We start from the raw sequence: 57,937 nt of genomic DNA, 5'->3' as shown, positions 1-57,937 counted from the left end.
TTCAACCTCATTTTAATATGCCAATAACGCGTTGTTGCATTAATAAATTCAAATGAACAATTTTTTTTTTCTTTCTTTCTCCAAATTGGGTTTATTAAATTAGAGTTGAGAAATAATATTTAGTAAACTCTCATATGACTGTCATATAACTATGATGATGTGGCAATGAATATCAACTATTGATTTTTTGTTTTCTTTTTACAAGTTTTTGTTGATCTAAATGTTGATTTTCACTGTCACATCATCATAGTTGTATAACAGTCGTATGCAAGTCTAATACTACATACTATTTTTATCCCATAATATTGACGTCAACTAATCATTGTTAAAAAAAAAACCCAACAATTAGTTTAGAGTACTGTCACATAAAATATTATAAAATAATTGTAAGATAAAAATATGATGCATAGGGCATTACTCATTAAATTGACACGTGTCCTAATTTTATTTATCTATTTATTTATAAAATGTGTCCTAAATTGAAGAAAATTCAAGATTAAAGAAAAACTTTATTCAATTCAAATGGCTAGGAAACGAGGATACTTTTCAATTACTTAAATTACTTATATTTAAGAGGTATTTTTATTTTTATTTTTATTTTTTTTTTAGGGAAAATAATACTCCTGTAATATTTTGGTTTAAATAAACTAAAAATATCCTAATTTCAAAAAACGTGGTTGCGACTTTGTGAGGAATATTGAAAGTACTGGCTATGTTTGCGAACAGGCCGGGCCGGCACTGTAGCTGGAACCGTTCCAGCTACAATGCCAGCAGCAAAAATTGACTTTTTGCCTTTTTTTTTTTTAATAAAGCAAATATTAAAAAAAAAAAAGAAAAATGAGAAGGGTTGTGTTCGATCTTATGGCCAAAATGTAGAGATTAGTAGGACCACCCCATTTTTTAACCAAAAGAAATTGAAACTGGGAAACCACTATTGCGTCTGGGGGGTGTTCAAGCCACCCCCATGTGAGGTGTGGGACCACCCCTTGGCCAAAAAAAAAAAAAAAAAATGCAGTTGGGAGGTGCATTTGGGGTGTGGGACCACCCCAAGAGAGCTGAGGGGTGGTGGCCACCCTGCCTGCAGAGCCGTGTTGGGTGGCGAAACAGAGCCCCTTGGGGTGGTGGCCATACAAACCTCTTGGCCGTCATTTTTTTTTTGGCGAGGGGTGGCAGGACCACCCTTGGCCATGAAGTGTTGAACCACTGCCAGTCATTTCAGTGGCTCCGACCACTGCAACCAAAAATGGTGTGGTCGTCCACTATTCAGCAAAGTGAGCTGCCTCCCCAATATTTTGCTTTATTAAAAAAAAAAAAAAAAAAAAAAAAAAGTAAAAAGTCAATTTTTGCTGCTGATACTGTAGCTGAAACAGTGAGTGTCAGCCCGGCCTGTTCGCAAACATAGCCACTAGTTTCTCTAATGGTGAACTGGTGCTTGTCAATTAATGCTAGTTACACTGTAGCTTTTGTTGGGTCTACCAAAAGTTGGCAGGTTCTATTGATCATGACAAATACATTCAGCGGTCCAATGGTACGGACAGCCATCAATTTTATAAAAACAATTTTATGATAAAGATTTTTGCTATATGAATGATAGTGTTTTGGCATTTTTCTCATATGAATTATCAATTATAACACTTGAACCTATCAAACCACTATCTTATGACAAAAAGCCAATTTCTATCAGTCAAACGGGTTAAAATTGACAGTCAACGTCATGTACAAGTCATGTGTCATTTTTAATTTTTTTTTTTTCACTTTTGCCCTCACTTCAAACCGAGAAAATGACACTTATACCTTCCTAAACCCTAATTCAACACATGAAAACATTTAAAAATGAGGGCAAAAGTGGAAGAAAAAAAATTTAAAATGTCACATGACTTGCACATAACCGTTGACAGTCAATTTTAACCCTTTTGACTAATAGAATGAGATTTTTTGTCATAAGATGGTAGTTTGATGGGGTCAGGTGTCATAGTTGGTAGTTCATGAGAGGAAAGTGTCATAATTAGTAGTTTATGAGAAGAAAGTGTCAAGGTACTGTAGTTCATGGGGGCAAAAGATAATTACCCATTTTATTTTATTTCATCTATATATGTCGCTGTAATTATCACATATTTAAAAATTTTAAATAATAAAATAAAAACTTGACCATAAAACAGTTGAAACGAAGGGATCGGTAGGATTTGTATCTTCATCAATTTGTTGCCTAATATGAGAGAAAGAAACCCCTATGTGACTCACCTATTTGAAAAGATAATTTTTTTCCCGACTTTTCTAACAATTTGGACCAGAAATTGCTAAAATTGCTGCGGGCTCGTTTGGGTTTGCGACTTTTATTTATTTATTTATTCTACTGAATTGAATTCAAAATTGTGAATATTGAAGAAAAAAAGAGTTAAGATTATGTTTGAGTTGTTTGAAGAATATAAAATTTTTGTTGTGAATGCACTTGTGAGTGTTGTATCCTACATTGAGAAATATAAAAGAAAATAGTGTTTAATATACCTAAGTAGACCTTAGCCTATTAGTTTAGGCTTCTTGGTTAGAGTTGTGTTCAATTATGTATATTAATGTACTATTAGTAAAAACTTCATAACCGCTTTATCTCCCAATAATTTTGAATAAAATATTAAATTTTTGAGTTGAATTGAGTGTTAGTAGTGTCAAATCAACTAAAAAGGCAAAAAAAAGTTGAGAAGAGTTGGGAAGAATTGTCTTCCCAAACAAGAGTCGCCCGCAAGAACTCAAAAGTGATGAGAAATGTTCCATATATTTTTATTCTCGCATTTTTTAACCTGACTTTTAAAATTACTATTGAATCGAATTGCAATAGGCATATTGTTGTGAGATTTTAAATGTACTCGCAAGTGTACGAATCGTTTTGAAATATAGGTTTTCAAGTGCGAGGTCGAACCCACATGAACTTGTATAATTGTAGGAAAACTAAATAAATCCTAATTTAGTTCAATAAATATGTAGTTGTTGAGAAATAAAAAGTAAACAATGCAATTAAACTAAACATAATAAATGAAGCAGCAGTAAACTATTAAGATAAAAATAACTAAAGCAAACTACAAATTAAATTAAATGAACTAAACTAAATTAATAAAAGTGGAATTTGATAAAATTAATGGGAAAAACACTAAGGCTTTGGGGATCTACCTAGCATTATATTACGTATTCTTGAGACATATATTTTTTAACTCAACTAGGTAGAAAATTAATTCTCCTAATCGGAAGATAAAAGAATTAAGCACCAATCAAATATAAAATAGACTGAACATGGATTTAATAACAATGTGACAATCAATTAAGCACTCGATATATTTTCGAATCATAACAAATCAAACAAAGTAAGTATTTGATATAAACAAAAATCATAATGAGTCAAAATAAACTTGTCACATGAAATTATTCTCAAATTAAAAGGCATCTCCAATATTCAGTCATTAATCTATGAAGAATAACAATTGTCTCAATAACACGTAATAAAAATATTAGGCTTCATCTCTAGCCCTAACTAGAGATTTAGCTACTCATGACATTAAAATACTTAACAATGTATAAATAAAAAGACATGAAAAAGAAAGAACTTGAATTGTAGGGACAAATCCCTTGCATAAAAGCTTTGCAATCTCTCTCTTCTCCTCTTCGGCGCCGGCAACTCTCCCTTCTGGTGTGTTGTGCGGCCTTTTATAAGAGTATTTCTAGTAGCCTCACCAAAATAACCCAAAGTGTACTTTTCTTATTTTAACAACTCACATTTTTAGAGTATTCACAGCAGTCTCACTATTTTAACAATCTCCTTTTACTATTCCATTTAAATATCATTTTTCAAAGATTTGTTTATTCTTAGGAAAAAAAAAAGAAAGAAAAATGAGTTGTTTAATCAACAGGTGAGTGAACCATACTTTTTATATTTTGTGAATACTGTTCACTTCACTATTTTTTTTTTTTTTGACATGTCCGCACAAGAGGGGGAGGAGGATTCGAACTAGTGACCTCTGCTTTAATAAGCGTGGTTCCAGCCGATTGAATTACCTCTTGGAAATTTTTTTTTTTGTTAAAGTAGTGAGTTTGAAAAGTGGAGATTTAAGCCATTTTTATTAAATTGCCTCATCAAAATGACCAAAAATTAATTTTAGTGAGGGTGCAAGGAGTGCTTTAAAAGGTCCAACAAAACCCTATTCCTCTTGAATTTCTATTGCCCACGCCTCTTTGGTTCTTCTTTGGAAATTTCTACTTGAATTTCCTTAGATTCCAGATGGAGAGATTTATTTCCTTGCTACTTAAAAGGCCCTATTCCCGTATATCTCTACACTTTGATCTTTTTATTGTGGAATGGACAAAAAATCCATCTATGTCGGCCTGGAAAAAATATCCTCAAACCCATGAAATTTCCGGCCGATTAAAAATTTGTTGAACATCAGGCGTTGGACCCACAAGCATGACTTTTCTTTTATTTTGTCTTCTCGTACCATTTTTCTCTTTCTTTTCCCATTTTTGTTTTTTTTTTTCTTTTTATTTATTTGCTTGGCTTTTGTCTTATTTAACTTCAATTCTTACAAAAGGCAATAACTTGCATTATAATATCATTTTAAGTTCATATTTAATAATTAAACATTATTTCATAATTAAATATAAAGTAAAATATGATAATGTTTATTTTAATAGAATAAATAGACATTTTTAAGCTATTATCACATATTCATTTTTTGTTATTATTTATTTTTAAAAAAATTTATTATTGAATTTGTGAAAACTACTTCGGTCTCACAAGCATTTCTCTTCAAATAAAATTTAAAATATCCTATTTAACTCTCCCAATTTTCAAAGTTGTAGGAAATTGCCAAGTCGTCCACAAGTACTCAAAAGGGATTGGAGATGTTGGATTTTGTCAACCCTAGCAATTAGTGCTTTTTTCGACAAAAAAGAAAAGAAAAGAAAGGGATAACAACGGAATACAGGCTGTGTATTGACTCCAATGGGACATTTCCTAGTAAAATCATGCACGTCGTTACTTTTGATACGGTCCTATTTAAAGGTTAGAAGACTAAGTCGATTTGGATTTGTAATTTTAAAAAAATAATTAGGTGTTTAATAAAATTAAATTATCCGTTTTTAAAGAAGTACGTGTTTGTCGTGCGATTTGAAAATACAAATTTTTTATGTTGTTCGAATTATAATTTTTTAAAAATAAAATCTCAAGCAATTTATTTTTTGTAATTTGATTTAAAACCACACTTTTTATCTATAAAATCAAAACGTCAAACACACCATGAGCAAAAGAAATTGCGGAAGAAATAACACATTATGGGTTTTCTTTGAATTTGGTGGGCAAGGCAACGCATACAAGCTAAGCTTTTCACACTGACCAAATAAATGGAAGAAGAGAACAAAAAAAAATTGTCAACTACCAAGACTCTAGTGGAGCCTTAACCCAATAAAAAACATCATGGATGATTAATCTAAAAAAGAATAGTCAAACTAGTATACAGTTAAAGAGAAAATAAATATATATATTTTAAAGACTCTCTCTTTTTAATAATAAGATCATCCTATAATTGGTGAAATACCACTCAAACAAAAAGTTAAAAGTTAATGGATTTAGATCAATTTATGTTATTTTAATTGTTCACTTTATGATATGGTTCTTACTTGGAATTTGCCTCTTTTGAAAGCACTACATTTATAGTGAATAAAAATATAACCAAAAATGTGGACACCAGCAATAATTAAGGAGTTCGTCTATGCGGTTGCCAAATTGAGGCAGCTAAGTGTCGTTCAACGTATGGTTGCTTCTAAAAAATAATAAAAAATGAAAATACAAATTTTGTTATTATTATTATTATTTTTTTGTTAGCTAAATTTTCATGAACTAATATTTAAGTTTTAATGTCTCAAAACTTGTTTTTGGATTCAAAACTAAAACTTAGGGGAAGAAGGTTAACCCTTTAGGGATGATATCACCTTAAAGGGATTCAGTCATTCTTAATTTGGTGTTGATACCTTAAATTTGGTGCTAATGCCCCAAATTCGGTCATCCATAATCTCAATTGTAACCTCTTTCCTCTTCAATTAAAATAATAAATAAAAAAAATCTTACTTTGCAGATACTTGACTGATTCTTAGCAGTCGAAAATCTCTACTCATAATTAAGTTCACTTTAGTGGCTCCTGGCTGCCAAAGTAACAACAAAGAGAAGAAAAAAGAAAAAGAAAAAAAACTTGCCAAAAATAATTAATTTCACCATTATATGTCCAAAATGGTATAATAATTTGATTAACATTTTATCTTATTATATGTCCAAAATAATAATTTGAAATTATTATAATATTATATAAACCTGGAACGAACCATAGAAAAGGAGCAAGTTAAGATGAATATAATAATATATAAGATAGAATAGATATTATAAAAGGCCCCTCAAAAGTGATTTGTTAATACTTTTTATATCTTTCTTTGAATTGAATTTTGTTCCGTATGACTTGACCAGTCCCTCAGGCACGGCTGTTGACTTTGAACAAACTTCCAGTCTGCATAACCCGCGAAGCTTAAATGCTTTTTCTTTTGTCAAGTGTTTACCAACACTTGTGTCTGATTTCATTTCATTTGCATTTGGAAATCAATAAACATAATATAGAGATAGAGAAATCAGAGTCAGAGGTTTAGAGAGTGGAAGGAGAAACAGAGCTTTCAAGAAAAAAAAAAAACAAGTGGTTGAAGAAGAAAGACGTCAAAGCAGAGGAGGAGGAGTTGAAAGACAACTAGAATTCTGGGTCACAATAAATCCAACCCCATTTTTGTAGGTCTAAGAGGAGGAGAGGAGCTAGTTTCAGATGGGAATTTGTTGGGGTTCTCCGGCACCAGCTGATAACCCAACTCCAAGCACTACAACCCAAATCAGTTCAGGTACCCACAAGGAAAAAAAAAATTGTGCTTTCTTGTTATATGTTTGCCATGTGGTATTCAATTCTTGAATTTCTCAAGTGGGTTTTGTTGTTTTTCTGTTTATGTTCCATGATTTTGTGTTGTTTTATAATGTTGAACCTTTTATTTAATTGACAGTGAGATGAGAGTCAAACTTTTCTGTTTTGAATGATGACTTTTGTTTCTGGACTATCTTGGTGTCATTAGAACACAAACATTGATTTTCTTCATTTTTTTTGTTCTTTTCCATTTGGATTCGTTTGTATTTGGATCTTTGCATAATCCCAATTTCTTCAATTTCCATGTGAATTTCTGCATGTTCAGCTCCAAAATCCCCTGTTTGTGAAATTGGTTAATGTCATTTTTCATCATGTTTGGGTAATTATGACAGGGATATCTCAGACAACCAGCAATGCAACTACTTCTAGGGGTAGTAACTACTCTGCAAATAGCCACTTCTCGGCGGCTAGCGGCGATCCAGGTTATCCTGATGGGCAGATCTTACCCACCCCAACGTTGAGGATCTTCAGTTTTGCAGAACTGAAGACTGCAACCAAGAATTTTAAACCTGATACAGTTCTTGGAGAAGGAGGCTTCGGAACTGTCTACAAGGGTTGGCTTGATGATAAGGGATCGTCCAAGAACGGAAGTGGAACAGTAATTGCTGTTAAAAAATTGAACTCTGAAAGCATGCAAGGCTTTCAGGAGTGGCAGGTGATTCTACCAAAATTCATGTGTTTTGGATTCCTTTTGTCCTTTCAGTTGCACTTTTACTGTGCTTGTTGTCCTTTTTCTTTATCTTTAGGCTTGTTTTGTAATGTCTTGTTCTCCTTCAAAGCTTTTATAGAACAGAACATAACAAAAACTCTGATTACGGTTAAAATATAATTTTAATGATTAAATCAACCGTTTCTTATCAGCTTAATCTTTTGAGATAAATAGTGATTTAACATGGTATCGGCACGAAAGTCCTGAGTTCAAACTTTGTCTCCGTATAATTACGGAAGCTAAAATATGCACAGCTCCTCCACTATTAAAACAATCAAGAAAAGGGTTATGGGATATTGAAAATATGCTCTCGCTTGGTTATTGTCTTTCTTGTTTAATAACATCAGCTAGTTGTGTCTTAAATACTGGAAAGAACTGCAGAGAAAAAAGGAAAAAACTAGTGAATTATGAAGCATGTAAATCAAAGTAAGGTTTGATTCAGTCTACTTTGGTTGAAACTTGAAATGCTCGCAGCTTCCTCTTTGCTACTCAGCCTCAGGTGCAAAATTGCTTTTGGTTTATATTGATTAATGCTTCGATAACCAGTTTAAGTGCAGACGAGCTCCATGGAAAATTAATAGCCTGATATTGTGAATGTTAGTTCTGTATTAAATAAAGCCAGAGATCTTGATATTCTAAACCATATTACAATTCTCTCTCTCTCACCTGGTCACATTTTTTTTTTTGGAGTTTGGTTATTTTTCGCTATTTTACTTTTAAAACATTACTTTTAAACAATTTTTTAATATGTATGCTTATCTGGGTACTAATTTATTGGTGCAGTCAGAAGTGAATTTCTTAGGAAGGCTTTCTCACCCTAACCTTGTCAAGCTATTGGGATACTGTTGGGAAGATAAAGAGTTACTCCTCATTTACGAATTCATGCAAAAAGGCAGCCTAGAAAACCATCTCTTTGGAAGTAAGAGCTTATAAACAGAATTACCCTCTAGTATTAGTATTCATATGAGCATGCCATGTGTGACTTTCACATATTAAACCATACACTCCATCCTCGTTACTTGTGCAGGGGGTGCAGCTGTTCAGTCGCTTCCATGGGAAATACGGCTTAAGATTGCAATAGGAGCAGCTCGGGGCCTGGCCTTCTTGCACACTTCTGATAAGCAAGTTATCTATAGAGATTTCAAGGCCTCCAATATATTGCTTGATGGGGTAAAGCTTCTATTTGAAATGTGAATAACTTTTTTTTTTTTTGATAAGTAATGAAAATCTTTATTTGAAATGTGAATAACTACCAAGATTACAGATGATACATCAAGAAGGCTAAATTAATACTGTCCCTAAACATCTGTTATTATATCATCTTTCTATCTTGTTCATATGGCCAGGCTTTATGCATACTCATGGTTACAAAAAGCAAGTCTCATATTCACAAGATATCATTGTTATTACAGCTTGCATATATTCATAAGGTGTTTCTGGAAACAAATAAGTTTTTAACTTGTTCTAACTTTTTGTTTTATTGCAGTCCTATACCGCCAAGATATCAGACTTTGGCTTGGCTAAGTTGGGTCCGTCGGCTAGTCAATCACATGTGACAACACGAGTAATGGGCACATATGGTTATGCTGCTCCGGAGTATGTCGCTACAGGTATTATTTTTGTGAAACCTTTTGGAATTTTGGTGCTTTTAAGGATGTTTAAGTCTTTGAATTTAGTTTTGAGAAAATTTCCACCACTTAACCAATCTTGGTCCTTATAAAAGCTGTGCAGTGACATTATATCATGTTGATTAAACAGGGCATCTGTATGTAAAGAGCGACGTGTATGGTTTTGGTGTTGTTTTGGTTGAGATCTTAACAGGTTTACGGGCACTCGATACAAATCGTCCAAATGGGAAACATAATTTGGTGGACTGGATCAAACCGTATCTATCAGAAAGAAGAAAGTTGAAGCAAATTATGGACAACCGGTTAGAAGGAAGATATCCTTCTAAAGCTGCATTACATATATCTCAGCTCGCTCTAAAATGTCTTGCAGCTGAACCGAAACACCGACCATCAATGAAAGAAGTTCTGGAGACACTGGAACGGATTGAAACCGCCAAGGAAAGACCAAGGGAACCTAGAAATCGTTCTACTCATCCTATGGCTCACCGACAGGGCCAGCAACCTTTGCACCATCGTTCTCCACTTCACCCAAGACCAGATGGACACTAAGCCTACCAACAGTACTCCCCCTTGAGTAAGGTGTCTTGGATACAACTGCTGCATACGTGCATGGGAATTCCCTTGTATGCTGATTTGTTTTTCATGAAAAAAAATATATATCTTTCCATTTTTTCTTTTATTATGCGATAAAGTGTCACAAATTCTGTGAAGAACCAAAATTGCTGAGTATTACTATTGTTTTGGTGACTTGTATCAACTTATTGACTATGTTAGTGGTACAACTGTAAGTATGTAGAAGGTCTGGTGAGTTGTGTTTGGTTATGTTAGCTAGTTATTAGTTATTAGTTTTCTTTTTTGTAATTTTTTGGAAGACTAATTACTATATAAGCTTTTGATTTCATATACGTTTGAACTTCAAATAAATTGATTACTTTTTAGTGAAGACATGAAAGCAAAGAGGAGCTTAATCAAATGACAAATAAAGACAGATTACAATTCAATTACTCTTTCATCTTTGAATACTTTATACATGTTAGAACAGTCTATTATGGTGATAGTATTCCAGAAAGCAAATAGGAAGTTATGTATTGTAATTCAAATGCCATGCAGAACTTGGTGGACTAGTTTAAGCTCAATAGATGTCCAAACACTTCATTATATGAACTTGCTGGGAAAAAGCATAAGCACTCATTTTCAGATCTATTTACATAGCTTCAATGGTATTATAATAAGAGCCATGAAGACTACTGCAGCTTGCAGCCAAGAGGATCATAAGATTGCTTCATCAAAGCTTGTAGAAGTTCAGCTATCTGCCACAACCTGCCGCCTGATCTCCTCATGGCGGCAGGTTGTGGCATTAAACCTACAACTTTCCCAATGCCCTCTACCTTAATGGCTAGAACTACCAAAAATGCCTCAAAAGGTTGCTCTTTCACTGCAGGAGGATATATGATCTGGTTTTAGAAAAGAAATTCAGGGAGCATCATCTTAACAGCAGTGTGGCAAATGAACTCTGGCTGATTATATATACTTCTCATACAAACAATATACTTGACACCTTTTGGCTTTGGTGATGATTCAAATTGTCTTTATGCTAATCTTTGATTTTTATAACTCACGTCTTTGCTTCCCTCCAACATTCACATAAACAGGGACGGAATTAGGATTTTTCGTTCGGGGGGTCAAAGTATGAATGAGAGGTTAAGCTCAATTTTTAAGAGAGCACACACACACACACACACACACATATATATATATATATATATATATATATATATATCTTATTAGAAATATTTTAAAGAAAAAATTGAAAACCTCCCTGGATGGAGATATGAAACTCTTGTCTCATTCTTTTCTGAGTCCATGTCATGCACCTGAGTTTTGACTTGATTAATGGTTTACAAGACTCAGGAATGCAATTAGGTTTCGTATCTTACATTTGTAACTATTTAATCACGTTTAACCAAATGGAAATAAAGTTGTAAACTTGTAATACACCAAATGGACGCATATCTATAATGGAAATGGAATACTATTGAACTCATTGACATGCATTTTTAATTATTTATTCTTAAAGAAAACTATATATTTTTTTTCTTCTAATTCTAAAGGAAAGCTCTTTAGAATTTAGGTATTTAGGTAAAGATATCAACAATTTTGTTACCCAAATAGCTAATAATTTTGGTAGAAATGTGAAAGTCTTTATGGGTCTACTTTCTCAAGCAGGTATCGAGTAGGAGATGAATTCAACATGAAATTAGTGGGTTAGGGTTGAAGGGTCTGACCAATTTAATTAAATAAGCCGGGTTATGGTTAATCTACCACTCATGCCTCGACATATGTGACATTTAGTGTTGACAAATTTTGACACAACTTATGAACCCGTCATAAACTTAACACAAGATTAGCAAGTTAGGGCTGAAGGGTTTAACCTATTTAATTAAATGTCTCGAGTTATAGTCGATTTATATAGTTTTATATTCATACCTCGACACAATATGACATGAATCCGATACGCGAACATGAAGTACAGTCCATAGTCTTGAACAGCCTGCCCCTCTCTGGCAAGTAGACCTCATAAAAACTCACTCATATTTGTTAGGCTCCGATCCTTAGTTATTTTTCCAAAAGGCATACTGATGTTGAAAATTAATAAAACAATTTGAATAAATGTAAGATTAAATTAGATAACTCTCTAATTATCAACTTTGTTTAAATTAGCAAGTTATCTTGTAATGATGAGCCAGTTTAATAAATAATTCATATAGTTATTTATTTTCATCAAACGACTGCACTACAGGAGGCCAAATTCACTCTCATTAGTTATTACTACATTCTATTATGATTACCTTTTGTCGGATCAATATTTTTATAAATTGTAAGGTAACTATCATGTAAATATAAATATAAATCTTATTTTCAAATTGAATAGTCGAGATATTGTTAATTTGTTATATAGACATTTATCATTTTTAAAAATAGGAAAGAATTTGATAAATAGAGAGGTGATAAATATAAGTTGGTACTTGGTAGGGATGAAAAATGACATGCTAAAATCTATTAAAAACGTTACACCTACAACTCTTTTAGAATTTGTTGATACGTGTTAGGATGTTATTAGAGTCATATCGGCTACCAATTTTTTTTTACATCCTCCAATCATATTTGTATCAACAGATTGTAAATGTGTTTTATGTGTCTGTTTGGGTTTGTAATTTCAAAAAGTACAATTTAAAAATAGTAATTTTAAAACTTACTATTCAACCTTTAAAATTAGAGTTTAGTCTGATTTTAGTCTTTAAAATCACAATTTAACCTTTAAAATAGTACGTTTTTAAAAACATATCCCTTTGTCTATCATACGAAAACACAAATTTTACACGTTTTCAAGTTGCATATTTTTAAAATTGTACTTTCAAACCATATATTTTATGCAATTTAACTTAAAATCGCAAAATCACAATACTAAACGCACCATTGGTGACCCCAAGAGGAAGATCAATCAACTGGAACTACACCTAATGAAGCGAAGGTCACTAGTTCGAATCCCCCTCCCCCTTCCTGTGCGGACATGTCAAAAAAAAAAAAAAAAAAAGACGTACCATTGGTTTAACAGTTTTCAAAATCCATATTTGAAAAAAATGGATAAAATTTAAGAAAATTTATTTAATAGAATATACTTCAGAAAATTGTAGTGGCACTAATGGGAAGTTTTCAAAGAGTAATGGTAGAGACCATATTTTTATTCTTATAAAGCTGATGTAGGTTTCAAAATCATCATTAGATCAAAATTCAAGTATGATTTATTTAAAAATTAATGGTAATTTTAAAAGCCACGTTAGTTTAAGAGAATAAAACGATGGTTCGTACCATTACTCGTTTCCAAATCCCTTAAACGCACTAGTTAAGGCGATATTTTCGTCTTCGAAACACAAACACTGCCGTTTTGCGACTCTTTCCGTAACATGTTCGTTAGGATTCGATTTTTGTCGCTGAAAATCCGCTTCCTATAAAAACTCCTTCCTTTCAATCCCGCTGAAACAAGTCTCTCTCTCTCTCGCCAATGGAAACTGGTGAAAGAAGAATCTCAAGCTCTCTTTGTCTGCAGCTCATCTGCATCGCATTGGTAATTTCTAGGGTTTCCACTCGATCTTTTAGATCCTTCTATATTATGCTTAATTATCTCTCTAATATAATTTAGCGTTAATGTCTCACTGTTTTACAATCAATCCTCTGATTGAGCTCTTGAATCCACCTAATAAGTACGAACAAGTCTCTTACCTTAATGGATTTGATTGGTCTTGGTCACACAGGTTGTATGCCACATCGATTTTGTTGGAGCTGATGCGTTAGATACTTCAACTATGTGAGATTAGTCTTTAACATGTCTAATTTGTGAATTAATTTTACTATAATTGGAAGATTGGTCTTTGATTTCTGTTACTATGATTTGCATTTTTGTTAATGGTTTCAGTCAAAGAGAGTTCAAAGAGTTTCGACCCTTGTATGACTGTGAGCAGTGCCGTTTGGGGAAGGTTTCAATCTCATCTTTCTTATTTCAATTTTCTGAGCATGGTTTCAGCTGTAATGATTATGGATAGTTAATAGAGCATTTAGGGGATTATTTAGAGTAATGATATAAGGAGGACTAGGGTTGTTCTTGAGTCCTTCCAAATGTGATGTGATTTTTAAAATCACCAATAGATCAAAATTCAATAATGATCATCTCAAATTCAATGGTGATTTTAAATGTCACATCTCATTTAGAAGGACTCAAGGAGGACTCTAGTCCTTCTTATATCATTACTCGATTGTTTAGTATCTTGTTATTATAACTACATTGCCGTAATTGTGTGTAACCTAGTGTCATTAACTATTTACTTAATTGTAAGCTTCCTAGATATTTGGCTTGTAAGAAAACAAGTAAGGGTGATTAGATGGAATGTAGTTTCTCCATAGGTAAACCTCAGATTTGTAAAATAGGTAAGTATGCAAACCATCTAAAAAGTTGGAGTTTTGGAATTTCTTAGAGAGGTTCTATCTTAGATTCGGATAGGGTGAAATTCAACATGTGTATCAAGGATTATATAATATTGGTGTTAAAACTGATGAGAATTTTCAATTAAGTGAAATATTAAGGGCTTGTTCAGCTGTCCCATGAAATTTCAAAACACCCCAGCTATAATTTTATAAGATCTTACACAAATCCATGATCTCACTTCAAACCTTTTATGGTGATACTGGCGATTCTTAAGTTACCCCATTTATGATGTTGGATTTGTTTGTTGGAGATTATACCAGATAGGATTGGAGCAAGCTAATTCCATGGGATGACCAAACAAGCCCTAATATTTTAGCTGCTATAAGAGAGAGATATGGAGAAGAGATTGTTTTAGATGTAAGCAATTGCATGGAGAAGGAATTGCTTAAGGGATTGGAGTAAAATTAGGGGAAGGTAATGTGGTGTTGGTGAAAGTATGACTCTAAATGAAGGTAATGAGAAGCCCCATCTAATATGCCCAATGCCTTGGGTTCGGATATTCCAAGCTCGTTTGCAGTGGTCTAGCCCAATTGGGCGAGTGCCACATGCTTAGGCCCAGGTTGTGTTATTGAACCTAGAGCTTCATTAAGGTTCAATCCAAGTGCTCGTGCACGAGGCCTCATCTTTGGGCTTGGGTACGGGAGCAGGCCCTAAATGTTTTCTTAATCAGCTTGCATGTTTTTCAGAATCAAAGCCTGCTCAAAATAGGAGGGCTCAATCTTCTTCATCGGCGAGTCCAGTTTCATCTTCTGTGTTGGCCCATTCTGACAGAGAGCAAGTTAAAGCCCTTGGTTTAGGTCATCCTCAGGACCTTAGCCTAGGCCCAAATCCAATGTTAAGTGGAGAATTAGATTGGGTACATGGGGCGTTCTCTTGGTTTTGAGTGCAATAGTGGGGTCGGGTCCCCCTTCTACTTAGCACATGGGCTCTTTTGTAGTTTCACCACTACCTCCCTCAACCAATGCCGCCAGTGGAGGAGATCAAGATGGGAGGTAGTGGTGAAATGATGGAACATCATTTGATTGGTTGGGAAATACTTTATTTGTTTAAGGGTGGTAGGTTGACACTGATTAAAAAGTTCTTTCAATTTGCCTACATATTGTCTATCCCTTTTCCTCATCCTCGTTGGTGTTACTAATCGAATTGAGAAACTTCAACCGGATTTTTATAGGGTGGAGTTAATGGTTAGTTTAAATTCCATCTAGTCAATTGGTCTAAGATTTGTACTCCGATTTTCTTGAGTAGTTTGGGGGTTAGAAACATGATTCTGTTGAATTGAGCTCTCTTAGGAAAATGGTTATGGTGTTTTTCCATGGAGAGGAAGGCCTTGTGAAGATCGGTAGTAGAAGTTCAATACGACAGCATGTGGGGAGGGTGATGTTCCAATGAGGTTGTTGGAGTTAATGATTAGTTTAAATTTCATCTTGTTAATTGGTCTAAGATTTGTACTCCGATTTCCTCGAGTAGTTTGGGGGTTAGAAACATGATTTTGTTTAATTGAGCTCTCTTAGGAAAATGGTTATGGTGTTTTTCCACCGAGAGGAAGGCCTTGTGAAGATCGGTAGTAAAAGTTTAATATGACAGCATGTGGGGAGGGTGATGTTCCAATGAGGTTGTTGGGTTCTTCAGGGTTGGGTTTTCAAAAAACATTAGGAGGGGGTGGGTGGTTTCTCTAGATTTGTTAGGTATGAGGTGGGAGATGGGTCGTAGATAAGGTTTTGGCATGATTTGTAGTGTGGGGACTAGACCTTGAAGGCAGCTTTTCCAGAGTTGTATAGTATCGCTCGTTGTAAGGAGGTTTCGGTGGCGGAATTTGTGCAATTTTATCATGATACTCTACAGTGGAATGTTATTTTTTTACCAGATCAATGCTTAATTGAGAGGTGGATTTGGTCACTTCGTTCCTTAATTTTTTGTTCTCTCTCAAGTTAAGACAAGGTGGTGAGGATAAAATCTCTTGGATTCCTTCCAAAAGGTAGACATTCAAGGTCAGATCTTTTTATCATGCGCTTTGCCCCCCACTAGCTCTCCTTTTCCATGGAAGAGAATTTGGAAAAATAAGGCTCAATTGAGAGTGGTGTTCTTTGTGTGGATGACGACATTAGGGAAGATCTTAACTTTGAATTAACCTGAGAAAAAGTCATTATGGCATCATAGTGATGGATTGACTTTGTGCATGTAAGAGAGCGGGAAGACCATAGATCATCTTTGCTCCATTACAAAGTGGTTAGAGCTTTGTGGGTATTGATTTATCGTCTTTTTGGATTAGAGTGGGTTATGCCCTAAAGGGTCCATGGAGTTGTTGGCTAGCTGGAGAGGCCAATTTGGAAGTTGTAGCCTGTTGCAAAGTTAGAAGCTGGAGGTTGGCTCCTCTATGTTTAATGTGGTGCGTTTGGAGAGAATGTAATATTCGGAATTTCGAAGATTGTAAGAGAATGATGGTAGAGTTAAAAGCTAATATATTCAAATCTCTTTATATTTGGGTGGCAGCTTACAACAACTCTCGTTATTATAGTTTTCTAGAATTTATGGAGTTGTTTTTTTCTACTTCTTAATTGACTTATCTCTTGTATGTATACTTTCGTTGTTCTTGGGTTGTGCTTCTTTGCGCATTTTAGTGAGATTGAAATACTTATTAATAAAACAAAATTATGGCAAAATGGATTCATATGGCTGGCGCTTGTTGGCGTTGTCAAATCTGCAACTGGCATGTGTAGATGTTTGACTCCCACAAACCCTTCACCCGCCTCTCACCCTCATGTTTGAGTTTCAAACCATTACCTCTTTACATAACTTATATTTTATTATAAAAAGAGAAATGTTTGGTTTTTATTTTTTGCCCTTCTCTTGTCCATTTCCGTATAAAAGATGGCAAATTCAATGGTGAATTTGCAAGAAAGATGGACAAGAGATGGGCAAGAGATAGATGTGTAACACTTCTTTTATAAAAATTGTTGCATTTGCTAAACATGTGGTCAAATGCTGGCTTATCAGGAAGAAGGTAATTCTTCTGTTACGGGAGTCGGTAATCATCCAGATGAAAAGGTAATTTGTAGAGTTTTTTTTTTTTTTTTGTCATTAAATACCAGTAATGCTTATATTTATACATTTCATACAGGATTTTGACATCGTTGCAACATACAGCGACGCATCTGGTGCTGTTCGAATTAGTAGGGTGAAAATGAGGGATCTATCTGCTTCTTGGGTATGGGAAAACCCTATGGATGGTAACCTTGACCAGCCACAGATTTCCCAGGTACTGCTATTTAATTTTAACATTGATTCTTTTTCAGAAATCAATGATTTTTTTTTTTTTTAGAAATCAATGATGTATGGGGAAGTATTCAATCATACCAAGCTGAAACAGTTAGAACAAGTATGAGAGCCATATGTATTTTATATAGAACCTAATCTTCTACCTTAATGTTTTCTGACAAAAAAAAACTGCTTAATGCCTCGCTTTGTTTAGCTTAAGTGGCTGATATCACAAATAGACTCCTCACTACAGACATTGACAGACCACTTCCTCCATGTATTCCTTACTTTCAGGCGGTGGAAGATTCATTTCAATCTGGGATAAGATCTGGAGAGAATGTTGAGTATTCTACTGATGAGCATCAGGAAGGTGGAAGCCCATATCCTCACATGTCATTAATGAGCCCAGTGAAGCTCATGCGGCGGGTAAACTATCAAATGCTTCTATTTGTGTTCCCTAAATATGTTTTGTGCACTTGATTTTGTTTTGTAACAGTTCCTAGCTCTTCAGAAAAAGCGGCACGAAAGGAGGGATCTTCGAACTGCACAGTTGATTGGACAAGATAAAGAAACTGACAATGAGATGGTAGCAGCAGCAATTGAACGATCTGAAGGATTTGACACCACCGTCAAGGGCAAGTACAGTATATGGAGGCGAGATTTTAATAGCCCAAATTCCGATTCAACCCTGAAACTTATGCGGGACCAGCTCTTAATGGCCAAAGCATATGCAAACATTGCCAAGTCTAAGAATGAAACGAGTCTTTACGATTCTCTCCTGAAACACTCTAGAGAAAGTCAACATACTATTGGAGAAGCAAGATCTGATGCTGAACTTCACCCCAGGTATTGCAAGTCTCTGTCCACTGTCCTGGTTTCCAGGTATACATGCTTGCTCTTGGAAATTCATGCAGTTTTTCTCACTGTTCCTATTCTAGTGCTCTTGATCGAGCAAAAGCAATGGGCCATGTTCTCTCCATAGCGAAAGACCAATTATATGATTGTGCCATAGTCGCAAGGAAGTTTAGAGCCATGCTTCAATCAACTGAAAAGAATGTAAATCTACTGAAGGAAAAGAATGCATTCTCGATTCAGCTAGCTGCGAAAACAGTGCCTAAACCGTTGCATTGCCTGCCTCTGCATCTTGCAACAGATTATTATCTGCAGGGTTATCATAAGAAACAGGATCTTGACAAAGAAAAGCGTGAAGATCCTTCTCTCTATCACTATGCCATCTTTTCTGACAATGTACTAGCAACGTCGGTGGTTGTCAATTCTACTGTGCTACACACAAAGGAACCTGAGAAGCATGTTTTCCATATAGTCACAGATAAACTGAATTTCGCTGCAATGAGAATGTGGTTTCTTGTCAACCCTCCTCCAAAAGCAACAGTCCATGTCGAAAACATTGATGATTTCAAGTGGCTGAATTCCTCATACTGTTCTGTTCTACGTCAACTTGAATCTGTGAGAATCAAAGAATACTATTTTAAGGCAAATCATCCTTCTTCCATCTCCACTGGGTCTGACAATCTTAAGTATAGGAACCCAAAATATTTGTCCATGTTGAATCATCTTAGATTCTATCTTCCTGAAGTTTACCCAAAGTTAGACAAGATCTTATTTTTGGATGATGATATTGTAGTTCAGAAGGATCTCACTCCTCTTTGGTCCATTGATCTGGGAGGGATGGTAAATGGTGCAGTGGAGACATGCAAGCATAGCTTCCATAGGTTTGACAAGTATCTCAACTTCTCTAACCCAAAGATCTCTGAGAATTTCGATCAAAATGCTTGTGGCTGGGCATTTGGCATGAATATTTTTGACTTGAAGGAGTGGAAAAAGCGAAACATCACTGGAATATATCATCACTGGCAAGATATGGTAAAGCTTCATTTGCCTTCTTCCTCCAATCACAACACATATCTCCCCCACCCTTTTCGTGTTCTTATCATTGGTTGGCTTTTTATAAATTACTTATTTCACGCCTTTCAAAGGCTTTTGAATATCTTCCTCTTTAATTTTAATTTTCTTTTCTATTCTATTCTTTTCTTTGCACTCATGATTGTGCTTTGGCTCTACTCAGGCAAGAAACTGATGTAAAACTGTTATTGCAGAATGAGGACAGAACACTTTGGAAACTTGGCACATTGCCTCCGGGACTGATCACTTTCTATAACTTGACCTATCCGCTGCATCGGGGTTGGCATGTCTTGGGGCTTGGCTATGATCCAGCCCTTAATAAAACAGAGATAGAGAATGCAGCTGTCATCCATTACAACGGAAACTACAAGCCCTGGTTGGCTTTGGCTGTTTCCAAGTACAGGTCTTACTGGTCTAGATATGTAATGTTTGATAACCCTTATCTTCGATTGTGTGACATTAGCGAATAACTATTTTTTCTCCATCTTACGAGTGTAATCATTGATTTTTTTCCCAAAGAAAAGAAACGCAATATATATGCCTTGTTGCTTACACAGAAAGTGTCCATGTTCTCTTTTGTGTTGATAGTTTCTTGTTTATGCTGAGTCAACTGCTAAACGATGCTTGGTGAGAGCAAAGCTAGTGCAGTTTACCTCAGCCATCTTGTCGTTCTTTCTTTTGCATAGCGTTTGACAATTTTTGACATGATTTGCAAACCTACCATGAAATTTATAGGTTAGAGGTTGAGGGATCAGGCTTATTTAAGTAAATGGGTTGACTTATGGTTGACTTATATAATCCTATACCCATGCCTTACATGCGACACGATCTGAACTTGACATGTGACATTAGGATTGTCGATTTTTTACATGGCATGCGAATCTAACATGAACTCAACGCGAAATTAATGGGTTAGAGTTGATGAGTCTGACTTACTAAATTAAATAGATTGAGTTAGGATTAACCTATATAATTTTATACTCACGTTTTGACACGACCCGAATTTCGAAGGAAAAAACGAATTGTTATCCCTACTTTTGTTATATTTAAGCAACTCCTCCCCCCCTTCCCCCGCGCTGTTCTTCCTCAATTTCCTCCCTATACAGCCTGCAGGTGTTAAGAGTGAACTAAAAATGGTTATTAAACGAAGTTCATCCAGCTAGAAACCTCTACTCTGCTTGCTACCTTCCGGAGATGAAGAAATCTAATTTCCGCTGTCCACAACCTTGCCAAATGAGCTTCCTCCTGCAACATGGATATACTTCAATGGATCCTTTTCACAGGAGCATGCAATGATATTTTTAAGTCCGATCAATTAACATTAACATGGAATAGTAAAATAAGCAACAACAACCCAAATATGAGCCTTGAATGAGCTTCCCACAAAGTTACGAGTGCATGCATTTGATTCTTGGCAATAATGCGCTTCCCAACCATTCACCTACCCTCAAAGCTCCCAAATTGGTTATCAAGAATCAACGAGTCTTCAACTAATGGGAGATGGGAAGAAGTGCTTTCCCACTATCAGGAAATGAAAATCGCTGGGGTTCAGCTTACAGACCCTTCAGTTTTCCCTTCCATTCTCAAAGCATGTTCTAACGTCTCCTTTAGACGTGGAAAGTCTATGCATGCAGGCTTGGTTAAGCAGGGATTTGAATTGTTCACTTCAGTCAGTAACTCCACCATGGACTTGTACATGAAGTGTGGAGACCTGGGTTCTGCATTGGGTGTGTTTAACTGCATGAGGAGCAGAGATTCTGTCTCTTGGAATATAATGATACATGGGTTTCTTGCTCAGAGAGCTTTACAAGAAGGGTTGCAGTGGTTTATGAATGCAAGGGTTGCTGGGTTTGAGCCCAGCAATTCCACCTTGGTGCTTGTAATACAGGCATGTCAAAGCCTTAGAGCTAAGCTTGAGGGAATGGAAGTGCATGGTTACGTAATTAAGAATGCGTTTTTGGCAATTTGTTCAGTTCAGAACTCTTTGTTGAGCATGTATGCAGAGGCCGACATGGAGAGTGCTTGGAGAATGTTTGATGAAATGTGTGACAAAGATGTTATCTCTTGGAGTGTGGTAATTGGTGGTTATGTAAGAAGTGGGAAAGCTCAGGTTGGTTTGCATGTGTTTCAGGAGATGGTATCTGAGGTTTCCATTGAGCCAGATGCTGTAACTATGGTGAGTGTCCTTAAAGCCTGCACTAGTTTAGGGCACTTGAATTTGGGAAGGGTGGTTCACGGGTTAGTGATCAGTAGAGGTTTTGGGTTTGATATTTATGTTGGGAATTCTTTGATTGATATGTATTCAAAGTGTTATGATGCTGATTCTGCCTTTGAAGTCTTCAATGAGATGTCTAGGAGGAACAATGTCTCATGGAATTCTATTTTGTCTGGTTTTGTCCTAAATAAGAAGCATTTGGAAGCTCTATCGCTGTTTTATTCGATGGGGAAGGAAGGAATTGAGGCAGATGAAGTGGCTCTTGTGAATATTCTTCAGACATGCAAGTACTTTGTGCAGCCGTTTCAGTGCAAGTCAGTCCACTGTGTAATAATGCGGCGGGGATATGAATCAAATGAACTGGTGCTAAATTCTCTAATTGACGCTTATGCAAAATGCAATCTTGTTGAGCTGGCATGGGGCCTTTTTGATGGGATGGAGAGAAGAGACGTGGTTTCTTGGAGCACCATGATTGCAGGGTTCACCTACTGCGGCAGGCCTGATGAAGCAATAGCTGTTTTCCAAGAGATGAGTCATGACGCACAAGAGAAGCTCAATGCGGTTGCCATTATCAATCTTCTTGATGCTTGTTCAGCTTCAGCTGAGCTGAGAAAGTCGAAGTGGGCTCACGGAATTTCAATTCGAAGAGGGTTGGAAGCACAAGTAGCAGTTGGAACTGCAATAGTTGAGATGTACTCCAAGTGTGGGGCAATAGAAGACTCATGGAAGGCATTTGAACAAATTCCTGAAAAGAATGTTGTTTCATGGAGCGCCATGATAGCAGCATATGGTATGAACGGGCTTGCACGTGAAGCCTTAGCTTTGCTTGCTGAAATGAAGCAACACAGAGTCCAGCCAAATGCTGTGACAGCTCTTTCAGTGCTATCTGCTTGTAGCCATAGCGGGTTGGTTGAAGAGGGGCTTTCTTTTTTCAATTCAATGCTTCAGGATTATGGGGTTGAGCCTGGATTGGAACATTACTCATGCGTGGTTGACATGTTGGGTCGGGCAGGAAAGCTTCATACTGCAATGGATTTAATCAAGAAATTGCCTCTGGAGGCTGCTGGTGCAAGTGTTTGGGGGGCACTTTTGAGTGCTTGTAGAAGCCATGGAAACAGTGAGCTCGGCGCCGGAGCTGCCTCTCATGTTCTTGAGATGGAGCCTTTGAATTCGGCTGGTTATTTGCTGGCATCAAACATGTATGCATCAGGTGGATCGTGGGTTGATGCTGCGAGGATGAGAAGGTTGGTGAAGGAGAGAGGGGTGAGGGTTGTTGCTGGTTACAGCTTGGTGCATGTTAATAACAAGGCATGCAGATTTTTAGCAGGGGAGAGGTGCCACCCAGAAGCCGGTGAAATACTTGGCATAGTTGACCAGCTGCATGGTTGTATGAAGATTGGCAAGAATTTACTGGTCATCGAATGCTGAGAGTACATAATTATCCTCCTTGTATGTACTTTTTTTACATTTAAATTTTAAGCCCAAGTGAAACAACCCCAAAGAGTTGGCCTAGTGGTTTAAGCCTTGGTCCTTGGCGGTGAAAGTTTATTAAGGTTTCACAAAGTAGCAATGTCCTAGTGGTTTCAACCGAATACCTTCAACCCAATCCTTGGTCCTAGTGGTTTCAACCGAATACCTTCTGAAGAAACCTCATTACCGTATATGGAGTTTTTCACAGCTTAGCCATCAAGAAAATTATTGGGTAGTAAATTCTTGGACCAGAAAACGCACCAACACACATTAAAATTTATCATTTGTAAAATGTGTTAAAAAGTGACAAAAATTGACCAAATTACTAGTAATTTAGACACCTAAATCTCAATTCCCCTTAAACCTCCCTCATAACTTCTGTCCAATATCACACAAAAAAAAAAAATAATAAAAAAATAAAAAAATTCTGTCCAATTACAGGAGGCAAGTGAAATTTCCCGGGAGGGACCCGTCACAAAGGGGGTGTTTGGCAAATAGGATGGCCTAAACACTGTAGTTGATGTGAAAGAAAGTAAGAATATTTGGTATAAAAAAAATGAAAAAGTGGTATAAAAAAGTGAAAAAGTTTTGTTTTGTAGTGATTTTTTTATTTGAATAATAATAAAAAGTGAATGATTTGATATTAAAAGTGAAAAAGTTAGAATGTTTTGATGTTAATTTTTTTGAAAAATTGTGATGAACAGTGTTTGGGCCAACCCCATCCCATTACCAAACAAAGCCAAAGGCAACACCCCCACCACGGCACTGTTGATGTGTAAAAAAAGATAAAAATGAAAATAATGATTGATATGGGGAAATAAAAAAAGTGGTATTGGAAAGTGAAAAATTTTGTTTTACAGTGATTTTTTTATTTAAATAATAATAAAAAGTAAATAATATGATATTAAAAGTGAATGATTTGATATAAAAGTAAGAATGTTTTTTCTGGAAAAAATGAAGTAAGGGTTTGTTTGATAAACGATTTTATTTTGGTTTTGGTTCGTAGCAAAAAGTGATTGATGTGAAAAAAAGTAAGAATGTTTTTTTTTAAAAAAAGTGAAAAAGTAAAAATGTTTGGTATGGAAAAATGAAAAAAATTTGTTTTGTAATAATTTTTTTTATTTAAATAATAATAAAAAATAATTAATGTGATGTAAAAAATAAGAGGATATTAAAAAAATAAAAAAGTGAGATAAATAGTATAGAGCTAAAATCATGGCAAAACCGTTTATCAAACAAAGCGTAAGTATGTGGTGGACCGTGAGGGATGGAGTGGGGTTTAACAAAGGCCAAACTACCAGATTGTAACTCGTTTGGGCCAACAATCCTTTACGAAACCCGAGTGTAAACGGTGCGTTTTGATGCAAGGAGTGAGTCATCAACGACATTATGTTGCGTGTCGGTTTCTCATTAATTTGCATTAAACACACAGGATTTTCTGTGCCTTTGACTATCCCAGTTCCCTTCACTCTCATTTGCCCCCACCACGAAGCAAACCCAACCCAACCAGGCAAGTAAGCCAAGTAACTGTGACGGCAACAGTAACCCACCAAAGCAATCGTCTCTCGTTGATTTTCCCACCTTTACTTTGTTTCATATGAGTTGTGCCGTACGAGGAGGAGCGCTCTGTTTTCCTCGGATACTGCAAGTTTGCTAAGAAAAAGTTTAAAACCAAAAAAAAAAAAAAAAAAACGAAGAGTTATGGCCTCTTCAGGTTTGCTCGTTGCTGTTTTTCTGTTCCAGGCAAGAATTCAGTGTCCTTTTCTTTTGTTCTTATTCTCTTTTTGTCATTGATGGGTGGCTTTTTGTTTGAATCAGTTCCATCGTGTTTTCGGTTACTCTTCTTTTTTTTTTTTTTTTTCTTAATATTCTTAATAAAAAAAAAAAAGAAAAAGAAAAATCTAGGTTGGTGGAATGCAAGAACAGCTCTCAAATTCTCTAAGTGTTTAATGGGTTTACTTGGTCCAGCATGTAAAGGGTTGGTTCAGTAATTTTTTTTTTTAAAAAAAACTTTTGATCATTTGTGGCAGCTGAATTTTTGAAGTTTCATAGGTTTAATTTGTCAGACATAAAGTGTTAGATAAAGGGTTGGTTCAGTGATTGTGTCCTTATTTTTGAACTTAATGATCATCTGTGGTTGCTGAATTCTTTGGTGGGTTAACTAAATTATTTTATGTTCTTATTTATTAATTTTGTTAAGAGGAGTGGTTGCTTCTAGAGCATTGCTTGTTGAATTGAAACTTTGGAAATTAATTTGTGATTTGGATGTACTTGGAGAAAAATGGAGAGCCATTTGTGTGATTGGATTATGAGTAAGCTTTCATTATCTCATATATATTCAGTTTTTTAGTTGCTGGTCAATAAGGGAGAGTGCATATATGCTGTAGCTGGCCAATGTTGTTCACTTTATAATTGTTATTGAATGGGTAATTTCTTGTTTTTGTAGGTGATTACTTTTACTTCTTTGCTGAGAGCTGAGAAGACTGATTCAGGTGTTCTTTTGATTTCGGACGTAAAATCAAGGTAATGCAACTTTATTTGAAAGCTTAACCTATCTGAAAGGATGGGGTTTCTTGTTGATGAATGATAATATGTTATAAGATAGATAGATTGTTTCTCTCTCTATCTGCTTTGTGTCTATGTTCTTGATTGCCCACTGATCAAGGGGTATGTTAATTTCTGTGTAACTGCTGAGTTGGCCTTTAAGTTTGACGTTGCCTCCTCTTTCTCTTATACAAGGAATAACATAATTTTGGTCTGCTGGTTAGGGAAATGCATTCTAAAGAATACTGTGCAATGTATGATATATGTGGAGAACGCAGTGATGGGAAAGTTTTGAACTGTCCTTATGGTTCCCCATCTGTGAAGGTACATGATTCATAGCTAGTTCATTGGAGACATGCATCAGGATTGGAAAATCTCTTTTCCTCATATTTTCCTTGAAAGTAATTTCTAACATATGCATATACTGCATTGATGGGTGTTACGACTCATTCATATGCTTTGCAGCCTGATGACTTGCTTTCTGCCAAAATCCAAAGCTTGTGTCCAACAATAAGTGGAAACGTGTGTTGTACAGAGACTCAGTTTGACACATTGCGGGCACAAGTTCAGCAAGTAAGACCTCACCACTTGCACACACACACACACACACGCACACACACAAATATATGTACATATATGTATATATGAAATTAAATTTTAATTATTGACATTCATTATATCTCTAATTATGTAATTACATTGACTCTATGCCTTGGAAATCAATAGCCAACCTGCACTTTTATCTAATTGTCCTTTGAGTGTATGTTTCATGCTTGTTGCTTCCTGATTAACTTGTCAAATCTCATAATCTTGCTATCATATAAGGCTTTTTGGTAATGGGAATAGAAAAATCTCTTAGTTTGTCACTCTTGCTTCTACTTTGGGGATAGTCAATCTGTTTGCTTCTTTTGGTGCCTCCTAGATTTTGAAGCTTGCTTCTTTAAGATACCCTCCTATAGTTTACTTATCAAAAAAGATACCCTCCTATAGTGAAATTTCTTAGTTCATCAGATTCTATTTCAACGTAGAGGTAAGTATGTCATGTGGACCAATATCGATGTTTGAAATGCAGTTATTCAATATACTCAGTTAGTATTATTCTTGAAGCCAAGGATGGTTGTTGACTTGTTTGCTTGTTGGCAAGGAACATATGGTCATTCTGAAAGTAGTAAAATCTGGAAGTCTATTCTGCTGTTGCTTATGTGGCTAATTTGCAGAGAAAGTAATAGTCAGACCTGTGAAGGGGTTAAACTCACTTTGATTTCACTTACATTTTTATTCTTCAGACCTTTTTATGTTTGCATGTCTGTGCTAGGTAGTCTTTTATTCCACTTCTCTAGAATTTGATGGTCTTTTAAATTTTCAGATTGTAAGTCATTTGGAGTTGCTTCAGTATATTCCTGTCTACTGGAGCATTCTCCTCTAAATAATAAAATGATTATTTACATATCAAAGAAAATTATTCTTGAAGCAATTATGCATTTGATGGTATGCGCCATGCTAAATGGTTATAATGAGGACTTAGCAGGGGGCTTGTTTAGCTAAGAGCATGGCACACATTTCTTTTCATATTAATATCTGCCTTACAAAACATTTGTCGAAATGATGTCATTTGTGTAGCCTGTAGTTGTAATGAATGCAATCTGTGGCAGGCAATACCATTTCTTGTGGGCTGTCCAGCATGCTTGAGGAACTTCTTGAATCTCTTCTGTGAGCTTTCATGTTCTCCAAATCAGAGTCTATTCATCAATGTTACTTCTATATCCGAGGTCAGGCATATTGATAAATGCTATGCATAGAATGTTACTTCAGATTTACTAGTTGTAGGAGACTTTTTTCCCCAATAAGATGCTGACATACATATTTTGTGCTTACTGGCTTCAAAGCTGCCTTTAAATAGTTGTAATAAATGCAATCTGTGGGATATGCACTTCATTTATGAAATGAGAACTTGATTTACTATTTCTAAGTTTATCATGTAATCATGATTGCAACCTTTCATATGATATAACCAGCTTATGTGAAATCCATGTACTTATCATTTTCATGGTTATTATTACATCAATATTTTGCTTCAGGTTGATGGCAACATGACTGTGGATGGAATTGATTTTTATGTAACTGATACTTTTGGTGAAGGGCTTTTTGACTCCTGCAAGGAAGTCAAGTTTGGCACTATGAATACAAGGGCCATAGACTTTATTGGTGCTGGTGCTAAAAATTTTAAAGGTGAGATGCTATCATGTGGAGGGTTTATAAGCATGCGATGAACAGAGTCACTGTCTAATTTTTTTGCAATATAACTGATGTTTTCAAGTTCTATTTGTTTTCAACTCTTCCTATACAGTTTCACTACATCTATTGATGAGTTAGAAATGACATTACTTACAGTTGACATTGTTGGTTAGGGCCATTACTAATAAGCAGGGGTAGGATTAATTAGTAATTTATAACAATTTGTTTTCACTACTCTGTTAGGGGTGGGGTTCAGATTTATTGTAAACTAGGATCATTATGCAGGTCCAAGCCTAATGGGCGATATGACCTTGCCATATAAGATTACAAAGTAATGAAATTGGTAGACTTGACAGTCCAGATCTTGTGAAATCACTTCAATAATTGTAGGGAACACAATTCTAACTATATATTGATTAAGCATCAATAAATCAGCCATGACCACACAAACAAGTTTTTTTTATCATAATAATGCCTGTATGTTCTACGATCTCTGAGGGAGGTTTAGGGATCCGGAATATGCGTTTGATGAATAAAACTTTGTTGGGGAAATGGTTGTGGAGATTTGCTCATGAGAAAGAGGCTTGGTGGAGAAAGATACTGGTGGCAAAGTATGGTGCGGTTTGGGGTGGATGGCGTTCTAGGGTGTCTAGTGGTTCGCATGGGGTGGGGTTATGGAAGTACATAAGCAAGGGGTGGAGGTCGTTTCATTGTCACATTAGATTGGTCCCTGGTTTTGGGTCTAATATCAGGTTTTGGGAAGATATCTGGTGCGGTGACACGTCTCTCAAGGATGCTTTCCCTGATCTTTTCAATATTTCCACCAACAAGGATGCGCCTATTGCGGATAACAGGGACTGTACAAATGGCTCCGTGCAGTGGAATGTTTCCTTCATTCGCAGGGTTCATGATTGGGAAGTGGAGGTTTTGGCCTCGTTTTACACTGTCTTGTATTCGCACTTGATGCATGGGGTAGGGGAGGATAGGATGTGGTGGATCTCTTCACGTAAAGGAAAATTTGAGGTTAGATCTTATTACAGGATCCTTGCCTCTAAAGATCCTTCCCCTTTCCCTTGGAAGAGTTTATGGCACACCAAGGTTCCTTCGAAAGTGGCTTTTTTTGCTTGGACGGCCATACTTGGGAAGACTCTAACCTTGGATAATGTTCGGAAGAGAGGTATTGTTGTGATAAACCGTTCAAGTGTGAATCGGATGGGGAGTCAGTTGACCATCTCTTTCTTCATTGTGGGGTTGAGCGTATTTTGTGGAATGCCGTCTTCGCTCGGTTTGATTTGTGTTGGGTGATGCCTGGTAGCATCAGGGGATTGTATGCTTCTTGGTGGGCGGGAGGCAATTCTCGTAGTGCCGTTGTGGAAAGATGGTTCCTCTTTGCCTTATGTGGTGCATTTGGATTGAGAGAAATGCTAGATGTTTCGAGGACTCGTCTAGGAACATTGACAACCTTATACACTTTTTCTTGTACACCCTTTTCACTTGGACTGTTGGTTGGCTAGCGCCTTTAGTGATCAGCTTCCCTGACTTCCTTTTTATGTTTTCTTCTTCTTTTTCTCCCTCTTAGTCACTCTCTTGTATACTTCCTGTAATGCCTGTATTATCAAACTCAAAACCTTCGTCGTCCTTATCAGTTGAAAGAAAATGTCTATTAGTGAGCTCAAATTTTGCATTCTTCTTGTTTGTGTATGTAACGCTGAGTTCAAGTTGCTGCTGCATATGTTCTGGCCAAGTGTCATGTTCAATTTGAATCTGCTTCCCATTTTCTACTTAGATATTATACTTTCTCCAATTTTAATGCTTCTGTCTCCATTTATTTTTTCCAGAATGGTTTGCATTTATTGGTCAGAAAGCAGACCCTGGTTTTCCTGGTTCACCTTATGCCATTAATTTTAAGTCAAGTGTTCCTGATTCATCTGCAATAATGCCAATGAATGTGTCCACGTATCCATGTGGTGACACCTCACTGGGTTGCTCTTGTGGTGATTGCCCTTTATCTCCTGTGTGCTCTGATTCAGAACCTCCTACTCCACACAAAGAAGATTCCTGCTCAATTAGAATTGGATCAGTTAAGGTAGATGCAGTATAGATCAATTCCTTTTCTTTGATTTTTTTCTTTTCTGTTTTAGGATGACTGAGATTTCGCTGTTTTGATGATTAAATGACGAATGAAGTACTCAGTTAATAACTCCTTATACTAATATGGCTTTCTAATACATTGCATTGACTTGGATGCCATTTGTTGATGCTTGCAGGTCACATGTGTTGAACTTTTGTTAGTGATCCTGTATATTGTTTTAGTTTCTGCATTCTTTGGATGGGGTTTGTTTAATCAGAAAAGAGAAAGGAGGAGGCATCCATCTAGCACGGAACCATTGTTGAATGTCGCAGATGATGGTGAATTTGATATTGATAACCTGCGAAAGAATGAGAAGCTTGTTGCAAAGGTGGATTTGGATTACTTTCATCTTATATCCTAATATCCAGTGATTTTGTCCCTTTCTATAGCATGCCTTTTATGTTCAGTATTTGGATTTGTGTTGAATGTGCTGATGTACTTGTGTCTAGATTGCTTGATGACCATAGAACACTGTTAGTTTTTTGGTTTGGAGAGCTGCTTTCTATGTGTGAAAGTAATAATCTTGGTATGTGGAATGACAAGAAAATGACGTAGGTAGAATTAATACAGAAGGGTATATCATTAATGTATGACAGATATGTGGCTTTAGATATGGCTGAGTGGACAAAAGGATTCACTTGGCTGGCTTAATTAAGTTGAAAAGGGAATTCGTTAGCTGACCTTAATCAGTTAAGATTAAGGCTTACAAGAGTTGAACCGAGAAAAACATTATTCTAGGTTGCAGCGAAATTGACTTTTATGTATGATTCCGCTGCTTTTAGCAATATAGTTTTTGTATAGTTGGGTTTAAACTTCTGGCTGTTCTTTACAATGTATGCAAATATTTCTCTAGATTTCTTGACTCTGTTGCATTATACCATGATCAGGTGCAACCGGTGGGCTCTCAATGGTCAAATGGCTTACAACATTCTATTGTTCAAGGGTATATGTCAAGCTTTTACAGGTCAGCAGTTCTACCACTGCTTCTAGGATATGTAGTCTGAATTTTGTGGTCAGGAATTCTACCATTGCTTTAGCCAGGGGAGGAACTATATGGTGGCAGCTCCCCCAAGCCACAATGTCTTCCCCAAATTTTTTTTTCTTCTTTAGTTTTACCCCCCAAAACTAAAATTTTAGTTTCACCCCTGGTTTTAGCATAAATAGTATGTCTACTGAATCACTTCTGGTGTTACTTCCAGGAGATACGGAATTTGGGCTGCTAGAAATCCTACTCTTGTGCTCTGTTCCTCGCTGGCTATTGTTCTTCTGCTTTGTTTAGGTCTAATTGGTTTCAAGGTGGAGACCCGGCCAGAGAAGGTATCTTATTGTCATCTTAATTATTTAATAGCATCTAGAAGAGATTTATCTTCATGATCCAACTGTGTTTCTACCTTGTTCAAATCATGGGTTTTCTTTAGTGTGTGTTTAATTGTTATTCATGATTAATTAATTAGGGTTATTGGAAAAATAATTGAATGATTAAATACACTATTTTCTATTAGTTTAAGTTTTTTGGATAAGTAGTGATTTAACATGGTTTTAGAGCATTGCTTCTAAATTCAAACCATGACTCCACATTATGCCTCTTATCATTTAAGTTAAATATTGCACATGTTAAGTCGTACTTATTGGGGAAGAACCAGGACCTACACGAGGGGGAGTATTAGAAAAATAATTAAATGATTAAATATACTATTTCCTATTAGCTTAAGCTCTTAGGGTAAGTTGTGATCTAACAAGGATAAAATTGTAACCTTAGGCTTGTAAAAGTCTAAAGTCTTTTGCTTTTAGTAGGTGTGAAAGAAAAGGAAAAACAAAAATCCTTTGAAGCCCAAGTGTCGAGCTTGTAGGCTTAGGGACTTCCTACACTTGTTGTATTGACTATGCTTCCAGTCCTCCTAGGTGTTCTGCCCGTCATTTTGCTGTCAGGTGCCTGTTCCATGGTCTTTATGACACTAGCAACAATGCAGCTCATTTTCAGTTTGGCCTTGCTCTTCATTAGGGGCTGCTTTCTTGCTGTCTCAATGATGGACCATTTTCCCGTGCATGCATCCACAGAGTTGGACTTTACTAATTAAGCTGCATTATGTGTTGACTACTCATAAAATGCTTGATTATCATGACATGAGCCTTTTGCTCATGGAACTATATTTTTGTTACGAATAATAATTTGGAAGATAATGATGACATATTGGCCAGTCTATTAGATGAAAAGGAAGCTATCCATTTATGTTGGGTTAGGCTCTTTTTGAGGTTTCATTGCTTGGGACTTTATGATCATATAGATTGCATACTTGCGTTGGTGCCCCAGAGAAACAAATCTTGACTGAATTTTTACTCCCCTGCTGATGGTCCTAGTCTTATAACATGAGGATTTAGGAACTGTTTCTTAGTTATCTTGTTAGATAATGATTTCTTTCCAGAATCTGGTGAGAATTGAGCTTCTCTATTATTATGTTTTGAATTTTAATAACTTATCAAAAAAAAAAGTGTATAACAAACTTCTATGTATACTGCAGTTGTGGGTTGGTCGTGGAAGTAAGGCAGCAGAAGAGAAACAATTTTTTGACACCCACCTTGCCCCTTTCTACAGAATTGAACAGGTTTGAACATTGCTCTTATGATTTACTTTCTTTCTCAATGATCCTTTGTGATATTTTATAATATGGCCCCTAATATTTATATTTACTCATTTATTTAAAAAAGAAGAGAGGAAAATCTTCTTTCTGGATCCACCTACTTATTTACTTATGATGTTAATTTGACTTTGGGCAAATGTCTATCTTGGTCCTTGAAGGTTAGTAGAAGTTCTAATTGATCCCTAACATTTAAAAAGTGGTAACCATGTCCTTACATTATTTAAATTATCACAATGAAATTCTTTTGTCTGCCTTGCTAATGCCAATAGATGACATTCACATTAAATAACTCATATAGCATGACTTGACAATGATTTGGCAACCAGAAGTCTGCAACCTTTTTGTTTTCTTCAGTTGTCTGAAAAGATCTATTTCTGTGTAATCCTCTTCTTCCGCTTTGTGCTCCTCTTCTAAAACTTCTGTGAAATTCCAGTTGTCAAATCATCATCAAGTCAAGCCACTATTTAAGATGAAACGCCATTTATTGTCATTATTGGGACATGCAGAAGGACTCTATTGCAGCTTTTCAAATGTTAGAAACTAAATTATAACTTATTTGTAATCTTCAGGACCAAAACAAGTGTTTTCCGTTTTTCTTTTTGATGGGAACCTAGTGAGGGCATCACTACATGGATAGAATCAATAGAAAATAGATGTAGGAAGGCACCTGGTGGAGATGGTGTAAAAACCAGGCCTACAGAAGAATACAAACAAGCTTCACTGCTAGCTTGGTGGATTCTTTGGACTGAGTTTCATAAACAATTGCTGCATTTGAGCATAACTGTTTACTTGAATTGACAAAAAATCTTTTTTTATATGTTTAGTTTTTCTGTTGGGATGAATTTTCTTAAAGGTATAGGTGAGTCTACTCTTCTGTGATCTCACAATGCCTAGATTTCCATTGTACTCTTTGCTTGTCAGTGAAGATATTTTCTATTAGAACCTACAAAAAAATCCAGTCTCAGAATATTTCTTTTGGGGTGAAAATATATGTCTGAGAAAGGCCTTTTGCCCTCAATTAATTTGGGGTTAAGGCCTAGTTGACTTGATGCTCTTTTCTTGACACTGAACTGCTTCTACATTACAAAAAATATTCTTCCTGTTTTTCATAATATAAAATATACTGTTGTAATTTTATATGAAATACTTGACATGCAGTTGGTGTTTGTATATGTTTCAGCTCATAATAGCGACCGTGCCTGATCCACAGCATGGCAAGTCACCTGGTATTGTTACAGAGGATAATATTCAGTTACTCTTTGAAGTACAAAAAAAGGTACTCTTGAGTGTTCGTGCTACTTTTCAAATTCAATTTAATTATGTGAACATTGAGTTGAGTTCTATGCATTGCTAGATGATAATCACTTAGTTCATTGCTCAATTTTGACAGGTTGATGGGATTTCTGCCAACTATTCAGGCTCAATGGTATCTCTAACTGACATTTGCTTGAATCCTCTTGGTGGGGATTGTGCCACTCAAAGTATTCTGCAGGTTTTCCCGTGTTCTCTTTCTCTTTGCATTTATAGTGTTTTGCATGTGTAATATGTACTTATATGTGTTAGATATCTGGTAGAGTGGTGTGAGAGTACTTTTTCTTTTGATGGGAGATGCTTTTTTTATTTATTTATTTGGGGTGGGGTGGGGATCTATGGGAAGCTTAAAGTTTACATCCTTTTTTTTTTTTCCTTTTTCCCTGATATCATGGTTTTGGAAATAAATGTCAAATCATACTGTTACTTTCCAACCATTACATTGTTGTTTAACTTAACTTTTTCTTTCTGATAGTATTATAAAATGGATCCTGATAATTATGACAACTTTGGAGGAATACAGCATGCGGAGTATTGTTTTCAGGTAAACTTACAACTAGCTTTATTTAAAATTTGGATGGCTTTATGTTTCAAATATTACAAAATTTATATATATTGATTTTGGGAAGTTTGTCTCTCGCTCTCGCTCTCATCTGTAGCGCATGAGGTACTTGTTGGCATGTGAGGAGTGTAGTGGAGGTTTATCATCAGAATTCTATTTGGGATATTTGGGATTTTTTTATGTAGACGCGAAATCGTTTGAGTTTCGGTCTGATCTGAGATCAATGGGGGGTGTGCGATTAGTAGAGAGGAGGAGAGGAGTTTTTCAAGCTGTGGTCCTGGGCTGGCCAAGCGTGTTCTGGTTGCTGAAAGCGCAGGAAGTGTTGATCAAAGGCAACAAATTAAGCGAGTATTGGAGGACCTTTCGCTTGGGGAACACAGCGTACGTGCTGCCATGACAGGGAAATAAACATGGCAGAATCATTGAGTTGTCGGAATACGGAGGTGGAGGGCGGCGAAGTTTTGTTAGCATACTGGATAGTAGAGACAGAAGGGGATGGGGTGATTGTTTTGTTCAGTTGCAGCGGCTGAAGCTATATTATGAGAAGCAAAGAGAAGGCGTGAAAAAAATTGGGGAGAAGTCTAGGGAGTTACCGGTGGCGCCACGGGTGGTCAAGGGAGGGCAGTCATATGCGGTGGCAGTGGAAGTAAATAGGCAAGGAGAAGAAAGGAAGTCCTGGAGCAGGGGCATTCTGGGCAGTTTTGGTATTCAAGTGGGAACAAATATGGGAAATTCACATTCACCGGCCAAATAAGTATGAGGCCTTGCTTTGGTGGAGTTGCAATTGTTTATTTTGTTTTGGGGCCTTTGGAAGAAAAAACAAGGAATATCAAGAAATAAAATGAAAAAGTTGACATTACATACTCTGTTTTCATGGAGCGTGACTTGGTCTATTTCGCATGTATATACTTTTTCTGAATTTGTAGTGTTATGTGCTTCTTTTTCTACTTAGTAGGGGTTCTCTTGTATACTTCATGTTTATATGAGTTGCGCCCCATTTTTTCAATATACATTATTTATCAAAAAAAGAGAAAAGGAAAAAAGAAAAATAGGAGAGTAACATAAGGAACATTTTGCATATACCAAATCACACACCGAGGGTAAAACTAATTAAGAAGCTATAACATTAGATAAAAGAAATGATTTAGATTTAGCAATGAGTTATTATGGTGGAAGAAGTCTTAAATTCTTCTTGGTTTCAAAGTTACCTCCCCCATACACTACTTGTTAGAGAGTAAGATTCATGTCTTGGATGCTGCTGTCATGGAAAAATGCCAAATGGACTCTCCTGTGAAGATTCTGTTATGAGAAGAAAGACTACCAGTTAGAATGTACTGAGGTTTCTGTTGTTAGGTTGGAAGACGCCTAGTTGTTGATTTCTTGGTTTTTAAGGACAAAGCTCTTGCAGCTTAATGGTTATGGAGGTTTCCATTCTAAATCTCTAAAATATGGAAATAGATGAGGCATGCATGCAAATAAATTGAAATTCAACATGTTGAGAGAATAGGCTGCCTAATGCCCTTCGAACTATTCGACCTCAAAGTTTATGATCCTTCTGTGGTCACTTACTCCATTGCCTGATCATTTGTTTCTCCATGCCGCTCTTCCATTACCCATGTTTCACGTTTCTTGGAATTCCAGAGGTTTGGACTCCTATATTTCTTCAGTAGCATCTGCTTTTTCAGCGTTCATGTTTTGTGTTTTTAGCAAGTTCTGTAGACTGGTTTCATGTGTTTTCTTTAGAGATATTGAAGGAGACATAGCTGGTAGAAGATTGCCTACCTGAGGCTTGTTAGAATTAGCAATTCTGAGCATGGAATTTTTTGTTTTGGATTTTGTTTTCATTTTTATAACCTTTTCCCCTCTTTTTGGTTCATAAGTTGAAGACTTAAGTACTACATTTTTGTGGCACGTCTAAAGCTTGCTATTGTTTACACTGCTGTTATTGTGGTTTCTACTTCTTCTATGTATTCATCTCGATTCCTGTGTCTTCTTGCTGTCAGCATTACACTTCTGCAGACACATGTTTGAGTGCATTTAAGGCTCCACTTGATCCAAGTACTGCCTTAGGAGGATTTTCTGGGAACAATTATTCTGAGGTAAAATATTCATCCGTTACTTGCACATTTGAGTATCTACTAATCTTGTGATGATATTCCAATTTCAGGCTTCTGCATTTATTATTACCTACCCAGTTAATAATGCAATTGATGAAGTAGGCAATGAGAATGGAAAAGCAGTGGCTTGGGAAAAAGCTTTCATACAGTTAGCAAAGGTTTGAGTATTGTGCATCCCTTTGTTGATTGTTTAATAGCTATTTTGTGTTGCGTGTATGTTTGTCATGTAGATATTATGCATTACTTGATATGTAATTGTCTCCCTGTATGTTGCACTTCTATTCTTTAACTCCATGTCATAATGTGTTATTAGACTCCCATAGCATTATATCTTTGATGCTTCATTTTTCTATTAGTAAAATATTTGGTGTAGTAGAATTAGAGGTGGAAAAGACCCCCTCTTGTAATTGTTCCCTTTCCTCCATTGAATAGACAAAAATAAAAGTTTGTATTCCTCTCCTATTTAAAGCCATGTAAAAGGTATGGAACGATTATTATGGAATAATACAATTTCTCCTTTCTTCTTCTCTTCTCATATGAGAAGAAAGGTGGTAGCATTTTTTGAGAAGAACGATTATTATGGAATAAAACATACCCCTAATCCCATTGTCTACAACCGAATCAAAAAACTCTTATCACCTTTCTCAACTTGACAGCAAATATGCTCCACTCTCTGCCTTTTTGGCCCTCCGGAACAATGATGAAGCCACGCTGCCCTCCTCCATATTCTGCCAATGCCATGTATTGCCCATAGCTATTCGTTTGCCTCTGCGCAATGTAAGCCCTGCTTCCAACCCTTACCGTCCTTCAAAACTTTCTTAACTTCTCCCCGTTTAACACCTCCACTGTAGCCAACAACCACACCACACAATTCTTTCCCAGAACCACCGTCCGGGTAACCCACCCCTCTTAAACCCAAACACCTCTCTTCTATTGACAACTTGAAGGTTTTTGTTTCAGCATAGAAGTAACTAACACAACCAATGACAATCAGACAAAACTTAAAGCTGACTAGTACTGAAAAGGACTGATCCGTAGACCTTTTCATTTTGACTCTCTAGCCATGTGATCAACCTAGTTGTTGGTTGACAACATCAGATTGAGATTTGAATGGACCCCATTATCCCTCTAAAAAAAGGTTACAAAGCTTCCATCTTACCTAGGAAAGGAGTCACTCGTGTTTCTCATGGTGCTGCCATTTACTGGTCTGGGAAGGTGAACATGATGTTTCCATACTGATGTTATTACATACCTGGTAATGTGGTACAACTTCAAATTAGAAGGAAAAAAAAAAAAAAGAAACAAAAAAAAGGAGGGACAGAGCCAGTCTGCATCTGCATTTGGATGTAGGCTCTGGGCACTTCAATTTATTAGCACAAAATCGATGTTGATTCTTAAAGAACCAATGAACAATTAATTATCAAGGAAAAAAGGTGAATGTGCATTCTGTTATCTCCACCACTATGTTTACATGTTCTCCATATCTTGAGATTTATTTATTTATTATTATTATTATTTTTTTTACTGATTACAATCATATCTACTCTCCAATATCCTCTGATAAGAGGAGGCCCCCGAGGGGACCTTAGGATTTATTCTGTAAGACTCTTTCTTTGGGCAGCATCTTCAGATTGTAGTTTTTGAATTTTCATGCTTTTTTAGATCTCTTCTCCACTACTTGCTAGGCTTCTCTCTTGTATACTTTCTGTATACTTGGGTTGTGCTTTTGCGCTTTTAAATGAATTTGCGATTACTAATAACAAAAAAAAAGTTTGTCTTTTGCATGATTTAGCTGCTGGATCCTCATTTTCTTGAAATGCTTAATGCCTGTTAAAATTTGTACCAAACACATTGACAGGAGGAGCTGCTGCCGATGGTGCTGTCTAGCAATCTTACTCTTTCATTTTCATCCGAAAGCTCAATTGAGGAGGAACTGAAAAGGGAAAGTACTGCAGATGTTATAACAATAATAGTAAGTCATTTGAAAGTTGGTATTATCATGTTAGTAAAGTGGTTGGGAAGAATAATTTCTGTCACACGTTCTTGTACTTGAGAACTAAATTAGTTGATCATCATTACTTGATACCGCACTTTTGTCTAAACAAGTGATTTTCTTTTAATTGCTTTTCCTGTTCATGTCCAACTTTGTATCAGGTAAGCTATCTTGTAATGTTTGCTTACGTATCAGTGACCTTGGGAGATGCATCTCGTTTATCTTCCTTTTACCTCTCATCCAAGGTATAGTTTTAGAATTGCTCAAGTTTTCCTTGATTCCATTTATTATGTATATTTATGGACAAGTGCACATGTGCCTGTGTTTTTGCATTTATTTTAACTAGTATATAACCCGTGCTATGCGCGGGATTCTTCATTATAATTTAATTTCAAAACTTAAATGCATCTCATCTTACTTTTCATTATAAGTTAAAATAGGTGTGAAAAATCTATCACGCATCTTTTAATGAAAATACATACTAAAGGTTATACAGCAGTACATTACTGAACATGTATTTTTTTTTTGAAGTGTACCAAACATGTACTTAATGAAAAGTATAAAAGAAAAAAAAAATAGCAAGAATGAAACTTGAATTCTGACTATCACAATATTAATAAAAAATTAGTAGGAAACTCTGATATTGTTTTGATAAGTAAGAAACTTTGATATTGTTGATGTAATACTTATTATATTGTAATACATATAAAACCCATAAAGTTCTAATCATTTTAGAAAATACAGAGTAAAATAAACAAAATCTTCTCTATTCTTTTTAATACAAAATAAAACACATGTTTCACTCAATATTTAATGCAATCAAATAAATTTCTTTCAACACTTTCAAAAAATGCTAGAAAATTCGAGTAAATCACAAAAACGAAAAAAAAAAAAAAAAAAAAAAAAAAAAAAAAAAAAAAAAAAAAAAAAAAAAAAATCCAATAAAATATTCAAATGAATTAAAACATCAAATTTTATTGGTATGATACCTATTATATTTCAATACAAATAAACTTTCTAGAGAAACAAACATAAAAATAATCAATTTACAGTTGTGAGAAATTTATATATAGATACAGAAAGATAAATCCAAAAATGAAGAAGTATTTTGGAAGGAAAATTCTTTTTGATTACCTCTTCAAAAATGAAGAAGTATCTATGTATCTATTTATACATAGATATCCTAGCATATAACTCGCGCTATGCGCAAGGTTCTTTATTATATTTGATTTTAAAAATTAAACGCATATTCATTGTTTTTTTTCTTACAGGCTAAATTAGTCATGTTAAAAAATAATCATCGCTCTTTCAATAAAAAGACCTACTAAAGGTTATATTTAAATACAAATAAAATTCACATAATTCTGAACATTTGAAAAAAAAAAAAAAAAATCCTTTTTATCAATACAAAATAAAACAAAATCTTTTAATCAAGATTTAATGCAATCAAATAAATCATCTATCTTATTTCAATACAAATAAAACCTATATAACTCCGAATATTTAAAAAAAAAAAAATACAAAGCAAAATAAATAATTTTTTTTTTTTTAGGAATACAAAATAAAAAATAAAAAAAATTCAACTGTATTGAGTGCTTAATTTAGTATCTATTTGTCTTATATTGCTTTAAAAAGTAGAGAACAAAACAAAGACACTTAAAAATATGCTTGAAAATCCGAGTAAATTACAAAAAAAAAAAAAAATCGATAAACATTCAAATGAATTAAAACATAAGACCTTTAATTTTAGTTTAATTTATATAAATTAGAATATGTTCAAATATTGTTGGTCTTAGAAAAAAAAGGGTTAAGAAGTTGAATTTTTAGGCCAATAGATTTTGTTTTTGTTAATGTTGGAGAGTGGAGAAAGAGAAAGACAAAGGTGGAGAGAAAAAAGAGGAAAGATGTTAATGTTGGAGAGTGGAGAGAGAGAGACATGGAAAGAGAGTGAAAAAATTGGAGAGAAAAAAGAGAGACGTGGAGAGAGAGGAAAAAAAGGAGAGAGAGAAACAAATATATGAACCGGTTCAAGAGACGGAGAGATGTGGAATGAGAGTGAATGAGTTGGAAAAAAAAAAAAAAAAACAAGAGACGTTGAGAGAGAGGAGAAAAGGAGAGATAGAGAGAACTAGAATATGAACCCGTTCAATTTATAAAAAATCGGTTTGGTCTTTAAAAAAATAGGTTCATGCCACATGTCGCGATTTGAAGGCTCTTCAAAATAAGGTTTCGGCTATTATATATGATATATGATTTGATTTGTATTATTTGTTTCCTTATTTGATTTGGACATTGATAATACTAAATTTATGAAATAATTTATATATGGAAAACTCTTGAAATATAATTAAACGTCATTAATTACGCTAATTTAATGACCCTTTTTTTAAGTAAAAACCGGTTCACTCTTAAAAAATCAGTTCACAAATTATGCCTTAAAAAACCGGTTTAGCATTAAAATAAAAAGGGTTCACGCCACATGTCACAATATTAAGACACTTCTGAGAGTGATTCTGCTTTTATATATATGTATAATATATGATATACGATATGAATTATATAAGTACTAGCGTGTGACTATTTACGTACTGTCTCTGGAGTTCAGTCATTGTTATTATTAATCATTGTGATAATATTATTACTGCTACTGCTACTGCTACTGTTGCCAATATTACTTTGACCTCTTGTTGTGGGTCCCCATGTTTTGGAGTATAAAGTATATGATGAATAATTTCATGCCATGTGGTGACAAATATTTTTCTATTTGAAAACTCCAAAGTCTTAATATCTTCTTATCTTCAATTTTCCTCATATGAGGGGATATCCAGAAGATTTTTCTTTCTATGGAAATGATGTGTTGATTTTTTTGACTCTATATGTCTTGACAACTTGAAAATGCAAGTTTTTCAGTTTGCCAGACTTATTATTATTTTGATAACAACCAATATCATCTATTCTTCAATCTACTTATCAACAGTATCATTTGTAATTACACTAGTTGTGGTCTTTCAACACTTGTAGACCTCAGTTTTGGAAACAATGCTCCAATAGAGTGTAGCAGCTTCAGTATCCACTCACAGTTGGTTTTTTATTCATCAATAGTCTTGGTTTTCAGAGATACTCTCTGCAGTGTGATCAATGGTATAAAAAATTTCATGAACTTACACAATCTTTTCCCTTTCAGTTTGAGGTTTTAAATCTCTTTGACATGTTTGCCATCCTTTTTATTTGTTTATTGTTGCTAAATTGAATACCTGGATTCCTTTTTCTTTTTTCATTTTTTTTTTTCATTTTTTTTATATGGAATATATAGGTCTGTATCTACATATACATACATTCTGCACGCATGGATATATGCGATGTTTGCTTATGTACATGCCACATAGACCCCTTTAATAACTTATTCAATAAATTACAGTTTAGTTTTCAATATCTTTTTTTTATTGTCTTATGGTTTACAGGTGCTGCTTGGTCTTTCAGGCGTTTTGCTTGTTATGCTTTCTGTCCTTGCATCTGTAGGATTTTTCAGTGCCATTGGAGTTAAATCCACGTTAATCATCATGGAAGTGATTCCTTTCCTTGTGTTGGCTGTAAGTTTTTTGTCTAATTATTTATGATTGCTAGTTTTGTGTTAATAATGTTTTGCTAAGGGAGTTCTGTCCTAGATTGATCTTAGTTGCTATCATAGTAGGATGGTATATTGTGATCCTAGTTTTTTTGTGTCAGTTTTACTGTCATTATATGACATCCCCAAGAATCTTCATATTTATAAGTTAGAATCATGGAGAATAAGTCACTTTAGTGGAATATTAGTAGAGGATTTATGTACCGATAAAATACGTGAGATAAACTGACTAGTAAAATACTCGGGCCATAGTAGGCAAATAATAAGGTGAACATGCATAAACTCTATCAAAATTCAGCCGGTCAGACCAATAACGTAAAAGGCCACAGTTCAAAAATATTCTCACTCCACAAAAGAGTGCTTGCTGCACTTCCGTAGGGACATTAATTATTTAGAAGAATTTCTTGTGCCTTGAAAGAATTGATACCCCTCTAGATGAAAAAGAGAAAAGGGGACTACATGCACTGAGCGTTAGGGCCTCAGAGATTTTTTTTTTAAAAAAAAAAACCTTCGCAAACAAAATAAAAGGAGTATACAAAAAAAATCTGTTTGATCTTGATCTCTACCTGTCATTAGGTTTGGGCTTAAACAAACCCTTAACAAGCATGCCTGAAACTCTTGGACCACCACTGTTTTACAGCAAGTTGATTATGCCAGACAAACCTCCTTTCTGTTATTTCCTATAGTCTTATATTTTTGTGATCTTGAAACACTCTCTTCTTTTCCATGTGTTTGTGTGCATGAGCATGCATGTTTTTGCTTGTTTGATAACTTCTTTGTGCAATGACAATCTTATACTTCTTTTTCCCCCGAAATTAGGTTGGAGTGGATAACATGTGTATACTGGTACATTCTGTGAAGCGGCAATCATTGGAATTACCTTTAGAAGAACGAATAAGTAATGCACTGGTTGAAGTTGGTCCATCTATTACACTGGCCAGTTTATCTGAGATTGTGGCATTTGCAGTTGGAAGTTTCATTCCTATGCCAGCTTGCCGTGTCTTCTCGATGTTTGCAGGTTGAAAATTTTCTCCTATATTTTAACAGTGTTGTTTTGAAATTTTTGTTTTGATACTACTTTGACCTTTTAACTACCTGTTTTTCTGTAGCTTTGGCTGTTCTACTGGACTTTTTTCTGCAAGTTACCGCCTTTGTTGCATTGATTGTTTTTGACTGTTTGAGAGCTGAGGATAACAGGATCGACTGTTTTCCATGCATAAAACTTCCTTCATCTTCTGTTGAACCTAACGGAGGTATTTGTTTAAGCTTGATTTCATTATATGATATTGGTCAGATTTCTTTTCTGGTATAGAAACAAATTTAGCTTGCACTTCATAATGTTAATTGTACATTTTTCCCGCTTTTGTGATTCTCTATTAGCTCTGATAGAATTACTTCAATGAAGTGTAGGCATCAATGAGAACAGATCTGGATTGCTTGCGCGATATATGGAAGTAAGTTTTTTGGTTCAATAATAAAAATCGTGTTACTCGACTTCATCAAATTTGTGAATGCCGTTAGAGTATGTGTTGTGTATTTATTTACTTTTGATTACTTTATGTTTCGTGTCGATACTATCATGGTATTGAGATATTCTTCCAGTAAATGTTCAATCATATATTTTTCTTTGCTTTTCATCTATAGATTAATTTTATTTGTTATTTTTCTTGTAGGAAGTTCATGCACCCCTTCTTGGACTTTGGGGAGTTAAATTTGTTGTCATTGCTGTCTTTTTAGCTTTTACTTTGGCAAGCATTGTAAGCTAGTTACATATTGGTGGTTTTCTTTTCCATCTGCCCACTGTTATTATTAAATAACTAACTTCCCATGCGTTTTTGACCCTTATAGGCATTATGTACAAGGATTCAACCTGGTTTGGAGCAGCAGATTGTTCTTCCCCGAGATTCTTACCTGCAGGTTTAAGTTTGTTCTTCTGATTCCCTATTACTTTTAGAAATGTGCTTTCACTGGAATTCTTACTTCTAGTCCTGCCTCTTATCTTAAGTTTTTACGTGTCAGGGGTATTTCAATAATGTCTCAGAGTATCTCAGAATTGGACCACCTTTGTATTTTGTTGTAAAGGATTACAATTACAGGTAGATGTTTAAACATTGTCTTATTGCCATCTTTCTGTTTTGATCTCTATATTTTTAAGCTTAATTGTAAGTCAATTTTTGGATCATTTCCAGGCTAGAAGATTAGTACATGTGAGAGAAGTAATGCGTAAAATAAGTGGCATTAAAATATCCCATGTAAGAAAGCAGGGGTTATTAAACATGTCACCAATGAGCCTATGTTAAATTACAGGACACTAACTTATTCTTTAGAATGGGTTCATCACAGAAATAAGTGGATTCAATGCATAACAAAAAAATGAAGTGGTTGGAAAACGTTGCAATCTTTGGGAATGTTGCTATGCCCTTGAATTGGTTTAAAATAATATGAGAATCATAGCTATGTCTGTTAGTTGGACTAAATTGCTTCCTTAATTTAGTTTTGGAATTGTGTTGGTGCTCCAGTAGATGACTTTAGTGATCAGTTTTTAGCTTGTGTTGGGTCAATGCTATCTTTTGGTGATGGGGACAATAATGTCCCCTAATATCAATTTACATTAAATAATTGTATTTTGATTTGAGATTGGTGGTGAGGAGATTGTAGCATGATTTGTGATTGGAGGCACTCTTCGGACAGGAAGCCCAACAAGAAATGGGTCAAGGTGTTTTGAAGGATATATTGGTCTAAAATATGAGAGGCATGACCCTGGATATAGTTTAATGAAGAAAAGTTGTCTAGTGACCCCCAAGTGGATGAGTCAAGTCTTTCTTGAGTTGAGAAGTTGTCAAGAGTTTAAAGTTAGTCAGATAGTTGAGAAAATCCAATGCTTGATGCAGAGAAAGTAGAAATGTCTTGTCTTATTTCTTATGAACACCTTGCTTGATCTGATATGCAATGACTCTCTTACTCAGCTTGGAATCAAGGGAAACAAACCAGTTATGCTCCATCAGCCAGTGTGATTCAAACTCTCTTTTGAACGAGGTAGTACAATATTAGTTTTCTTTTCAAATTTGTTGTCAAGTATCATTTTCTGCACGTCCATAAATGTTTTAGATTTATATTAAGAACTACTCATTCAATATGCTTACTATCTTATTTATCAAGGCGGAATTTTCAAAATTGCATGTATTAAAATGTAGTAATGCTCTACGATTATTGTGTCATCTTTGTCTTAGATGCTGTGAGAATTTGCAAATTTTAGTCCGTGATAAATTTGTTGTATTCTTACTCGTGTGTGTATATTCCAGTTATTTTCTTTTTCTATGGAATACAATGTTAAACTACCACTTATCTTAAAAGCTTAAACTTATAAGAAATGGTAATTTTAATCAATACTTCAACATTCTCCCTCACGTGTGGGTTTAAATTCCCTTTTAATAGGTAGGGCCTAACACGTAGAATATTTAATTAAAATTAAAGATGAATTGATGGAGACAAAGTTTGAACTCAAGGCTTTTGCTCTAATATTATGTTAAATCACCACTTATCCCAAAAGCTTAAGCTTATAAGAATGGGTAAATTTAACTACTACTTTAACAGATAGAAAAAAGGTTCTTTATCCTTTCCCTGTATGAGACCATACGATTATGCTTACATCTCTTTCTCCGCTCTTCTGCAGATTTCACGAGCATCTTTAGTTCCAGAATCAACCTACATAGCTAAGCCAGCTGCCTCATGGCTTGATGACTTTCTTGTCTGGTTGTCACCAGAGGCTTTTGGTTGTTGTCGGAAGTTTATAAATGGTTCTTTTTGTCCACCTGATGATCAGGTTGGTGCTTGTGGCATATAACAGATTACTACTGGTGTTTAGTAGGAATCTTCCTTCCATTCATGTTAACCAAAAGGGCTCTATTTATCATCAGTGTTTTAGACTTCATCCATAGCTTATAAACTTCTATTCTCTTAATTATCATTCTTCCATTGTAGCATGATTCTTTATTAATTTTACGCGTTTTGACTTGTATGAAATTGAATTCAACCTTGTTAAATACTGTTTACTGAACTATGTGTACTATTAGATTACTGAAGCAAAGATATTTCTTTCTCCAGCCTCCTTGTTGCTCACCTGATGACGGTCCTTGTGGCTTCGGTGGAGTTTGCAAAGACTGTACAACGGTGATGCCCCTCCTCTCTAAACAGCAAGAAATGTTATCACTAGTGTCTAGTACTTAAATAGGGGGATGTACTTTTGGGTTGTTCTTATCGTAACTCAAGGCAGTGCAGAATATACACAGTAAAAAAAAGGTGAAAAACTAATATTTTATGCTGTTTGCAGTGCTTCCGCCACTCAGATTTGGTTAATGATCGACCATCTACAGTGCAATTCAGGGAGAAGCTTCCGTGGTTCCTCAATGCACTGCCATCTGCTGATTGTGCAAAGGGTGGTCATGGGGCTTACACCAATAGTGTGGATCTGAATGGTCTGTAAGACTAACATTCTTTTTCTTTCTTTGCAAATTAAGCAATTGCTTGTTATTGCAAATGCATCAACCCTTCTTATTAGCGGAATATCTTAACATCAAGTTATTGCTTCTAACCTACTTTCAGGTTATGAGAGTGGTGTTATACGAGCATCCGAGTTTCGTACCTATCACACCCCAGTTAACAAACAAGTATAGCAGCCTCTTTTGTTATATTTCAGCTGTAGGAATGAACTTTATTGGGCACCCTTTTTTGATCTAACTGTGATTTTCCCCAGGGTGACTATGTCAATGCAATGCGAGCTGCACGGGAGTTTAGCTCTAAAGTTTCTAGTTCTTTGAAGGTTTGCATTCAACCATGCAGTGTTACCTGTTAACCTCTTTTGGAAACTTTGGTTTTTTATATGTGGAGATTGGAATAGGATGAATTCCTTTCTGTTGTTTACGCATGCTGTTACAGTGAGAGTAAAAAAAAAGGAGAGGGAAAAGCGAAATGTCAAGATTAGGGTTTTAACAAAGCAGAGAGGTCTAGTACTTTTTTGGTCTACACAATCTATTGATATATAAGAACAAATACAATATTCTGGAATATGAAGACCTCTAGGAACATCATATAGGGACACCCCATAGGGACATCTTATAGGCATCTCGAATAGGGACATTTGCCCTTTTTTTTTTTTTTTTTTTTTTTTCTAACACTCCCTTTAAGCTGGAGCATATATATCATATAATTCCAGCTTAGAACACATGAACTCTAACCGATTACGAGACAAAGACTTTGTAAAGACATCAAGTTGAATTGGCTGCAACCACATTGAGCCTGCCGAAAAGGAACTAAACCGGCTGAAAAACCACTGGAACCGGCCGCAATTCCACGAAGCTGGCTGAAAAAAATACATGAATAGGTCTTTTGTCCTTCCAGACGATCGGAAACATGCTGAAATAGACCCAAAAAACACACAAAACCAACCAAAAACAACAAACTGACCAAAACACTACTTGAATCAGCTGGAATATGACAGATCTGGCCAAGACAGCACCGGTACCAGAAAAAACTGGACTGAACTGACCAAAAAACTACCAAAATACCTGTCGAAAAACCACCAAATTAGCCGAAAACCAAACTGAACCGGCCAGAATCATATTATACCAGTCAAAACTCACTGGGAAACACTGAAATTGGTCAAAGTTTGCCAAAGAACACATTCACTGGTCAAAGTTTGCCAAGAAAGACCTATACTGGCCAAAACAAGCTGGAAAACTCAAAACACCGGCTGAGGTTTGCCGGAAAACAGATACACGGGTCAAAGTTAGCCAAGAAACACTTACACTGGCCGATACTAACTGGAAAATTCCAACACATGTCGAAACGCAATGCTGAGTTGACTTGGATTCAGTCAATCCGTTTCAAATCTGGCTTTACCCGGTTTGGTTGGCATGAACCGGGCTATGGATCTGCTTTCTTGGTTTGGATTTGGACATGATTCAACTTCATGGGCAAACTTGACTGGGCAGGCCCAAAAGGTAAAACTGGAATAAAATAGAACCGGAATTGGATTAAATCGAGCCAGAAGATATTCTTGGTCCGGAACAGGGATAGCGTGCACTTTTAACCAAACACCGACCTTCATATTTGAATTCGACCAAAGATTTTCCTTCGACACCATAAAAGCAATAACACACTGCCGAAGACCACAATCAACCATAGCAGCTGCCACAACCTCAACCAAAACACTATCAATGGAAACCACCGACCACCACAATTACAGATGACTAAAACCATTGGAGAAATAACAGGTTATCTTTATAGATGTGGTCGACTACCGTTACACCACATAAATTGTAACACTTAACGGCTGGGTTTGTCAACTTATTGGACTCACACAAGAAATTACAAAAAAACCCGAGCACCACTTAAGAATAATAAATGATTTTTTTTTAAATCTCAAAAGTGTAAAGTTTTTTGAAATTTTCAACATAAATATTATAGCAATAACTTGAATGTAAAGTGTTTTCAAAATCTCAGTGCCCGCAAGTGCACTTAGGGGTGGACAGATTAACCGTTTACTTCTTACCGACCGCTTATCGACTGGCACTGAACCGTCACTGACCGCCAACAGACTTCCGATGGTCGGTAAGCGGTATAATTTTTTTTTTTGTCGGTTATCCAACAATTAATCGACTTAACCGAATTTTCAAGTGAATTTTGAATTTTTTCTAGTAACTTTCCTTATTGTATTTGTCCAGCTGATTTGTGGTTGTCATTTTAGTCCGTATTCCATGAATTTACTTTTTCTTTTCATTTATATCCATATTCTTTATTGATTATGTAGTTATAAGGAAGTTGATAAATTTTAACATAAAAACTTGCGAACGACAATTAACCGACTTAATTGACTACCTATTAACCAACTAATTGATTAACCAAAAAGGTCGAAACTATTCATTGTTGGTATGAAGTCGGTTAAATAATTGACTTAATTGACTTTTACGAATTAGTAGGCGAAAATGCCCGTACCGACACCGACCGAACCAATACCCTCCCCTAAGTGCACTTATTAAATGATCAATCAGAAGCAACCGCAGTGGGAGATTTCACCAAATCACTGATAAACTTTTCCAGCTAGCACAAAGCCATTGACTGCTCTGAGGACTCTTGAACTATTACAGTGATGACGCCACCATTGTCCTTTAACCATGGGTATCAGACCGAAGGACAGAGTTTTCCTCCAAACTAGGTCAACCTAGTTTATAAAAATGCCATGTGTCCATTTGCATATGAGATGTACATGTAATTTTAAATAACATGCGAGAATCACATGTTTTCTTAATTAATTTTCTTCCAACTATCCTTGCTATTAAAAATGCATATGCATCTATCATGCAAATGGACACAACATTTTTATAGACAATGTTGAAGGAAATTTCTCTAACCTAGTTTGGAGAAAAACTCCATCCTCGGACCGAAGCCTTAAACCACAGTACTGTTGCGGATGGGGAGAAAGAAAGGGGAAAAAAAAAAAGACAACAGAAGGGATTTTTTTTTCCTATGCTTTGATACCTTGTCAAGATTAGGGTTTTCACAAAATAGGAAGGCCCAGTATTTTCTTGGCCTTTAGAATCCATTGATAGATATAGGAACAAATACAATATTCTAGAATATAGACACCTCATAGAGACATTTCATAGAGATACATCACAGGCTTCCAGAATAGGGGCAACTGTCCCTTCCTTTATAAAATGAAAAACACTTGGGGTTTGGGTTGGTCCTCTTACCATGGGACTTTGATGGCTAGAGAGAGAGAGAGAGAGGATGTGACTAAGATTGTGAGAACTTGAGCCTAGAATATTTGGCTTTTCGATTTATTTATCACTAAATATGTAGAAGTATGCAATGATCCCACTTGAACAATTAGGCAATTTGGGAATGTTGGTTTCTTTTTGAGATGTTGGAACTGTCCATTAATATTGTCTTTAATTTGGGTTTGTGGGATTGAATTGTAATCGGTTGCAAGTGTATTTTGAATGTTGATTGTAATGGATAAAAGGAATGATGATACAGTGAATGAATGAATTGAGTTGAATGAAATGAAATGAATGGATTGAATGAACGAAATGGATTAATGTGGTAGAATGTAGATTGAGCTGTTCAAGAAGTCAAGAAGAAGAATTAGAGAATGAAATGAACTTGATTATTTTTATGATGATCCTTTACATCAATATTGGGCCCTTTTTCTACAAGGTCTACACCACCTACTTCTAACAAACTTTGTAACAGAATACTAACCCAACTTGTTACAAATGGGCTAACAGCCCAACAACCCAGCTACTAATAACCCACCAATCTTACTAAGTTGATTACATGGACCCCTATTCTAGCTGGACTACATACCCACTACCGTCAGACCCATTACACATAACCACTGCCGTTAGACCCATTACATAATGTTTGACTACCAGCTATATAACATACACCACACATTTTTAAATTAGAGAGTGGCCAATATAAGCTAGTTCCATGGCCTTCACTGCTCTGGAGAATGACGTATGATGATACTTGTAGCTAAAAGATTTTTTATTTCTTGCTAATTTCTAGGATCCATAGATTGTGCTGACATCATTCCTGTTTGCTGACATTATCTCTTTGATGCAGATGCATATCTTCCCATACTCAGTATTTTATATCTTCTTCGAGCAATATCTGGATATATGGAAGATAGCTTTGACCAACATTGCTATAGCACTTGGTTAGTATTCTAGAGCATCACGGTGACCTTTGTGTACACATATACATGCACACACATACAGACACTTATAGACACGTGTGAACAGTGCCCGCATACATATGTGTTTCTATGTGTGTTCTTGTGCTGCTTATTGTGGGTATTCACTTATTTTTCTTTGTTGGACTGTGCTCTTTCCCTGATTATTAGAAAAATTATAGGTCTCAAACTTTTTTATTTGTCTTTCTTGCCTTACTCTAATCATAGTGTGTAATATGATCGCTAGTTAATGCAATTGATGCTTAAAACCTTTCAACTCCAGTCCTTTTATATCATTAATGGTATGGTTGTAATGACAATCTAATCTGTGATCTTGATTGTTAAATTAATTCAAGCAAGTCAAAACGATTTGTTTGTAGCTATATTACTGCCTTGAGAAACAGCCTTCACCTTTGTTGTTATTTGTATCCTGCTGTGTTTCTTATTATATTTGCTTGCTTGTGACACAAAACCATTACTTCTGTTATGAATTTCATGGGTTTCATGTGCACATTTCAGTTTAAAAAAATTCTGCATCTTTCAGTTTTATTTAATCAAATTTGTCTCTATCAAATCATTCATTGAATGTCTCATTTGTTGATTGAACAGGTGCAATATTTATTGTTTGTTTGGTTATCACATCCAGGTGTGAATTCTCTTGGAGCCCAGCCTTATATCTGCTAATTTCTGTTAAGTTTCACACTGTTGAAGTCACTATTTTCTTCCTATATGAATTGAATTATAGCACTTTCTTTCTGTTTTGCATTGATCTTTGAATGCAGTTTATGGAATTCAGCCATCATTTTACTTGTTTTGGCGATGATCGTTGTTGATCTCATGGTAATCTTTACCAGCACTTACTCATTTGTTTTTGTTTCTTTCTGCTTTTGGGTTGCTACATACCATTGTATTTTAGTAATCCTAATCATTAGTGTATTGATTCTCTTTCATGCAACTCTGTTAACTTTTTCTGATCTTCCTGTGTTGTACATAATTTCCCCTGTGAGTAACTTTTGGGCTTTATTGATTTCTGCAGGGTGTAATGGCAATTTTAGACATCCAACTTAATGCAGTCTCTGTTGTAAATCTTATAATGTCAATAGGGATTGCTGTTGAGTTCTGTGTGCATATAGCGCATGCCTTCTTGGTCAGTATTTTCCCTAATTGCAGTATCAATTTAAGGCTTTTTGGTTTTTAAAATTTGGTATTGAAGGGGGGCGGTTACCGCTTGTTAGGTGTGGTGGAAATACAAGTGGGTATACAACTCATAGTTGTGTGGGAATCCATGCATCATTACATACATAGAATTTGGCCTTCTACAGTCCTAACCCTTGGTGCCTTTGACTCCTAATAAATCCTTGGAAAAACTTAAACTCCCTACCCAACTATTAAGTCCCCCAGGAAGCCCTTATTATGCTGTTGCGCCAACTGACTATTGGCAAATCTTAATTAGAGTTTTTATTTATTTTTATTTTTTAATAATTTACTAATTTATTACAATCCTATGCTGCTTTTACACAGTTAAGCCATGGGGATAGAGACCAACGAGCAAAGAAGGCATTGAGTACCATGGGCGCTTCAGTCTTCAGGTTGACTATATATTTCTTTTCTCTGTGTTGAGGCGTGGTGACATTTGAAACACTGGGTAGATAAACTTCATCACTAGGCTCTGAATCTTTTAAGCATGAATGGCAACATAGGCATGAGCCACAGACTGATACTTAATATATGATGGATAGAAGTAAGAAATGTCTGATGCACCTGCTAGTCTAAGTTACCCAACACGTAGATACCCAGTGCAGAGCCTTCCTAACATAAATATTTTTAGCTTTGTAATTTCTTCAATTTATTTCTTTTTAACTATATTCACAAGTCCTTTTGCTAGACTTATTAGCATCCTTAGAAGTACTTCGGTTATGTTGCTCTCACCACAACAATTGATTAAGTTGTACTATTTGCTTCTTTTGGCAGTGGAATTACACTTACCAAGCTAGTTGGAGTGCTTGTTCTTTGCTTCTCAAGATCAGAAATTTTTGTGGTCTCTGGTTTCTCCCTCTTGGCTTTTATATAGTTTTCCTAATCCGTTAAGAGCTATGTAAAACTTATTTTTTGTACTTTGCAGGTGTATTACTTCCAAATGTACCTGGCATTGGTCCTTATTGGTTTCCTGCATGGGCTTGTGTTTTTACCAGTAAGTTTTCTGTATTTTATTTGTACCATAGCACTACACGCATTTTGTTAATTTGGAGTCATGCCTCAGCTCTGCGGTTGAGAGGGCTTTGTGATCAGTGTGTCAGAATGCAGATGTGTTTCTGTGTTATTTGCCAAGTTTCAAGAGGCCAATGTTATATACCAAATGATTCAAACTTAAGGTAGAATTCACTCTGAAACTCTGGCTTGTAAAAAGAGGGTCCTAAAGTGACAAAGTTTTTCTCGAAAGTGGGTTGGTGGAACTTCCTTCAACTTAGTCTATAAAAATGTCATGTATCTATTTTGCATGTGAGAAGTACATGCTTTTTAAATAGTAAGGACAAAGTTCAATTTTTTTTTTTTATTATTAAAAAAGCATGCGTCTCTTCTAACTTTGTTTGTTATTTAAAATGTACGTGTTTTTCACATGCAAAATAGACACATGACATTTTTATAGGCTAGGCTAAAGAAAGTTCTTCCAACCTTGTTTGGAGGAAAACTTTGCCCGGAGAGAGCTTATATTTACGTAACTAAGATTGTACGTAAGCCATGTGAGACATGTACGATCGTAGCACATAATAACAGTAACTCACCTCCATATATTGGTGTGCATGCCCTGAAAATTATTTCCCCTGGATGAATTGAGATTCTACACCAGAAGAGCAACTACCATACAAGAGGATGTCTAATGCATAATGGAAACATTTATCTTAGTGCATGGATTGCACTGTTTACTGCTTCCATGCTCTAAGTTAAACATTTACGTTTTAGATTAAGTTGGTTAAATCAATAATTACATTATTTGCTTTTGTGGTTTGCAGGTCGTGTTGAGTGTGTTTGGTCCACCAACAAGAATAATCGTCGAGAACCGCCAAGTAGATGAACCTTCTGCTTCATCAGACGTAAGCTAATTGGTATAGACGGCTTTTCTTGGGATGTCTTCTACGCTTGTTGTACACCGAGTAAAAAACATATTCCTACTACAAATTAGAGAGTTGCAATGCATTTTGCCTTTTTTGGAAGAGTGAATAGGAAAATTCATTTAAGGGAAGAGGGAATACCAAGTAAACAGGAAGTATACTTCACCAAAAAAATAAAATAAAAGGTAAGAGTAGTGTTAGACAGACCAAGATTTAAACACAGGTGATCTGAGTCCCTCTGTGTTCTGTATCAGCAACCGTATCCCATCAAATTCTTAGCCTTTCTTTTATAATCATTCAATGATGCTGTATAGTGTGTGCAGGGCTTTTATACATGAGAAACCTTTCGTCTAAAGAAAGTTTTGAGTAATTTTAAGGAAAAAAAAAAGTTTTGGATTCGACCTCTCCAAAAACCGACTTTCTTTTATAAAATTTTTTCTTCTTCCTCTTCTTCTCTTTTCAAAACAAAAGCATCATATATACTGGTTCCATTTACATTCAACTCTATAACTTTCATGTTTCCAAAATTTTCGAGCCTAGCAATTGATCTCTGAGCTATATTATCATTCAAAATGATTGGGTTTCTCAAATTTTGAAAAAAATCCTAATGTTAGATTTCCACTAGCAATAGGTGTGTGTGCATTGGCAATACAAACATTGTGAGCATTAACTGCGTAATCTATTCCTAAATAGAGCAAACCGTAAATAGAACAAACCGTTCGACTGTTTTCTGAAGCCTAACTGGAACTTGCCATTCGTTGAAATCAACGGAGTGTTCATAGCAAGCATCTCTCCTGGCTTCAGAGTGTTTGTTGTCTGAGCATGTGAAAGTTGGCACCCTATCTGAGAACAGTGACAAAAATATTGTTGTAACAGTTGATAAGATGGTAGCCATTGTGACACTCAGACTATGGGCAATGTGAGTATATGCTGTAAATGGGGGAACTATACGAGAAGTCTTATAGAGAGAAGAATAAATAAAATTATGGTTAAGTTCAAGAGTAAATTTTCAAAAACAAACGATCGTATATATAGGATCGTTTATAAGATCCTATATGAGTAGTTCATGGTAAAACCTTCTAATTATGGACATTGGAAATTTAAAAGCAACATACATATATGGTAATTGTTGGTTAGGAGGAGTGCTAAAAATGCTCAACACTCTCTTCCTCTATTGTTTGCTTAAAAAGTGTTTATTTTAAATTGTTTCTGCTTCAAAAACACGTCTGATCGCTATTAAGCATGTGATTGATAAAAAAAAAAAACTTGTAGAATTAATCTGCAAGAGAAGAGCACTTAAGCAAGTAAAATAGAACACAAGTAAAAAATAAAAGCATTATTATTATGTTATGAGTCTTCATTACTTAATCACTCGTCACAGATGAGTTATGCATCTGTTTCAACGGCTATTATTAAATCATGGATTCACTAGATTTAATCAACACTTGAGATTTCTGCATCGAGTGGCGTGGAGCAAATCTTATGCAACTACACTTGCACATGATTATATGCAAGGTTTGTTTATTCGATAGTGTGATACTACTGTAATGCAATTTTATCAAATAACAATTATATGGTGTGTGAATTGGCCAGGAGATCATTCTTGTTGACATGATCAAACATCTTAAATTGAAACTTATAATTGATGATTGTGGGTAACGGTCAAGATAACACATGGTCATTTATGTTTCTACATGAGCTTGTAGAGGAGTTGAGGCCTTATTAAATTGAGGCATTTTTTAAATTATTTATTTCCCATGATTAGAAGTCTTAAATTTTTATGGAATTTTTTTTTTAACCTTATTAAATTTTTTTTTGAGCCTTACTAAATCAGGGGCCCTTGGTGTTTGGGCCGGCCCATCATGTCATTTGAACAGTACACACTATTTACGCACCAGAAAAATGCCGTTATATATAACAGTAAAATTTTACTTGCTGACGGGCAAGTTGCGCCACCAAGGCATGGAACAACGCAGCCGCATCCTGTCGTCGCAACCTACAACGTCTCATCATCCCCGTGTATTTGCCATTTTCACACTGCAAATTATTTGAGATCTTCTTCATTTTACGCCAGTCAATTGGTTCCTTTAAATACTGCTCCCTCACTTAAAAAAAAAAAATACTGCTCCCTCAGCCTCGTAAGATGCCAAATGGCACATGAAACTTTGGGGCGCCTACACGTGGCATTCCGGGGCAACTGACCTAGCAAACAGATTTTGATATCGTTGTTCTTATAAGAATTATGCTAACATGTAGATGAGAGCTGCTGCTATACGGTTGGGGCAGAAAACATGAGTTTTTTGCCTACCAATCACCACATGACACATCAGCATTTTAAGAAAAATGCAAAAACTTAAAATGAGAACAAAACACCAAAACAAAGAACAAAATAAGGGTAGCCACGAGGAGGACCATCAGCCCCACCTAGGGTGGCCGGCGCGGCCACCCTCAGGCCACGGGTTGGCTGCGCCGGCCATCCCTAGGCCACGGGGTGGCCGCGCCGGCTACCCCTAGGCCATCTGGGGTGGCACCTTGACCACTCCATTACCACTAGGGTGACAGAGCTGGCAGCACCCCTAGGCCGAGGGGTGGCTAGGTGTGTTGGCTAAGAGGTGGCCCAGCGTGCCACTGGGAACATCTGGGGTGGCTTCGCCCTAGGGTGGCCATGAGCCACTTGTGGGGGCGAGGGGTGGCACCAGTCTGCTGGGGTGGCCACCCAACTTAGGGGGTGGCGCAGGCCACCCCATGGGCCGGGGGGTGGCTCGTCGGCCACCCTTAGAATGTTCTGGGGTGGCCTGCGCCACCCCACGTGGCCGGCGAAGAGATAGAAGGAGAGAGGCGGTAGCGGCTCTAGTGGAGGTAGGGTTGGCTAGGGCTGTGAGGGAATAAAAATCAGATGCATATGTTTTCATTTTATTTTCTTGCTACAAGTTGATTTGGCATTCAGTTATTTGAGAGCAAAAAACCCACCTTGTTTGTCACGACGGAAGTGAAGTTGAAGTTATTCCCTATGTAGATTGACGATGTTCGTGTCTCTCTTGCAGAGTGCCAATTGGCAGACATTTTTACGAGAATAAAACGTGGTGATTGAGGGCATTTGACACAGCAGCAGCTTTTCATGCATTTCTTGTCGTTGTTCCATGTATTACCAAAATCCCTGGATCAACTTAAAGAAACGGTCCTATCAATACTGTTTTGATCACGTGATTTGTTAGAAAGATAAAAATCCCCATCTTTCTTGTTTTATTAAAAAAAAAAAAAAAACTAGATCTCTTCTAAAACTTCTTTACACGTGTTATTACGTAATTGAATTGAAGGATGTTTAAAACTTTTTTATGGCTGACGTTACTCTAATTGTATGCTACATGTATCAATAGTTATAAACAAATATTTATAAGTAATACTAAAAATTACATTTTGATGGCAAGCGACTCATCAGATGAAGATGAAGATGAAGATATATATATATATATATATATATACAAAAGAAGAAACATATTAAGAGGGTTTGTTGGGGGTGGATTCGGCTAGATCACTTCGACGCTTAAGTCAGTCTAGTGAGCACGAAAGAAAAATTTGACGAAATGATGGTAAAGTTAATTAGGCATAGGTGAGTAAGTGTTCTCATACTTATAGATTGTTGTCTTCAACCTTCCTTTTTAGGGTTTTAAGAATTCCCGCTGAATCTGTTACTAAAGTAGCT

The 57,937-nt window shown here is 35.8% G+C and overlaps 4 protein-coding genes across 4 annotated transcripts; all 4 read left to right on the top strand.

The window, feature by feature from the left end:
* The first annotated feature begins 6,553 nt into the window (after nucleotides 1-6,553).
* LOC132179297 (probable serine/threonine-protein kinase PIX13) lies at nucleotides 6,554-10,607 on the top strand. The gene is made up of 6 exons (XM_059592005.1): nucleotides 6,554-6,912; nucleotides 7,322-7,644; nucleotides 8,482-8,617; nucleotides 8,726-8,868; nucleotides 9,185-9,308; nucleotides 9,457-10,607. Exons 1-6 carry the CDS (start codon nucleotides 6,840-6,842, stop codon nucleotides 9,873-9,875), a joined length of 1,218 nt encoding a protein of 405 aa, XP_059447988.1. The 5' UTR covers nucleotides 6,554-6,839; the 3' UTR covers nucleotides 9,876-10,607.
* A 2,640-nt stretch (nucleotides 10,608-13,247) lies between these two features.
* On the top strand, nucleotides 13,248-20,105 carry LOC132179287 (probable galacturonosyltransferase 3). Its single transcript, XM_059591995.1, has 9 exons — nucleotides 13,248-13,452; nucleotides 13,640-13,692; nucleotides 13,801-13,861; nucleotides 17,362-17,412; nucleotides 17,486-17,623; nucleotides 17,917-18,048; nucleotides 18,134-18,468; nucleotides 18,561-19,506; nucleotides 19,740-20,105. Exons 1-9 carry the CDS (start codon nucleotides 13,390-13,392, stop codon nucleotides 20,013-20,015), a joined length of 2,055 nt encoding a protein of 684 aa, XP_059447978.1. The 5' UTR covers nucleotides 13,248-13,389; the 3' UTR covers nucleotides 20,016-20,105.
* Nucleotides 20,106-20,826: 721 nt separating this feature from the next.
* On the top strand, nucleotides 20,827-23,250 carry LOC132167345 (pentatricopeptide repeat-containing protein At2g17210). The gene has a single exon (XM_059578290.1). The coding sequence runs from the start codon at nucleotides 20,966-20,968 to the stop codon at nucleotides 23,186-23,188; it is 2,223 nt and encodes a 740-aa protein (XP_059434273.1). The 5' UTR covers nucleotides 20,827-20,965; the 3' UTR covers nucleotides 23,189-23,250.
* Nucleotides 23,251-24,688: 1,438 nt separating this feature from the next.
* On the top strand, nucleotides 24,689-54,545 carry LOC132177601 (uncharacterized). The gene is made up of 39 exons (XM_059589992.1): nucleotides 24,689-24,973; nucleotides 25,677-25,753; nucleotides 25,999-26,098; nucleotides 26,240-26,347; nucleotides 27,427-27,543; nucleotides 27,853-28,003; nucleotides 29,848-30,095; nucleotides 30,277-30,468; nucleotides 31,028-31,104; nucleotides 31,340-31,457; nucleotides 32,660-32,743; nucleotides 33,960-34,055; nucleotides 34,170-34,271; nucleotides 34,566-34,634; nucleotides 36,656-36,751; nucleotides 36,820-36,927; nucleotides 38,628-38,741; nucleotides 38,924-39,007; nucleotides 42,224-42,352; nucleotides 43,207-43,405; nucleotides 43,497-43,640; nucleotides 43,798-43,841; nucleotides 44,061-44,144; nucleotides 44,236-44,304; nucleotides 44,407-44,483; nucleotides 45,354-45,423; nucleotides 46,061-46,210; nucleotides 46,492-46,557; nucleotides 46,718-46,862; nucleotides 46,990-47,054; nucleotides 47,141-47,206; nucleotides 51,016-51,109; nucleotides 51,734-51,770; nucleotides 51,907-51,964; nucleotides 52,161-52,271; nucleotides 52,646-52,713; nucleotides 53,096-53,162; nucleotides 53,247-53,315; nucleotides 54,136-54,545. The coding sequence occupies exons 1-39, from the start codon at nucleotides 24,932-24,934 to the stop codon at nucleotides 54,223-54,225; spliced, it is 3,885 nt and encodes a 1,294-aa protein (XP_059445975.1). The 5' UTR covers nucleotides 24,689-24,931; the 3' UTR covers nucleotides 54,226-54,545.
* Nucleotides 54,546-57,937: the final 3,392 nt, after the last annotated feature.

Source organism: Corylus avellana, chromosome ca1 (genome assembly GCF_901000735.1).
Source record: "Corylus avellana chromosome ca1, CavTom2PMs-1.0".
NCBI classification, from domain to species: Eukaryota; Viridiplantae; Streptophyta; class Magnoliopsida; order Fagales; family Betulaceae; genus Corylus; species Corylus avellana.
The sequence above is the reverse complement of the archived record's forward strand: the minus strand, read 5'-3'. Positions and strand labels throughout refer to the sequence as shown.

Coding starts and splice junctions, on each gene's coding strand:
- LOC132179297 (XM_059592005.1), top strand. CDS start 6,840: ATGGGAATTTGTTGGGGTTCTCCGGCACCAGCTGATAACCCAACTCCA. Junction 6,913..7,321: donor TACAACCCAAATCAGTTCAG/GTACCCACAAGG, acceptor TAATTATGACAG/GGATATCTCAGACAACCAGC. Junction 7,645..8,481: donor AAGGCTTTCAGGAGTGGCAG/GTGATTCTACCA, acceptor TTATTGGTGCAG/TCAGAAGTGAATTTCTTAGG.
- LOC132179287 (XM_059591995.1), top strand. CDS start 13,390: ATGGAAACTGGTGAAAGAAGAATCTCAAGCTCTCTTTGTCTGCAGCTC. Junction 13,453..13,639: donor AGCTCATCTGCATCGCATTG/GTAATTTCTAGG, acceptor TTGGTCACACAG/GTTGTATGCCACATCGATTT. Junction 13,693..13,800: donor GCGTTAGATACTTCAACTAT/GTGAGATTAGTC, acceptor TAATGGTTTCAG/TCAAAGAGAGTTCAAAGAGT.
- LOC132167345 (XM_059578290.1), top strand. CDS start 20,966: ATGCGCTTCCCAACCATTCACCTACCCTCAAAGCTCCCAAATTGGTTA.
- LOC132177601 (XM_059589992.1), top strand. CDS start 24,932: ATGGCCTCTTCAGGTTTGCTCGTTGCTGTTTTTCTGTTCCAG. Junction 39,008..42,223: donor CCTTTTACCTCTCATCCAAG/GTATAGTTTTAG, acceptor TATGGTTTACAG/GTGCTGCTTGGTCTTTCAGG. Junction 52,714..53,095: donor ATGGGCGCTTCAGTCTTCAG/GTTGACTATATA, acceptor TTCTTTTGGCAG/TGGAATTACACTTACCAAGC.